Source organism: Callorhinus ursinus, unplaced genomic scaffold (assembly GCF_003265705.2).
Source record: "Callorhinus ursinus isolate GAN/ISIS: 27379988/994484 unplaced genomic scaffold, GSC_fseal_2.0 scaffold7, whole genome shotgun sequence".
Classification (NCBI taxonomy): Eukaryota; Metazoa; Chordata; class Mammalia; order Carnivora; family Otariidae; genus Callorhinus; species Callorhinus ursinus.
Window position 1 is genome coordinate 7,638,183 of NW_027397069.1, and position 71,552 is coordinate 7,709,734.

At 45.8% G+C, this 71,552-nt stretch overlaps 1 protein-coding gene across 2 annotated transcripts; it reads left to right on the plus strand.

Annotated features, from left to right (window-relative positions):
- Positions 1 to 7,946: 7,946 nt before the first annotated feature.
- SLC15A1 (solute carrier family 15 member 1) lies at positions 7,947 to 57,725 on the plus strand. 2 transcript variants are annotated; one of them, XM_025874687.2, is made up of 23 exons: positions 7,947 to 8,060; positions 23,303 to 23,319; positions 23,727 to 23,808; positions 23,908 to 24,049; positions 24,967 to 25,086; positions 29,284 to 29,383; positions 29,607 to 29,697; positions 31,567 to 31,650; positions 33,735 to 33,817; positions 37,011 to 37,097; positions 37,642 to 37,731; positions 39,860 to 39,904; positions 40,008 to 40,040; positions 40,129 to 40,217; positions 40,679 to 40,760; positions 42,521 to 42,640; positions 43,669 to 43,815; positions 44,816 to 44,865; positions 53,403 to 53,510; positions 53,633 to 53,744; positions 54,525 to 54,668; positions 55,751 to 55,858; positions 56,789 to 57,725. In XM_025874687.2, the coding sequence occupies exons 1-23, from the start codon at positions 8,057 to 8,059 to the stop codon at positions 56,978 to 56,980; spliced, it is 2,130 nt and encodes a 709-aa protein (XP_025730472.1). In that variant the 5' UTR covers positions 7,947 to 8,056; the 3' UTR covers positions 56,981 to 57,725. The 2 variants fall into 2 exon arrangements, with proteins under 2 accessions (XP_025730472.1, XP_073750477.1); XM_073894376.1 differs by lacking the exons at positions 7,947 to 8,060; positions 23,303 to 23,319 and having other exon boundaries at positions 23,694 to 23,808.
- Positions 57,726 to 71,552: the final 13,827 nt, after the last annotated feature.

Consider the following 71,552-nt stretch of genomic DNA (forward strand, 5'->3'; position numbering starts at 1 on the left):
GGAGTACAAAGGCCTAATATCCTATCCTGTAAGTAAGGAAATACTATCCAAGACAAATAAATAATTACAGATTTACTTAAAGATGTTGAGGTAACCAATTAAAGAACTAAACGTTTTTATTATTTTTTTAAAGATATTATTTATTTATTTGACAGAGAGAGACACAGCGAGAGCAGGAACACAAGCAGGGGGAGTGGGAGAGGGAGAAGCAGACTCCCCGCTGAGCAGGGAGCCCGATGCGGGGCTCGATCCCAGGACCCCAGGATCGTGACCTGAGCCGAAGGCAGACGTTTAACGGCTGAGCCACCCAGGCCCTCTCAGTGAATATCTTGAAGGGCAGAAAGGACTTCGCAGGTGTGATTAAGTGAAGGATCTTGAGATGGGGACGTTATCCTGGATTATCACAAGGGTCTTTATAAAAGGAAGGCAGGGGGGTTGGAGTCAGAGAAGGACCTATGATGAGAGAAACTGAGTGAAAGGAAAGAGTTGAAGATGCCGAGACTTTGAAGATAGAGGAGGGGCCGCACAACAAGGAATGCAGGTAACCCCTAGAAGCTGGGAAGGGCAAGGAAACAGATTCTACTCTAGAGACTTCAGAAAGAACTGAGCTTTGCCAGCACCTGGAGTTTAGCCCCGTACGATGACCCTTTTTGGATTCCTGACCTCCGGAACTATAATAAATCTGTGGGTTGTTTTTTTTTTTTTAAAGATTTATTTATTTGAGGTGGGGTATAAGGAGAGGGAGATAATTTCAAGCAGACTCCCCTCCAAGTGCAGAGCCTGACACGGGGCTGGATCTCACAACCCTGAGATCGTGACCGGAGATGAAATCGAGAGTCGGCCACTTAACCGACTCAGCCACCCAGGCGCCCCTAAATTTGTGTTGTTTTAAGTCCCTAAGTTTGTGGTAACTTGTCACAGCAGCAATCAGAAACTAATACGCTGCGTCAAAAAAAAAAAAGATTGGTTCTCTCTTTTTGGTTAGTAATATAGATTTGAGTGATATAAAGTTTGAAAGATAAATTAAGTGATGTGTTACAGTAATACCCAAATTTTAAAAATCTCTGCCATCCATCATGTTTGGAGGCAGAGATTTGGAGGTTTTATTAATTCTAGAAAATAAAATTGAATAATTACATATGAGTACATCACATGTCAAAAGGATATATTTACTCACAATGAATTCCCAGACTCCACCACCTATATATATAGTATTTTAAATGTGTAGTAATTGACTAAAGCAGGTCATTAAATAAGTGCAGTTTGACAAATTCTGGTTTTGTCTAATTAGGCCTGAAGTAAATACATAGGGTATTTGTGTCCCTATTTCTGATATCAGACGATAAATAAATTGTAATATTATTGGCACATAAACCAATAATGCATGAGACAGTACAATTCTTCTGCTTGGCAGTTTGGGATAATTTCTGACAGCAACTACTAATGAGTTTCTTTTTAAAAAAAATAGGAGAATACATGGAGAATTAAAAGTATCTCTGCATCCTTTTTTATTTTGATACGGCCCAGGGATTTTATATTAATTAATTAATTGGAAGAAATTTTTCTAGAATACATCTTTTGAACACTTTCTGAACTAGTGACATTCCAGATAATGAAAAGCTTCCAGCATCCACTGCTGGGCACGTGGAATGCTTTTCGGTTCTCTTCTAAGTGCTTAAGGAAGATAAACTTTATGTGAGAATGACAAATATGTTATTTAATTATGTCATTTGGTCTCACCACTTATGGAGGTGAAGAATCATTTGATGGCCTTTATTCCACCCCCCCAAAAGTGATATATTTTTATATCAAAAATAATTTGATTTTTTGTTGTTGGTTTCCTTCTTATTTGAAGGAAGACAGTTGTGTACTCCTTGGGTCACGACAGAGGTGGACTGTTCAGCATTCCTAGGTAAGTCCCCTCATTGCTCTCCTACCTGAGTACCAGTTTTGGGTTGTACGTCCTCATTTCCCACGCTGTGCCCATGTCCCCGTGTCCTATAACTTTCCACTCAGCAGCTGGTAAAGCAGGCTGTGTAGTGAGGGTGAAAGAGGTAGTGAAGGAGAAACTGGGACTTGGGCCACACCTTGGCCACTCCACCCAACGTCATGGGGCAAGCCAGTCTTGTGCGTAGGAAGTGGTTCATGTGCTATCATCTCCTACATGCTGGGAAGGAACTCTTGCTTCTAAAAACTTCCCTTCTTCCTGATTTCGCAGTTAGAGTTTCCTTTGTTTTATTTAAATAGGTGGCCTTCCCCACCCCACCCCCGCTCTGTTCAAATGCAGATATTTCAAGAAAAAGTAACACTAATTGCTTATCAGGCATTTATTTGGTAGAGTGGGTGAGTTACCAGGTTCCTTCCTGAGAGTAGATTTTGAGGGAGAGAGAGAATATGAAGACCACAACAGCTAAGGAACAGGAGGCTTTTATGGGAGGAAAATAAAAAGAGCAGAGAGAGAACTTAGAGAGTTCTTAGAGAACCAACATTTCATAGATTATTCGAAAATGGGACCTTTTGTTCAAATATAATGATCTGTTCATTCTTTATCCTTCATCATTTGTAAATTTGAACACTGCCTTCTCCACCCCGATGACCACTTTCTCCCTCTTCTTCACATTCCCTAACCGGTTCCCAGCCCCCACACCACCCCCCGGTAAAGATATAACCCAGTAGCTGCCAACACAGATGTCCACACTCGCACTACAGTTTGGGGAAATGGAAGTGCCCGCTTTGCTCTAAAGAAAACAGGTTGAAGAAATCTTTCAAATGCTTTCATAAACATTAAAGTATATTAAATATGTTTTTAAAATTTTATGTAAATACATGAAAACATATGTAAAGATATTTTAAAATATTAAAAATAAGTAACATCATTTCATACCCACTAGGAAGGTTATAATCCAAAAGACAGATAATCACCAGTGTTGGTGAGGATGTGGAGGGATTCGAATCCTAATACCACTGGTAGTGGGTTGTAAAATGGTGCAGCTGTTTTGGAAAATAGTCTGGCGATTCCTTAAATGATTGAATATAGAGTTACCATATGACCCAGTAATTCCACTCTGAGGTATGTACCAAAAAGAAATGAAAATATATGTCCACACAAAAATTTATACACACATTTTCATAGCAGCAAAAAATTCATAATTGCAAAAAAGTGGAAAGAACCCAAATGTGAAAGAAAGAAAGAAGAAAAAGAAAGAAAGAGAGAGAGGGAGGGAGGGAGGAAGGAAGGAAGGAAGAAAAAGAACCCAAATGCCCATCAAGTGAACAGATAAACAAAACGTGGTCTATCCGTACAACGGAGTACATTCAGCACACGCTACAACATGGATGAATCTTGAGGACAAGCTGCTGAGTGAAAGAAGCCAAACACAAAGGACCACATGTTGTATGATTCCATTTGTATGAAATGTCCAAAGTAGGCAAATCCGTAGAAAGAGAAAGCCAGAGTAGTGGTTGTCTAGGACTGGGGGAGGAGGGTGACTGTTCATGGGGCACTGGGTTTCTTTTCAGGGACGATGAAAATGTTCTAAAATGGTGATGGCTGCCCAGCTTTGTGACTATATTAAAAGCTATTGAATTATACATTTTAAATGTGTGAATTGTATGGTATGTGAACTCTCAATAAAACTGTTACCTCCCCCCAAAATAGAGTAACATGACCACAGACGCTAGGATCTTTCCATGGACCATGTTGAAGAATTCGCAAACTATTTTAATTCCCTCTGGAACTCAGTCAACCCAGAGATGCTGGGCCCTCACTCTCACCTTCTCCCCCACGGTACCCCAAGATTCTAGGGAATCCCATCAACCCAGGTGGCGTCTAACCCAGGGGCCTGTGACCCCCCACACACCCTTACCTGCAAATATCATGGACAGCTGATGTTATGGTTGTTGCTGAAGTCATCTTGTAAGGTTTTTATTAAAGAGAAAAATTCATTTAGAGTGGATACATCTTATAAACTACATATATACATATATATACACACATATATATTTTTTAATGTGGTAAGAGATTGATCCACATCATTGTAAGAATGAGTCTGTCGGTCACATGCAGATATTTGTCGAGGATTTAAATGCCGGACACTGTGCTTGCAGCGGGGGACACAGACCACAAGAAGGGAGCGTGAGCATTTGTGATAATGATTCAGATCATAAATAATTACCTTCCAACAGTGACAATAATCTCTCATGCCCACAATAAGCCCAATACCACAGTCCGCCTCTACTTTGGAAGAACCTTTGTAAAGAAAATGAACCCAGTTTTAGAGGAGGAGTCTCTCTCTGTGACAAGAGAGGAAAATAAAACCCAGCAAGGGAAGGCGACTTGCTCACACAGGTGATGCCACTGAAAGAGCAACTTTCTCAAATCAGCTGTGAGGCTCTTGGAACCGTGGGAGTGTAGCACTCCCTGACCCGCGGAAGACGCTCAGAGAACATTCTGTGTTGTTATCTAGGCCTTTCTTTCTAATTACGACACGAGTCCACCTCCCGACCCCACGCTGGGATGTCGTGGAAAGTTTGCACTTGCAATGCACTCTCCACTGGCTCCCCAGGCTATGCCCTCACAGCCAAGGCGCCCACACCCTGAATCATGGGTCTGTCATCCCCTCACTCTAGGAAAGAGTTTGACCAGATATAAATATGTACAGCTAAAGCTGTTTTGGAGCATTCGAAAGACAGGCATGTTAAAGAAGAGGAAATCATCTTCTTAGATATTTGTACGTATTCCTCATGTTGCCCAACAGGTGCATCGCAGCCGCATAGGTGCTCAGAGCGAGGTGTAGGGCGGTCCTGTGCAGCAGACATGGTGCGCATCTCGGAATGAATTTGAGCCAGTTGCTGGTTCTCTTCTCCAGCACCTGTGGTGCAAATGGCTTTTCGTACGTGTTTATACTTAAGATTCCTCCTTCCCCTGCCTCTTACCATTTCTCAGACTCTCTCTTCTCAGAGAGATGGCCAGGGGACCCGCTTTTGTTGGTTATTTTTAAAGTCTGCCCCTTAACCATCAGCATCTCTACCTTGGTTCTAGATGCTTGATAGATAAGAAAACTTCTACTCAATTTTCCTCTGAGACAGAATTAATTAGAAGGTCTTTACAGCCAAGCAATCTGAGGGATGGAGCTGGAGAAAATGACACTTTATTTCTCCATAAAGTTCACAAGCTGTCTTTTCAAGGCAGAGTTCTTACTAGAATAGAGTACGACAGAACTTTGTACCATTTGAGTGCTTTGGTCAGTAGAAAATAAGGAAGGGTCTGGGTGTGGACGACTCTCCCTGCCGCCATCTTGGGCTGATCTCATTGTTACCACTAACATCCACTTCTCCCCTAGAAGTTTTCATAAGGCCTGTCCTCTGAGGCCAAGCCACAGTTCTGTTTCTCCAGGACAAGTTTGCCAATTCTGCCTATTCCAAGTCTAGACTTGGAGCCCTTCGGGGAATGTCGTGGGTTCAGTGCTGCTCCCTCCCCCCCAAAACATATGTCCACCTGGAACCTATGAATGGACCCTATTTGGAAAAAAGATCTTTGCAGATGGAATAAAGTATCTTGAGATGAGATCGTCTTGCTTTAGGGTGGGCCCTGAATCCAGTGACAAGTGCCCCAATAAGAAAAGAGGAGAGAAGACTCAAAGGAGCAGGCTATGTGAACCCAGAAGCAGACTGAAGCAATACCTCCACGAGCCAAGGAATGCCTGGAGCCACCAGAAGTTGGAAGAGGTGAGGACAGATCCTGCCCGAGAGCCTTCGGAGGGAGCACACTGCCAGCACCTTGATTTCAGACCCCTTTGCCTCCAGAACAGTGAGAGAATAAATCTGTTATTTATCAAATGCGAGGTAATGGGTTATGGCAGCCTTGAGAATCCAAGCCATGGAGGGCTGAGGGGAAGAGGGAGGTACAGAGAGCCTGGTGCAGTGTTACTGTCTCTTGAGACAGGGTGGAGGGGTGAGGGAGGCTCCCACGGCAGTTATTCCATTAAATACGCAAATGCCAAGGAGTGTCAGGTGAGAAACGCCTGGCTTCCAAGTCCAGCCCATCCCAGAAATTCTAGGGATTTGCTGATCTGATCTACTCGGGATCGGTAGAGCTTGTCTCTTGTACCCCTTCAGTTTTTGTCCTTCATTCATGCTTCTCCATCTTGAGTAACTTGCCCCTTCACACCATGCCGAGAAGACGAAGAACGTAGGCTCTGGGAGCGCAGGGCTGTGTGCCCAGGGCCCGGGCCTACCACAGTAGTTTGTACCTAGCAGGGTAAGTAAACCGTGACCGAATGAAGGATTTGGTATACAGGTGGAGGAAAGAGCATTTGCCTCACAGCTACTGAAAGTCACCTGCACCCCACGCCCAGAGTCCCTGATTCAGTAGATCAGGGATGGGGACTGGGAACTTGCATTTGTCACAAGTTCCAGGTGATGCTGACGCTGCATCTCCGGACCCCACTTTGAGAACCACTAGCCTAGAACAAGAGTGGCTTTACAGTGGCTCAGGATTCCAGGCTTCACGAGCTCAACAGAAATAATACCCCACAGAGACAACTGTGGTCAAAACCAACTATCACAAGCTTCACCTTGCCACCCGTGGCTTCTCTGGTGGCAGGCGAACAACGATGAACAACACGCTTCTGACTCTCCCTGGGTGAGCATTCTCCCCTCAGTTCAGGCTGCATCGTTCTCCTTGATGCAGTCCCTTTACCTGCAGCCCCCAGGCCTCCAGGTAACCTCACCGGCTGCCCGGTGTGTATCCATTAAACCATCACCTGAAGACGTTTCTCCTCCTCCAGCCCTGGGAAGAAAGCCCAAGAAGGGCGGGGTCCCGCTGCCTCCCGGGAAGCTGCCTGGCTAGAGGGCTTCTCCCCGCACACCAGTCTTCCAGCGAGCGTGGGGGGGCGGGGGTGGGAGGGGGCATTGCTAAGATCCAGAAGGCCACAGAGGCAGAGGGATGCGTGAACAGAATGTGGTGCGCGCACAGCCGAGTGTCAATCCGCCTCCGAGGGGCAGGACGTTCTGCCGTCTGTGCCAACGTGGATGGATCTTGCAGACATTAGAACAGGAGAAAGGAGCACTGCGTGATTGCACGGATCTGAGGTCCTGGAGCCCTAAAAGTCGTGGAGACGCAAAGAGAGGAAGGGCGCCATGGGCACAGAGGTGTGGCGGCTGCACGGCGATGGGAAGGCACCCAGTGCCATTCACTGTACACTTAGCAGTGACAATGTACGTTTTACGTGTACTTGACCATGATTTTAAAAAATAGAAATTCCCTCCATTTTCCATTGTCATGTTCCCTCTCAGTATTTGCAAAGCGCAACCCCGCTTCCCCTCCAGTCAGACAGGGGGACAGAAGAATGATCAGGGGATAATGACTGTATTATTATTTTTGTTCTCGTTATTCGTAAAGAAAGGTGAGGTAGAGTCTTCCAGAAATGCTCTGGCTGGTTCACACCCCAGGGAAGGCCCCCCCACGCACGCGCGGGCACGCATACAGCTGACCACCTTCCCCCCAGTTTTGCTTCCTCAACACAGAAGTGGTGCTTTCCCAGCCCAGGGGTTTCCAGCCTGGGGTCCCTGGAGCTGCTGCAGCATCGCCTCAGAACCGGTTAGAAATGCAGATTCTCGGGCCCCGCCCTGACCTGCCGAGCCAGCAAATCTGGGGGGAGGCCGGGGAACCTGCATTTTAACACCCCCCCACCACCACCACCACCAGCGGCCAGTGGACGCTCACGTCGGGGCGTCTCTAGCCCAGGTCCCTGGCCGCTGTTCCTGCCCCCGGCGCTGTGCCCGCCCCCCAAGGGCCTGGGGCGGGACGGGGGAGACCCCGGGCTGGCCCCAGACGGCTGTCCCCGAGCTGGGGCTCAAGGGGCGCTCACCTCTGCTCCCTGCTGGGCCTCCGCCTCCGAGGGTGGAGCCGGGCCGCCCCGCCTGCACACCTCCAGCTGCACAGGTGGCTGGGCAGGGCCTGGAAACAAAATTAAAAGAGCAACACCTTAAAAAAAAAATCCTCTCTCCTGGACTCCCCGCTCGCCAGTCGCCGGGAGCCCTCGGAGCCGCCACCATGGGTAGGTCGCGCGGCCGGGCTGGCGCGGGGTCGCCGGGGAGCGGGGGGGGGGGGCGGGGACCCGGGGTGCGGGGGCTGCGCGCTGGGGCCGCTGCCGAGGGGGCGCCGCGGGGCTCGACCTGGCTGCGACGCTGGTCCCCGCTGTCGCCGGCGGCCCGCGGACTTGCGCGCGGAGCCGGGAGGGCTGGAGCCGCGGACAGGCGCACGTCGTCGGGGCGGGAAGCGACCAGGGGTCAGGAGAACCGGGTCCCGCGGGCTCCGGGGAAGTCACCGGCTCCGATCTCGGTCTCCGCTGTGGGGGCGGAGAGCCCGACGCGGCCAGACTGAGAGGTGGCAGGAATCAATGCCGTCACCTTGACCTGGCCTCCTGTTGGGAATCCTCGGTCCTCGCGTTCCCAGCCTGTGGGCTGGGAGTGGGCTTGAAACTGGCCGGGGTCGCGCACATGATGGCAGGGCCCCAAAACTTCCATCCATCCGGTGGGCGCTCAGTGGCTGCCTTGGCATCTCCCTTGCCGGTGGTCTGGCCAGGTGACCCTGCAGCTCCGGTGGGAGCCCTACCTGCCCCCCTCCCCCCGCCCCGGGAATTGGAGGCCCTTGGTGGCCCTTATCACCCTGCCACTGTCCTCGAGCTTCAAGAGAAGGCACCCAAGGAGAGTAGCTGGTCCTCCACAGGCATGGAGCGTCAGCAGAACCTCTAGGAAAGAACTTAATCCTGCCTGCTTCAGAATAGACCACGGGGGAGCAAATGCCAAAGCAGAGAGCAGAGCCCATCATCCCAGCCCTCTTCTCCCTTAAGGATGGGGAAGGCAAGTCAAGGGGCTCCCCCTAAGTCACGCCCTGGATGAACCCAGGCAGGCACAAGATGGTCCCATGGTGGAGAGAACCAGGTCTGACTCTGGCCTGCTTGCGCTTCTGTTCCCGGCTACCCCGTACTACCTCTAGGATTTTGCATCAGTAAATTAAACTCTTTGGGCTTCGACTTCCTCAGTCGTTAGAAGTACCGTACCAGCCTCCGTGGTTGTGTCAGGGTGTGTACGAGTGTAGAACCTGGTGTGCCCCGCTGTGACAAGCTCGAATGTCTCACTGTACTGCGATACGTCATGGTTCACACTCGGGACTTCTAGCTGTGGCCACCTGTGCCTTTTCCAGAAAGATGCTACAGCCTCCCTCGGAGATGGAGGTTGTCAGCAGTGTGTGCTTTGCAGGCAGGCAAACTCCTGGGATGGAGTTCTGCATCCTCACCGCACACAGCATTTGCTGGTCTCTCCGTGTGACTTCTCTGGGAGGGGCTCGGAGTATTTATTTGATCTTTAGATACTAAATACCTGAGGAGCATCTGTACTAGGTTTGGACTTTCCTGAAGTATTTCCAACCAGGCTAGCTGTCAACAGCCTGATTATTGATGAATGAACACAGTTAGCTTCTGAAGTGTAGTCCTAAATGAATTGATTCTTTCCAGTTTGCAAATTGGTCCTTCAGTGGTGGCTTTTTTTTTTTTTAAGGTTTTATTTATTTATTTGACAGAGAGATGGAGAGCACAAGTAGGTAGAGAGAAAGGCAGAGAGAGAGAGGGAGATGCAGGCTCTCTGCCGAGCAGAGAGCCTGCTGCGGGACTCGATCCCAGGACCCTGGGATCATGACCTGAGCCGAAGGCAGACGCTTAACCAACTGAGCCACCCAGGTGTCCCTCTTTTTTTTTCAACTGAGATTGGCATAGCATGTGAGTAGCAATATATCCACATACCAGTTTTATGTTACTTAAGTCCTACAGTTTCAATATCTAAGTTTTGGTAGCAAATAAAACATTATGTTTTAAAGGATTTTTTTTTTAAGATTTTATTTATTTATTTGACAGAGAGAGGGACACAGCGAGAGAGGGAACACAAGCAGGGGGAGTGGGAGAGGGAGAAGCAGGCTTCCCGCCGAGCAGGGAGCCCGATGCGGGGCTTGATCCCAGGACCCTGGGATCACGACCTGAGCCAAAGGCAGACCCTTAAATACTAAGCCACCCAGGTGCCCCTAAAAGGTTTTTTTTTTTTAATAAAATGTAGCAGTAACTTCTCCTCTTGAGAACAGATCTTTGGCACTCAGATGGTGCCAAAATTGCTTTGGATCCCCCCATGACTGAAGAAGGAACACCTGGGATGCTCGGTGAACATGTCGGGGGGGGGGGAGGAAGCCAGGCAACGGGTCTTAGAGACATGTTTGCTTTGAGCTGATTTTATCCCATGTGAAACCGGAACTAATTTTTCACACCAGGTTCTTTTGCTGGCCCTGGGAATGGGGAGCAGAAGTTGGGATGGAATAGGAAAGTGAGAGATGCAGTAAGAGTCAGAATTATACCATTTATTAGACTCAGTAACACAGCAACAAGAATCCACAAGAATAAACTGAATGAAAAGTTGCTTTGGGCATTTCGATGCATAGCTAAACCTGGCTGCAGTATCCAGTTAGAATCATGAACTGCAAACCCTTTGCTTTAAAGAGGGGTTGGCAAGCTTTTCCTGTAAAGGGCCAGATAGTAAATATTTCCAGCTTTGGGAGGTAGCATAGTCTCTGGCAACACTCAGCTCTGCCCTTGTAGTGCAAAATATATAAACACACGAGCAGAACTGCGTTCCAATAAAACTTTATGCATGGGCACAGAAATTTGAATTTTATGTAATTTTCATGTGTCATGAAATGGTTTTTAAAAATTGTTCTTCAGTCATTGAAAAACATGGAAACCATTCTTAGCTCGTGAGCCATAGAAAAGCAGGTGGTGAGCTGGACTCGGCCCGTGAACCATCGTTCGCCTAGTCTTGCTTTAAAGTCTGGGTGTGCCTATCAGAGTCAGGCATGGAGAGGACGCTGCCTTCCCAAGAGCTGTCTTGTGGAGTTAGGTTTCCGAATGGCACAGAACCTCTCTGGTGAGGCTTTTGTGGGGCTAGGGATGCTTTTGCTGAAGATTTCAAATACCCAAATATCCAAATATCCAAATATCTTTCTCCCTTCACCCCATTTCCCTCCCTTACCCAGAGCTGAGCAAGAGTCTGCACTAAAGTTGCTGCTCTTGGAAATTACTTCCCGTATTTCACTTTGAAAATGAAGTATGAAGAGGCTTCAGGTTCTGTGAAACGAGCTCCTGCCTCCCTCTGCCAGAGCATCCAGGCTGTTTTGAGGAACTCATTCACTTAATGAAGGATAGTTGATTATATTCCTGTCCCCCCACCTCTCAGCTTCCTGCTGGCCTTGTGGGATTCTGATGGGTTTTTCCAGGCAGCTTCCTGCCTGAGCATAAAATGATGGACTGGTTTTGAAGGTGCCACAAATCTGGTCACTGAAAAGTTCTTCCACCTTCTTGCTTCTTTCTAGAAGTTCTTGGGTAAACCAAAGAATGGCACTGAAGTCCCAGGGAAGCTAGCAACCTGCTATAGGCTGTAAGTGTACAGCTAGAAGCTGGAGCCGCTCAGAAGGGGGCCTTGGGCAGCTGACCCTTGGGGGAATTGTGGGCCCCTCAGCAGGAAGAGAGAACTTCTGACCCGGGGATCTTTCGGGCTGACATGTCTGTAAGTCAGTGGTCTTCAGTCTTTAGTGTACATCAGGATCACCAAAGTGAGGGCTAATTCCAACACGATGCTGGGCGCCACCCCTCGAGTCTCTGCTTCAGTGGGTCTGGGGCAGCACTCAAGGATCAGCATCTATACAAGTTCCCAGGTCCTGCGGCTGCTGGTCCCAAAACGCCACATGGAGAACCACTGCTGTGAATGACTCTAAATGACAGGCTCTGTTTTTCTCAACCTGCACCCATGCCCAAATATTGCTGCTGTGCCCCACCGATGAGATCGTGGCAGTAAGATCTAGTGCAACCTGGCCCCTGGCTTGTCTGTGATGATCAACTTTGCAGTAAATTAGTAACTAGAATTTGAAAATTAGCTTGTGCAGGCTAAGAATGTAGGGTAGGAAAGAGCAGGAGTGATGAATCCATGTGGTCCAGCTATGGCTGCCGGGGGGGGGGGGGGCGGGGGCTAAGCCTAAATCACTGATAGACACAGGTATTTATTTACCATCCGTCTTGAAGAAACTCATATCCTCGGGGAGCAGGACCACAAACCCATAAACATTTTTCCACACTGAGGGATAGTCGAGGTAAATAAAGTACCATTGGCTTTATGGTGTCTTGTCAAAGCTGGAGGATGCGCCGTCTTCATGCTGAATTTTTACCTAGTCCTTCACACCTGTACAGAATGTCCTGGCTGGAATTATTCCAGGTTTGATTTATTTGGATTTTTTGATTAATACTTTTCCTGCTGCCCTTTGAATTACTGAAGAACAGGGAGCACAGGAGGGGTCCCTCAGCTGGCTAGTTCACCAGTGAGAGGGACAGCCGTCTGTTTTCCAGGGTAGAGCTGCATACGGCGGGGGTGGCGGGTGCGGGTGGGGACAGGCCCCCCAGCCAGCCGCGCTCATACCTCTCCGGGCTGTGGCAGGTCTCGGACACAACTGCATCTCGATCCTATACCTGGCAGGAGAGAAAGTGGGTAGGTGTCCCAGGTGAGCTGATGAAGGGTATAAAAACAAGGGTGGACTCTGAGGAACGTTTCACATTCTTCCGTGATGATAGTAAAAGAATAAGAGCAGTGTTATCTGCAAACGAATGTGAACCACTGACTCAGAATCCTGGGGTTGCAACATAAAGAACCCAGGAACCTCTGTTTTGTAACTTCGTCTCTTGGTTTCAGAGCCCAGGAATGTATCACTGAGGAACCTGGATGGTGGGGTCATCTCATGGGGTTGCTGTGAAGGGGGCCAGGTCAGACAGGCCATGCACTGCCTCTGCTCGCCGCCAAGCCTCAGAACAAGGGCAGCTACCCTCTGCAGGTGGCACAGAGTTAAAGGACAGTCTCAGCAGCCAGAAGGTGGCCCCAAAGGGAAGGGATAGCATCTTCCACAAACTTTCTGGAGAATGAGGAAGATCTAGTTCCTCTGAGCCTGGACACCAGCCAGGGCCCCCCACGGGGCTCCTGAAAGGAAGCCTGTCATTGAAGAGGGTGTAGAGCCATCCACTTGTTGTGTGGGGAATGTGTGAAACTGAGCACATACCCAAAGGAAACTGGTCCAAGAATCAGACTTAAGACTGGAAAATTCACAAAATGTACTCCCATAGGAAGACCCATTGAAAGCTCACAGACTAAGCATTTGAACTTCTACAGTCTGCCTCAAGAGGCAAGATTCTATTGTAAGCTCTATCAGGGCATATTAGAAGGTAGACTTGAGATGTTCTTGGAAGAACAAACCTCTTTTCCCAACGCGTCAAAACACGTCAGCTCACGTGGTGTACGAGTTTCCTGTGGTTGCTGTAACAAAAGTATCACAAACTGATCGTTTAAAACAGCAGAAATGTAGTCTCACAGTTCTGGAGGCTGGAAGTCCAAAATCAAGGTGTCTGCAGGGCCATGCACTTCCTGAAGCCTGTAGAAAATCGCCATCTCTTAGCTTTGGTGTTGCCGGCAGACCTTGGCATTCTTTGGCTTAGAGGTGGGTCACTCCAGTCTCTGTCTTCATCATGAGGTGATCATTTCCCCCACCGCGTGTCTTCACACCACCTCCCCTTTGTGCAGCTCTGTCTTCACATGGCTGTCTTCTCATAAGAACACTAGGCGTGTGGGGTTAGGGACCCACCACTCTCCAACATGACCTCATCCCAACTCATTACATCTGCAAAGACCCCGTTTTCAAAGAAGGTCACAATCTGAGATTCTAGGAAGGACATGAGTTTTGGGGGCCACGATTCAACCCAGTACACGTGGTAATAGAAAATGTTCTTCTGAAAGATGTATGTCACTTATATATGACTTTAGGCAGGACTTATTCTTAGTGTGTAAAGAGGACGCCACTGTGGCTTACATCTTCAGCTAAGGTGCTACAGGTAATGACTAGTATCTTCCCCCAGCAAGACAGATGGATTTTGGGGTATAGCGCTAGTCAATTCTAAACAGCCATCTATTGGGGCACCTGGGTGGCTCAGTCACTTAAGCGTCTCTTAATTTCAGCTCAGGTTATGATCTCAGAGTCGTAAGATTGAGCCCCACTTCAGGCTCCACATTCAGTGGGGAGTCTGCTTCCTTCTCTCTCTTTCCCTCTGCCCCTCCCCTCACTCATCTCTCTCTCTCTCTCTCTAATAAATGAATAAATCTTTACACATATTTTACCATTCCAGAAATTTCTTAGAGATATTCTCGTGATAGGAATAAAGCCATGTATAGCCTAAATATCAACTGGGGGTGGGGGAGGGATGTGCTGTAGATCACTTTGTAGCCTAACTTTACACTTACTGTGATCATAAGCATTTTTTTTCCAGTCATGATCTAACATCTAAGAGCAAAAAACAAAAAAAAAAAACAAAAAAAACAAACTTTGTGTCTAAAATTTAGGATCTCAAATTAATAAATAATAAAATTTAGGATCTCTAACTTAATGGCCTCCAAAACAAACCCCCAAACGTCCAGGAGGTTGGTTCCTTTCGATTTGGTGATACTTGCGTGCCTTTGGCATCGTTCTCGCCTAGGACGACACAGTGTTTCAGGGCTGATGTGACGGACTCGTTTCTGTTGCCTGTTCGGGGTGCACAGTTTGCTGCTGTTCCCCATGCTCGCCGCTCTTGCTTCCTCCTAGAGCCTGCTGGGGGCCGGGGTGTTGGTCTGTCTTACCGCTGGCTTGCGAATAGATCCATTTACTGACTCTCAGCAGGAGAGCGCTGAAAGCAGGACTCCCTCTAAGTTCAGAACAAAGGCTGTTCTTCCAGAAGAAAAGAACGCCCAGGTGTAGATAAAGGACATGGGGGTGGGGGGAGCAAGGGTCACCTTCCTGACACACAGGAAATGCTCTCAGCTGAGTGACCGACCCTGCCCATGCCTGAGGCAGAACTTAGGCTTGGCCCTGGGCCCATTCTGTTTTGCCTAAGAGCTTACTTACATATTAACTCTGCGGCACCCTCTGGCCTGGCCCACTTTCCCTGCAATTGAGAAGTAAACAATCTCTGAGCATATCCAAAGGCGGGTGGCTCCTGGGACCTGGAGGGATCATTTCTTACTGAAGGAGAATGGGAATGGCCCTCAGCGATGCATGTCTGTAATTCTGGAAACAAGATGCTAAGAGTCACCGGTTATTTATAAACCCATCAGGGGTGGCCTCTATGGGCCTCTGAAGCCTAGGATTTTAAACAGTCCCGTGTAGAAATCTTTTTTAAAAAGATAGGAGGCTATCTGTAACCTACAGCACTGGGCCGGGCACCACCAGTGCTCTCTGACTGTCATGGGTTTAATTGTGTCCGCCTCCCAAATTCATAAGCTGAAGTCCTAACCCCTGGTACCTCGGAATGTGACCTTATTTGGAGATAGGGCCTCCACAGATGTAATTCGTTCAGATGAGGTCATGCTGGAGCAGGGGGCCCCCAGTCCAATACGACCAGTGTCCTTATACCAAGGGGACATTTGGACGCAGGCACACACGCAGGGAGAAGACTATGTGAGGATGGAAACAGAGGTCTGGGTAATGCTATCATGAGCCACAGAACGGCTAGGGTGGCCAGTAACCCCCAGAAGCTGGGGAGCAGCCGGAACAGAGTCTCCCTTGCAGTCTCAGAAGGAGCCCTCCCGGCCGAAGCATTGGTCTCAGCCCCCGGCCTCCTGACCGTGGGAGGATACGTCTCCGTCGTTTTAAGCTACGCTGTACGGTAAGCTAGAGCCCAGACTCAGGGCTGCCTCCCTCAGTCCTGACGGTGGGGTCCCCAGGCTGAGGGAGGAGGTGTCGGAGGCCTGGCTGCTGCCTGGTTAAAGAGACGAGGCTGGGTGTCACTCACTCAGTGAAAGACCAGCGGTCCCGGTCCCACAACAAGGGGGTGACACGGTTGTGAGCCAGATACAGCTAAGTGACTTTATACCCTGTGTCTGTCTGCTCAGCAGCTGGGCTCACGCCTCTGGCCGGTGTGGCATATATGGATACGGGATCACCAGCACCCCCAGACTGAGCTGGTCCCCGCGGTGGCACCATGCCAAAGTCACTTAATAAGACCTACACGATCCCATTAGCCCTGGTTTCCCTGTGTTGCTAAAGTAGCTTCATGCAATTAGGGTTCAGCAGATGTTCCTAGTTCTCAAAGGCCCAATGATAACTCATTTGTTTTCCGCAGGGGTAACTTGGTTAAACCCCTTGACGTTCTGAAAACCTTACACCAGTGTGTTCTGGTGATGGCGCTGTTTGCTGATGGATCAATGGAAAAGTAGACTGTCCCTTAGTGGGGAAGACAGTATTTGTGGAAAAGTGGCTATTTCTATAAAAACAACAACAACAACAACAAAACACCCAGTAGAAGGATGGGCAGGGCACTGGCCACAGACATGCAGGAGGTACCTGGCGGGAGGGCCCGTGGGGCTGGAATGTGGCCCGTGTCTCATTGCCAAGCAGGGCATCCAGCCAGGGACACCTTTTCTTGTTGGACCCACGCCGCAGTCCGCCAGTCAAGCCATACCTCCTGGGGCAGCATCCGGCTTAAATGATCACAGTCCTCCATACGCAGAGAAATACCATACAGGCCAGCAGGGGCCCTGAGGGCGGGAAATGTGGTGACAAAGCCAAGTAAGAAAAATAATGAGCAGGTCGGCCAAGAAACAGCCTCAAGGCGGACCACTCCAGAAACGGGCCTGGATGACAGGCACAACACTTGTCCCAAAGCTGACCTGACAGCTAGGGTGGCCAGTAACCCCCAGAAGCTGGGGAGCAGCTGGAACAGAATCTCCCCTGCAGTCTCAGAAGGAGACTCCAGGGCCAGCCCGTTTAAGGAAAGAAGAGTGCTTCCCACTTCCTCATCAAAGCTAATTGGTCTTTGGAAAAAAACCAATCAAACCAAGTGTGCCACACAAGGCACTCAGCCCCTTCCTGTCCCCCCACCCCCACCCCATGCCTCCTGTCACCTCACCTCAACTGCAGTTAGCTGGACGCATATCCTCCTGGGCTCTTTTTGAAGTGGCGCACACTCGATTTCCTCGCCGAAAAGAGGGGGAGGGATCCTATGATATGTGAGGCTCTGTGACATTGGTTCGGAAGTCAGAACAATGGCCCTCTGTCAGGGCAGTTACAAAAAGACTAAAGAAATCTAAAAGGGGGCGCCTGAGTGGCTCAGTCAGTTAAGCGTCTGCCTTTGGCTCAGGTCCTGGGATCGAGTTCTGCATCGGGCTCCCTGCTCAGTGGGGCGTCTGCTTCTCCCTCTCCCTCTACCCCTCCCCCTGCTCTCTCACTCGCTCGCTCTCTCTCAAATAAATAAATAAAATCTTAAGAGAGAGAGAAAAATATAAAAGGAGGAGAGAGTATCTGGGAGGCCAAGGGGAGGGGTGAATTGCTAAATCCTAATGGTGCTGGGATGCTCTGAAGGAGCCTGTTGCCGAGAGAGAATTAGAAGTCGTGGGCCTTGACCGCCTGGGTGGAGGAAGATGGAAGTCAGATCCCGGAGGGCTTGTTATGCTGTGCTGAGCGGCAGGTCTGACCTTACAGGTAGCAGAGAACCAGGCAGGTTCAGGAGCCATCCTGAATGGCTCCATCTGGGGAAGCTCAGGTCCCCTGCGGTGAAAGGGAGACGGGAAAGGTTGAGACAAACATCTACTTGTCTCGGTCATCCCGGTGAACAATGAACGGAGTCAGAATCATATCAGAGGAGCTGATCACCTGGCCCGGAGCCACCACTTAGGGTGCACACCTTCACACCGGATCCTTTCCTTGACTGCTCCCCAGCATCGCTCTGGAGCAACAAGGGGCTCCCAGACTGTAGAGCGTCAGCACGAGGCGGGCTTGATCACATGCAGACGGCCGGGCCTTACACGGGGAGTTTCTGATTTGGTAGGTCTGGGATGGACCCGAGAGGGCACATTTCTGACGGTTCCCAGGAGCTGTTGCTGCTGGGCCAGAGACCACACTTTGAGAACCACTGCAGTGGGGAATTAAACACGATCGTGAAACCCCTACGACTGCATGCATGCCGAACACTGTAGTGCTGCCCGTTCAAAAAGCAGCTTAATTGAAAATCAGTGCTTGCCCCCGTGGCTTGTGTTTAAGAAGATTGGCTTTCTTCGGTCCACAATTTGCTAATCCCTGTGGCCTGATTTCCCAGGACGATGTCATAAGGACCTTCTTGCTTTGAGTGTGAGCAACCCTAGAGGGGACTGCCTCTACTTTGAGAGCCCCTCTCAGCCCTGCCAGGAATCCCCCATCACAAATTCTTGCCCTATATTTTCATCTTAAATCAGCCCGTTCCATACATCCGTCCACACTCCCCAGCCGTCTTCATGGGATGCAGCGAAGAGCAAAGTTCATTTCATTCCTGCAGATCTGATCTTACTAACCAACTTGCAAAGATGCTGTCAGCATCTCTAGGTGAAGGAATGGCGGGCCAGAGGTTAAGTGCTTTGAATCTTTAAAGCCACATGATTAGGAAGGGTGTCCCAAGCAAAGGCTCAACCTCCTGCTCCCCACGGCCCATGCCCTTCCACCTGAAAGAATCCAGGGTTGATCAACTTAACTCATTTTCCTCCTGGTTTATGAAACCATTTTCAGACCGCCTCATTCCTTGTAGCGTCCCAGGAAGGCATCGTTGGCACTTTACAGGTGGCTCACGGAGAGTAACCTGCAGAAGTTAGCAGAGCAAGTAAAGATTCTGCCAGATCCCATTTAATAGGCATGGGGTTGGACTCCTGAACCCACAGGTAGAAAATGTAGCTAAGGGAAAAAATTATTAAAAAAGAGCACTTTGCGGGCAAATTAAAGTTGCTGGAGGTTTGAGTCTTAGTTCTATGTGAACAGTGAGTGAGCGATAAAGACCTACATGTACAGAGCTTGAGGCAAATCCTTGTTTATTTCCTATTGCCGTTCTTGCACACTACCACAAACTTAGTGACTTAAAATGACACGAATTTATTATCTCGCGGTTCTGGAGGTCAAAAGTCTGCATGGGTCTCGCTGAGCCAAAATCCAGGTGTCGGCAGGGCTGTGTTCCTTCTGGAGGCTGTAGGGGACAGTCCGGTTCCTTGTCTTTTCCAGCTTCCAGAGGCTGCCACATTCCTTGGCGCATGTTGGCCTCCTAGAAATCACCATCACTCCAACCTCTGTTTCCTTCTTCACATCTCCTCCTTTGACTCTTTTAAGGACCCATGTGATTACACTGGGGCCACCACATAGTCCAGGATAAACTCCCCATCTCACGGTCTTTACCTTAATCACATCTGCAGAGTCCCCTGGCCATGGCAGGTAACACATCCACAAGTTCCAGGTGTTAGGACATGGACATCTTGGAGACCACTGTTTCTGCCTGCCATGCCATACAGTCCTAAAAGCAATACATAGCTTTTTGGCAATACTCCCTCAATTTCACTCTTGGTGATGATGGGGAGGAGTTTCCTCTCTGCCTAAAGGTAAGAGCTGCTCAGACCGCAGCAGATTCTTCATTCCTTCCAACATCCCAAGTCCAAGTCCTAGAAATGCACTCTTCACGCCCATCATGATGCTGAGAGAATTCTTAATTTCTAGGTCATGAACCATTACAGTTAGAATTTCCACCCCTAAATGGTTCAAAATATGGTATGTGCTATGTTAGATAGTAGGAAATACCTTAATGAAGAGATTTCATTAAGTAGTGGGAAATTATTAATAGACTGTCTTTCTTGGTTTTGCCTGCTCTCCCTCCAAGTCAGTAATCACAGAAATGTATAATGTACACTTATTTTATTAAATTCTTTAGCCAAAAGAAAGACAAAAGGGCCTGCTAGGCCTAGAGTAACAACAGGAGCCAAGGTTGACTTTGTGCCCAATACTGGCACGCCTGATTCTAAGCTGCTTTATTTACTCCGATCAGTAGTTATATCCAAGTGACCCACGGCCGGTGCTAGGACCGCGGACCACTCAAATGCGCTGATTAGGTTTACTGTCAGGATACGGACATATAAGGCTCAACATACACGCCCCTTAAGCTTTCTCAGAGAGCTATCCTGTTGACACAGATGTGAGATAAGAAATGCTGACTGCATTATGCATCCGCCAGATAGCTCTGAATTCTGCAGCAGAAGAGGTTAGCAACCTCTGCCCCGCAACAATCAAAGTTGCTCTTTGGAATGCGCACTTTTCAGAAAATAACAAGCTTCCTGGGTGATGGCCGGGTACTAAATCTAGGATTTTCTCCTGGGTGAGCGTAGGGATTTCATTTTCCATTACGTAGTTCTGAGTGTGATGGTTGTTGTTACAAGACCGAAGCTCTCTTTTCTGTAACCGTTTATGTTTGAAGTAAACAAAATCTTTACCATTATTATTTGGCAAACAATAGGTGATAAACAGCATTTTTCAAAAAAATGATAGGTGTGGGGCGCCTGGGTGGCTCCTTCGGTTAAATGTCCGACTCTTGGTTTTGGCTCAGCTCATGATCTCTGGGTCCCGGGATTGAGCCCCACATCGGACTCTGCGCTCAGTGGGGAGTTGGCTGGAGGATTCTCTCCCTCTGCCCCTCCTCTCACTATCTCTCTCTCTTTCTCTCTCTCTCTCTCAAATAAATAAGTAAATCTTTAAAAAAAATTATAGGTGCTACCCTGGCCGGATGAAATCTTTCCTGAGGAACCACGTGGAAGGAACAGTTGCAGTAAAAAAAAGCTGTGGGCTGTCTCTGTTGGGTTTGGGACTTTGGCCCTCCCCCCTGCTTTTCTGTCAAGGCCAATGGCAAGGACCGGTCTGAACCCGGTGCAGGCGGTGCTCAGCTTGCTTTGTCTGGTCTTTGGGAGACAATAGTGAGACCACATTATCTGAAGCGAAAGCTGGCAGCGCATCGTACGGCCCTGCTGTTTCCTCTAGAAGACGGGGCGCCTCCGCAATGAAACGGGCTGCAGATACCACCACCAGGCTCGTTTGGGGGCAGTTCTTCAGAAGCAGGTGTTCCTGGCTGGGTCTTTTATTCCACTGGAGAATAGCAGTCCCCAGTCTGCCGATGAAAGCTGGTTTGTGGGCTGCACCGGTCGTGGGCCCATCTGGACACAGAAGGCGCCCTCAGGGTAGGACACACACACACACACACACACACACACACACACACACACAATTTAGAAAAGGCTGGGGGAGGGGCACAGGAAGTCACAAATGTCCGTGTAGGTGCCCAGAGTAGTGGCCTCGGTGGCCACCCACAGGAAGTGGTTCAAAACTGACCAAAACCAGGAAGGAGAGTTGTGTGAGGAGGGCCTACTTCAGAGGAGGTGCGACTGTCCCTTGGATGCAGCCGTCTGAGGGGACGCTTGGGGAAGGTGAGGCACCAGGCCTGGCCTGGGGGCTTCGCCCTCGGAACTGTTACAGCAGTCCTGTGAGGGGCATGGCGTTGTCCCCCTCTGAGAGGTGGGCTGTTCGGAGGGAAGCTGGGCCCACCCCTGGTCACAGCCGGAAAGCAACATGTCTGCCCCCGGGCCCACATGCTTCACCTGTTGCCTCTCAGAGCAGCCCCTTCCCACAAGGAAGTCTGACTGGGGAGAAAACCAGGCTCTTCGTGTGGAGGAATCTCCTTCCAGAACTTTATATAGATGGCAAGAGTGGGGCCTGGAGCCCCAGGAGGCCAGGACAGGTTATTTCCCACCTTAGGACAAGGACTGAAATAGCACCACTGCTCTGGAGAGGGCAAAAGTAGTGTGTGGTGTGAGGCCAGGGGGCCGTGCTGAGCTGGGGAAGTGCCCATGCCCACTGCACAGCGTGACCAGAATCAGGAAGCGGGGCCCCGGCCCGCGAGGTGGGTGGCTGGGGGCCTCGACCACCACAGGGGTCTGGGCCAAGCGCGGCGTTCCTCAGGCAGAGCTGCGGTTTTGTTTCATGTGGGCTGGGGCTCAGGGCCGGCACATAATGAGAATATGAGGGGACAGGCCAGCTTCTGTATTTGCTCCCTGCTCTGGACGGCGGGCACAGAGTGTCTCTGCGGTGCTCGGGGAAGTAATATAAAACCTACGTATGGAGACCAGTCAGGCACGCCTGTGGGTGGTTCTCGGGGCGAGGGGGCCCCTGAACCAGCGGGGACATCACTGTGGGACCTGTGAGACATGCAGACTCAAGGGGCCACCCCCCCCACCTGCGGAGTCAGCAGCTATGGGTGTGGGGTTCGGCAACCTGCTCTCTCAAGCCCTCCAGTGATTCTGAGGCACACTGAAGTTTGAGGACCATTCTTTGGGGTCACTGATTCGTAATAGAGGCAGGGAGCGCTCAAGGGTTCCCCCAAAACAGAGGACTCTAAGATCTGGGCAGTGGGGGGTGGGCACAGCATGTGACAGGCACTGGTAACTACAGGGCAGCGCTTTGGGGCGGGGAGCCGTGCCTCGAGACAGGTTATGGGTCAGCTCTTGTCAAAATCCAGGTGAGACCAGAGCAGGGGCTGGGCCGGTGCGCATGAAGGGTATGCCTAAGATCCAGAAGGTCGAGTCAACGGCCCTTGGTTTGCACTGGCTCACGTGGATGCTCACCTTGTTTCTTCTTGCGCTTCTAATTCCCTCCTCTGACAATAAGGCCCTGCTATGCGGTAGGTACTGGAAAAGATGTTGGGGATGGGGAGATGGATACCCCTAGAGGGGAGGCAAAAATATGGACCATGGCCCTCCGGGAGCTCAGGGAGGCAGACAGGGCTCTGTGAAGGTCATGCCGTGACAAGGTTGACGGCAGGTGTAGGAAGGGGCCGGGGCACTCCTGACACAGGAGTTACGCACGGTCTTGGGCATTAAGGACTCCGGGTGGGCGCCCGGAATAGCTGGGAATCACGGGAGCCCTCTGTGCGTGGGGAATGGGCTGGAAGGAAGGCCGTCACAGGTAAGGGGAAAGGTGGGTGAATCCTGTGTTAGGCATCCTGCAGCATTTCATATTTCCCTCACTGAATCCTCACCAAACACCACTGACCTCGTGAGATCATAAAGGGCGTGCAAAAACGTTTGGATTTCCTCCTGCGGGCAATGAGCAGCCTTTGAAGTGTTTTAAGGAGGAAATGGTTTTGGCACCATGCTCGGAGCCTCTGACTCTCAATTCTGACCGCAATGAGAGTGGCCTGAAGAGCTAAGTAAAAGAAAATCTGATGCCAGGCCCCACTCACCAGAGCGGGCTAGAAGTTTCTGGATAGCACATCTGTCTGCCCTGAGAAGTCAGAGGGTCTGAGTGCGGGCTCAGCAAAAAGTATTTTAATTACTTGACTTTAATAGTGGCGTTTTGGTTTTCTTTCAGGAATGTCCAAGTCATGGGTGAGTATCCTTTTTTTCTTCTCTACATAGCTTCATTTGGCAAACCTCAGGCTGTTCTGCTCCTAAACATTCACAGCTGTGCTTCCTTCACTTATCAGATGTCTGTCATACGCGTCAATCAGTGCGGGGACAGTCCTGAGCTTCTGTGGGAAATTTTTTCTCTTGAGGAAATGCTAGTATCTAGTCCTTCTCGAACGAACGAGAAGACTGGGTGCTTTATTTCATTGTTGTCTCTGTGTGGCGTGTAAGGGAATAAACATTTTTGAACTCTAGATTCCACGTCTGGATAGTCGGTCAGTGGCAAGTTACTAAATATACACCAGCTACTTTCCGTGCCATTCACATTCATTTGTGAACGTGGGCCAGCGAGGAGCATGTTTCACTCCTACACTGTTTCCTTTTGTCAGAATTGCTTTGGCTATCCCGTGAGCATCTTCTTCATCGTGGTCAATGAGTTCTGTGAAAGATTTTCCTACTATGGAATGAGAGGTAATGTGTTTCACCCTCCTCCCCTCGAGTGCAGAGCCTGAGTTACCACAGCTCCTAACTTTGTCTCCCCTCCCTCCCGCCCTTGCCCTCTGCAAAAAGCACTCCTGATTCTGTACTTCAGCCGGTTCCTCGGATGGGACGACAATCTGTCCACGGCCATCTACCACACGTTTGTGGCTCTGTGCTACCTGACGCCAATTCTTGGCGCACTGATCGCTGACTCCTGGCTGGGAAAGTTCAAGTGAGTGTTTACAGCTTCCTTGTGAAGAAATAAGCCCAAAAGTAATGATAAGCTTTGTGGTTTGGAATGATGGACGGTGGGAACAAGGAATCAAGGCCCATCAAACTCTTAGGAGAGTCTGCTAGGCCCTGTTTCGGCTCAGAGCCTATCCCTAGAGTCTAGCACAGTGCCTGGCATTGAGCAGTGAGAATGCAGGTAGCACTGGTAGGTTTTTTCCTTCCTCCAAACAGTGATAACATCTTTGTCTCCTCTTGAAATAGTAGCAGGGATACCGTCCATCATTAATCATGTGTGAGGCACAGAGTTAAGGTCTAGAGAACACAAAAGCTCCCTGACGTATGTCCCCACTGCTGGTAGGCTCGTCCTGCCCACTGGACAGAGAGGACGTGGGCCGCTCACCCAGTTCTATAGGAACAGCTCCAAGAGTGGACCCAGTAGACAGTTATCCAGAAGTCCCGAGGACTTAATGAGCAAGGAAGTGGAGGCTCTTCTGGGGCCAAATTCACGGACCATCTCAAAAGAATTCAATTCAGTACAAAAATGACCGATGGCCCACTGCTGGCCAAATATTGTTACCAGGCACAAGATAAGTCTCTCTTACCATTTAATCATAGGTGTTCTCACTTCGGTAGTCAGGTAGAAGAAAACATTTGAGTTTTTCAAGTAGTTCAAAGGTGAAAGAGACCTTTCCTCCTTCCCCTGGCTCTGGTCACTGTTGCTCTACACGCGCTGGCTGGGCGACAAATCCTCCAGCAGGCTGCCTTGCTGAGAGTTGCCAGCCTGACTCAAGTGTGAGGAACAAGTATACACATGACTGGGCTCTTGCATTTTGAAGCAGGAGGCCTTTCTGTGGGAGCGGAGGAAGTGGACGGCTCTCGAGCAGTTAACTTGGACTCTCTTAACTCCTTTCAACACAGGACAATTGTGTCGCTCTCCATTGTCTACACCATTGGACAGGCGGTCACTGCAGTGAGCTCAATTACTGACCTCACAGACTTCAACCATGATGGAACCCCCGACAACCTTTCCGTGCATGTGTGAGTTAACGCTACCTGCTGCCCTACCCCACCCAGCCACTGGTTGCTTCCGCGGTGCTCAAATGTTTCATCTTTTTCCTTGAACTTCACTGTAAGTGTAAGGAGGACTTTCCTTCCTCATCAGTAGAGAGAAAGCTGTTTAGTTGACTACGAGTTGGGTCTCTGTGTGTGTCACCATCCTCATAGTTCTCCGGAGTCACTGCTCTTGTGTCTTGGGCACTTCTCAACGTGAGGCACGGTCAGCGCACGGAATACTTGTGTTAATCTTGATCTTCCCTAGAGGGACATAACTCCCACGGACCTTGATCCCTAATTGTGCCAGGTTTCCTCCAGACTCGGTACCTTTGGTTGTCTTCTCGTACCATACTTCTGCTTATTTCTCAGTAACTCAGCTTCGTAAGTATTTGGTCCAGCCCTACTGCTCTGAGTTCTTGATAGAAAGTGCTGTAGACAAGTGCTCCTCTGTGAGATTAATTTCCCATCACTGCAGTCTGGCCCAATAGACAACTTATAAAGATTTGTTTTGTTTCCTGTGCTGGTGCCTCTGTTTCTTGATTTATGAGTAAGCCATCTTATGGGTTGGGAAAATAGTCACTGAAATTCAAATTAGTCTCTGCAGTTCCTGCGTTTCTGGTTTGTTAGTCAATCCGATTGCTGTTTAGACCGGGTCCCTGGTGGCAGCACCTGTGGTGCCCATAGGGCACTGTGTTGGTGGAAGGGAGTGGCTCTATGCCCAGGTCAGCAGCTCAGACTTCCAAAGTCTGGTGCCCAACTACCCACAGAGGAGCCCTAAGACGTGGGCCGCTCACCTTCCCCGTGCCTCCGGTTTCTCTTCTACAATATCAGTTAAGAATTGGGACTTTGGAGCCAGGCGAAGTGGGTTCACATGCTGACTGTGCCCTTTACTAGCTGTGTGACCTTGAGCAAGTTTCTTAACCTCCGTGCTCAGGTCTTCTCATTTTTACTACTGCCTGCCTTGGGTGGGACTGCTGTAGTCCAGGTAGGGCGCCTACAATGTGGCCTGGCAAGTGAGAAGTGCTCAACAAAGCTTAGCTACTTAGTTTATTTCATGGAGTTCATATTCCAGCATGCCTACAACTCTCACAAGAGTGCAGGGAGTATCATATCCAATTGGCCGTGTTCAGTTGTCATTTAAAATGCTTGGAGTGAAAACAAAACAAAACAAAATAAAAACACAAACCAAAATGAAACCAAAAAAATGCTTGGAGTGACAGCACTAAGCACAAGTTCTATTAAGAGGCAAAGTGAAAAGAAGGGCCATATGCACCCCAATGTTCATAGCAGCAGTGTCCCAATAGCCAAACTGTGGAAAGAGCCGAGATGCCCTTCAACAGACGAATGGATAAAGAAGATGTGGTCTATAGATACAATGGAATATTACTCAGCCATCAGAAAGGATGAATACCCAACTTTTACATCAGCATGGATGGGACTGGAGGAGATGATGCTCAGTGAAAGAAGTCAAGCAGAGAAAGACAATTATCATATGGTTTCACTTATTTGTGGAATGTAAGGAACAGCACGGAGGACATTAGGAGAAGGAAGGGAAAAATGAAGGGGGGTATCAAAGAGGGAGATGAACCACGAGAGACGATGGACTCTGAGAGACAAACAGGGTTTTAGAGGGGAGGGGGGAGGGGGGATGGGTTAGCCCGGTGATGGGTATTAAGGAGGGCACGTACGGCATGGAGCACTGGGTGGTATATGCAAACAATGGATCGTGGATCACCACATCAAAATCTAATGATGTATTGTATGGTGACTAACATAACATAATAAAATAAAAAATAAAAAAATATAAAAAAAAAAAAGAGGCGAAGGAAAGAGGTGCTTCAGCCAGTTAATCCAAGAAGATGAGCATGATATTTTCAAGGATCCTTTCTGTGTAAAGTATCTTCCTTGACTTTATCTGTTCCATAAAATATTTTTTAGCATTTTAAAGCCATATTTGCAAACAGGAAGATATGGAATAAACACATATATAACCTGGAATTTGCAGTGCCTTCTATAAATCTAACAAAATGATAAAATGAAGGTTGGTAAATTCTATGAGTGATTTTTTTTTTCAATTCAGGAGGCAAAATACTTACAGATAGCTTAGAAAATACAAATTAAAATATCTAACCCTTGGGACACCTGGGTGGCTCAGTCGGTTAAGCATCTGCTTTCGGCTCAGGTCATGATTCCAGGGTCCTGGGATCGGGCCCCACGTCATGCTCCCTGCTCAGTGGGGAATCTACTTCTCCCTCTTCCTCTGCTGCCCCCCTCCTGCTTGACTCTCTCTCTCTCAAATAAAGAAATAAAATCTTTAAAAAAAATTTAAAGTAACTAACCCTTAATCCCTTCCATTATTATAAATAATGCCTTTTATCATTGTAAAAAAATACAGTAATAAATCTTATGCTCTACTTCCTTCCAGTCTTCTGTACTTTGTAAACAAGTTAAGCTCATACTACATTACCTGATATTCTGCTTTGCAATTAAATCGTGTTTTCCAATGTCTTTTAACGACTATTATGATTCTATTATGATTGTACCAGAGACAGTGCTTAAATATTTCACTTACCTCTTCTTTGACTGAAAATGATAGGGCTACAGAAGAATCCCATACACAAATCCTCACTCAGTAGTCAAGCTATTGCTGTGTGTTTTCTAAATAGTAGATAATGGTATTAACGTGAAGGCCCATGAATTCAAGTTTCACTCAGCTGTCAAAACTGCATTCCCGTGAATCATCTTCTCAAACAGGCTGAGCCCCTTGTTTGTTTAACTACTATGAGACTGTGATTTATAATAAGAAATATATATTTGGTCTTCTCTGTTTGGGGCACAGAGCTCCTAAGACCCTTGGAATTCGCGACCCTTGGAATTCACTAAGTGAAGAGAGGGAAGGTATTTCTTGTTATGTTAAAGAGGTAACTTTTGGCCCCCACCTAAGGACGGGGGCTGGTTGCCAAAAGAATCAATCTTGTGAGGGGCGCCTGGGTGGCTCAGTCGGGGTTAAGAGGCTGGCTCCTGGTTTCCATTCAGGTCATGATCTCAGGGACCTGGGATCAAGCCCCGCATTGGCTCAGCGCTTAGTATGGAGTCTGCTTGAGATTCTCTCTCTCTTTCCCTCTATATCTCCCCCATTTGTATTCTGTCTCTCTTTCTCAAATAAATAAATAAATCTTAAAAAAAAAAAGAGAACAAATCATGTGATTAGAGGATTGGAGCTTTCATTCACACCCCCCTGACCTCCAGGGAGGGAAGAGGGGCTGGACATTGAATTAATATCCAGTGACCAATGATTTACTCAATCATGCCTACGTAATGAAGCCTCCATAAAAACCTGAAAGGTTGGGGTTGGAAGAGCTTTCAGGTTGGTGAGCAAGCATAGGTGCAGGGCAGTGGCGCCCTGGAGAGGGCATGGCAGCCCCGCGCCCCTTCCCACCTACTCTGCCCTGCACATCTCTTCCATCTGGGTGTTCCCAAGTTCTATCCTTTCATGATAAACCAGGGATCTAGTAAGTAAAGCGTTTCCTGAGTCCTGTGAGCAGCTCCAGCAAATTCCTTGGACCCTCGGAGGAGGTCATGTGAAATACCGATTTGTAGCCGGTAGGTCAGAAGTACAGGTAACAACCTGGACTTGTGAGTGGCATCTGAAGTTCAAGGAGAGGGTCTTTGGAACCTCCAAGCTGTAACCGGTCAGTCAGAAGCACAGGTGACAGTCCAGGCTTGCATCTTGACAGCGTAGGGAGCGGGGGGCAGTCTTAAGAGGACCGAGCCCTTCCCCTGGGGAACCTGATGCTCTCTCTGGGTAGATAGTGTCAGAATGGAGTTAAATTGTAGGACACCCAGCTGGTGCGTGAGAATTGCTTGTTGGTGGTGTGGGGAACTCCCTCCCTACCTTGGAAATTAGGGCCAAGAACCCTAAAAGAACCACTGTGCCTGGTCTTCTGAGGGACATTAGAGGAGAGAGAGAGGCTCCTGCTTTTAAGAATCTCACGTTTCTGGGGTGCCTGGTGGCTCAGTCAGTTAAGGGTCCGACTCTTGATCTCAGCTCAGGTCTTGCTCTCAGGGTCGTGAGTTCAAGCCCCACACTGGGCTCCACACTGGGCATGGAGCCTACTTAAAAAAAAGAAAGAAAGAAAGAAGCTCACATTTCTGCAATAAATTTACCTCTCCCTTCCCTAGGGCACTGTCCATGATTGGCCTGGCCCTGATAGCTCTGGGAACTGGAGGGATAAAGCCCTGTGTGTCTGCATTTGGTGGAGATCAGTTTGAAGAGGGCCAGGTAAGATCATGCACCTTCACAGAAATTACATAATTGAATTACAAACATCCAGGAGTCACATTCCCCCGATACCAAGTCTGCTCTCCATTTGATTCTTTTCAAGGACATTTGAAAGTAGGACACTGACCAAAACTAAGTTAGAATGAAGACAGACCATCAGCTACATTTTGTCCCTTGATATATAACCGAAGTCATATTGTAAACTTATTCTTTTTTATTACAGGAAAAACAAAGAAACCGATTCTTTTCCATCTTTTATTTGGCCATTAATGCTGGAAGCTTGCTTTCTACTATCATCACTCCCATACTCAGAGGTAAAAAATGTCTGAAGGGGACTTCTGTTTTTCTTTTTAATCATGGAGAGCAAGTCAGGTGGAAAGTTTAAGTCCTTGTTTTGTTTGTGTGTTCATTTTGTCCCTCTTTTCTCCCATTATACTTCCGCTGTTGGATACATACTATACACTTGGAAATCCAGAAGATGAGCTTCTTGTCTTTTCTAATCTTTTTGACCCCCTGATCCCAAGGATCACTGAAGAATCTAAACCATCCCGAGTATAGCAATGAATTTTTCTAAATGATTATTAATGCAAAGTCTTTGTTCGCACACAGTAAAGGATAAGACAGGAGGTGCTATTTGGAAACCACACCTGGATGGGTCATAGTTGACATTTTTGCTTTCAAGCTCTGCTCCCCAGTGATGTTCAGTGAGCTAGGAAGAATTTAATGGGCACAGTTTTATTCTTTCTAAAAGAATCTCATCCCATCTCAGCTATTTCTAAAAGAACCGCCCAGGAAAGAGAATGAGACAGCAGCCATCAACAGCTCATGGGGTTCTGTGCTGGCGGACACTCCACTGAGAGTTTGTGAATTTCCCACATGGAAAGGAATATTTGGGGACAGATTAGACCAAAACAACACCCTGGTGGCCACACTGCAAAGCATTAAATGATGAAAGAAAATATTTTGTGGGGATTTATGTATTTCTGCATGGAGTAGTTATTTGAAGATGACACTTAAACCCCATTCCAACTTGTTTTGTATAAACATTTAATAGCTCGTATTCTTGCATTAAGTTCCCCCGTCCCCTCCTCAGCCTCCACTTTCTACTAGAATATGTACTATGCATGTTTGAATTGCAGAATGTGTGAAAGGGTAATTTCAAAGGTAAAATCGTGGCTCTCACATGAATATGAAAAGAGCATGTGCCGAGACTTTATATGACTTACTAATTAAGGAGGAAACTGGAATACTACCACAATCAGCTCAAATAGGGATTTGAGCAACAGAGACCGGTATTCTTCAGAGAGGGAAGAGTCCTTTTGCGTTGCCACGAGCTGGAATCATTTGTATAGCTATGAATGAGAAACATTTGCCTGACTATCAGTTTTCTACAAGTTAACTTCTTTCTCTACAGAACTGTGAACCAGCTAGTCAAAGACAAAGTCAGACCCCTTTCGGATCAGATTATTCCTGGAGGCGCCATTCCACTGAAAGAATCCACAATAATCTCTGTTGCTCCTTCCAAAGTCTGAATTTTCCTCCTTACCAATCCTAGGATGTCAGAGCTAAAATAGATCTGCAGTCAGGGGTTAGCAAACTAAGGCCAATGGGCCAGATCCAGAAATCTGGACAAGACCATCCATTTGTCTACTGTCTATGGCTGCTTTCATCCTTACAAAGTCAGGGTTGGGTAGTTGAGACAGAGCCCGAATTGTCCACAAAGCCTAAAATATTTACTATCTGGCTCTTCACAGAGACTTCTGTTGACTCCTGCCCTGGGCCATCTAATTGCTTTCTAATTAGCATGAATTCAGGAACACACAATCTTGATGTCCCAGGGTACTTTTGATTTTATTTACTGAGTCCCTTGTCTTAAGTTACTGTATCCAGGTCACTTCTATCTCCCCCACTAAGAAAATCCACGTAAGGGGTGCCCACTGATTTTGGCTTGGCTGGTGTCAGCATCTATTTAGGGGCTAAGATTAGAAGCTGTGTTCAGTTCCTGTACTTTCTACTCCAAAGCTGCTTGGCTCAGCTGCCAATGAAATCAGGAAGGCACATGCATAAGTCTAGAACATTCAGTGAAGACAATATGTAATAACCAGTTAGGGATTTTTAAAAATGGTAGCCATATGAGCATTACCAACGCCATAATGAATTTTAATCTTGTAATTTCTCCTCAGTTCAACAATGCGGAATTCACAGTAAACAAGCTTGTTATCCACTGGCTTTTGGGGTTCCTGCGGCCCTCATGGCTGTATCTCTGAGTAAGTAGAAATCAGTTAATTAATACAATCCTATGGTCAGGTCAGACCCTCACATTAATTATTGCAATCAATTTTTGAGAAGTTCATGGAACAGATTGTAATGATAATTCCCATGCTCTGAGAATCAAAGCAGAGTTGGCATATTGCTTCAGAGGAAATAAGGTACATAAAGGGTTTACAGGAAAAGGGATCCATTGAGGTGGACATTGAAAGGTCTGATACTATTTAGGCAGACTAAGATGAAAGTGACAGAATCTGTTAGGCTAGATGATCCCGTGGCCGAAAGCTTTTGTTCTTATCAACATGTGCTCATCTCCAGCTTGCCTGAGACAAGGCAACCTGGTCCAGTTGCTGTTTAAATATTTCCAATGAGTATCTAGATTTCCATAATGTATCATCTCAAAATGTTTCTACTTAGACGGGATGCCTGGGTGGCTCAGTCGGTTGAGCGTCTGCCTTCAGCTCAGGTCATGATCCCAGGGTCCTGGGATCGAGCCCCTCAGCAGGGAGCCTGCTTCTCCCTCTCCCTCTGCCCCTCCACCCCTGCTTATGCTCACTTGTGTGCACGCTCTCTCTCTCAAATAAATAAATAAAATCTTTTAAAAAAATGTTGCTACTAGAATATCTTCTTGTTGGGAGGAATATATGTATCTGTTAGATACATTCATTCATACATTAGTCTCTTGGCTCTGGCTTTTTAGGAAGTGTGACAGTTTTCTCATAGGATAGTCTATATTGAATGATGGTAGGTGTCTTCGTTACCTAGGTCTGTCATGACAAAATACCACACACTGGGTGGCCTGGGTGGCTTCAACACAAATGTATTTATCGTCTGACAGCTCTGGAGGTGCAGAGTCCAAAACCAACATGGCAGGAGGACCATGCTCTCTGTGAAGTTACTGAGAAGGATCTCTTCCAGGTCTCTTTTCTACCTGTGGTAGTTCCCTGGCCTGGGGCAGCGTAATGCCAGTCTGCCCATGGCCTGCCCGTGTGGGCACCTCTGTGTCCAAATTTGCCCGTCTTTAGAAGGACACCAGTCCTATTGGAGGAGGGCCACCTCAATGATCTCATCTTTTTTTTTTAAGGTTTTATTTATTTATTTGACAGAGAGATAGAGAGCACAAGTAGGTAGAGAGAAAGGCAGAGAGAGAGGGGGGGAGATGCAGGCTCTCTGCCGAGCAGGGAGCCTGATGCGGGACTCGATCCCAGGCCCCTGGGATCATGACCTGAGCCAAAGGCAGCCGCTTAACCAACTGAGCCACCCAGGTGCCCCTCAAGGATCTCATCTTAACTCGATCTACTGCAAAGACTGTATTTTCAAATAAGGTCACATTCTGAGGTATTGGAGGTAAGGACTTCAGCATCTTTTGGGGGTGGGGCATGATTCCACCTGTAACAGTAGTACAAGAAGGAAACCTAGCCCCAATAATCATCTCAAGCCTTTACAGCCTCCCACTCAAATAAGGTAGTGCCAGCACTGTTACTTTCTCTGATTTTTTTCTGTTTTTAAGAGCGCTGAGTATGCCCCCTTTAACCCTGTTTGCTCAGCTTGCAGCAATTTTGCTTTATCCATACACCTGTGCCAGAGTTCAATATTTTCCCCTTTTTTCTGTCCCCATTTTCTTCCATAATTCTTTAAACACTGCCACACTCCCCTAAAAGACTCATACACACACACACACACACACACACACACACACACACACCCCTTCTCCTCTCTAATTCTGGGTAAGGAGATAGAGAAGATTTCAAAAACTACTGATCTAGGCCAAACGCTGTATTCAGCTGGCATTAGGTGAATTTTCATTGAATCTGTATGAGTCATTCTTACACCAAAGATTATGTTCTGGTAGTAATAGGCTTCAGTGTTTGTGTATGAGAACACAAATATACCATCGCTCAGAAGCTCCAGTGATTGTTAGCATCCAAAGCACTTTCTAAATGGGGAGATAGGTAAGCAAGGCCATTCTGTGAGTCATCCCAGTGTCTCCAAAACAAAGTTATAACTCAAATAAGAGCACATCTTCTAGGTCACAGGTAGTTCTGTCAAATGCCTTGTTAACACATCTTCTTTGCCTTCCCAGTTGTGTTTGTCGTTGGCAGTGGAATGTACAAGAAGTTTCAGCCTCAGGGTAATGTCATGGCTAAAGTTGTCAAGTGCATTGGTGTAAGTATTTTGGCTGCTTTCTCTCGAAGACATTTAGTCACCCCAGAACCATCTACTTCCTTTAAAGTAAATGCAGTGGAGCATTGACTTTTCTTTAAACGTTCTATTGTTGTTCTTAGTGTTTTGATAAATTGAAGTTTCTTATAAAACTCACCAAATGGAAAAGGACACAACAGAACTCAAACAGGGAGGATAGAAAGGGCTCCTGAACTGTTAAATTAGATCAGAGGTCAAAGAAAGGCAAAGCAGAGTAACTCTTCAGCTACCAAGCTGGCAATCCCTGGCTGGTGTGGGGAAGGCATGAAGCCCAAGGGGAGAGGCATGGTTTGGTGCTGCGTATCAACAGTCTGAAGTGTGGAAAGTGTCAGCCATGCTACTTTCAAGAAAATACTGTATGGTAACTAACATAACATAATAAAAAAAAAAAAAGAAAAGAACTTTTTAAAGTGAACACACAAAATGGGGGCGCCTGGGTGGCTCAGTCGGTTAAACGTCTGCCTTCGGCTCAGGTCATGATCCCGGGGTCCCGGGATGGAGCCCCGCATCGGGCTCCCTGCTCGGCGGGAAGCCTGCTTCTCCCTCTCCCGCTCCCCCTGCTTGTGTTCCCGCTCTTGCTGTGTCTCTCACAAATAAATAAAATCTTAAAAAATAAATAAATAAATAAATAAAATGAACAAACAAAATGAACAGAGATTCACATACAAAGATTATCAATGTAATATTTATAACAGCGAAAATTCCTAACACCAAATTGCTGGAAACAGAAGAATAGTGCTGAACTCATAGTACGTCTGGCCATGTTATGCAGCCATTGGAAGCCTTGTTTTCAAAGACTATTTGGTGACAGGAACATGCGGGATATGGTTTCTTCTGTATGCGTCTGTGTGGTACACATACGTGAATATGGGCATATTTAAAGGCAGGAATTAAATGTTGAGCATAGGGAATCTTTCAAACAAGGAATCAAATAACTTTCCCCCCGAAATAGTCCCCATTTTTTTAAATATACAAATACATTGTGTAATCGGGGGGAAATGTATCATTTATTTAAAAAAACATGTGTGGATAGTCTTTTGGATGAAAAGACAGCCTTAAAATAATTTTAGTCTTGGGACGCCTGGGTGGCTCAGTCGGTTAAGTGTCTGCCTTCGGCTCAGGTCATGATCCCCGGGTCCTGGGATAGAGTCCCACATTGGGCTCCTTGCTCAGCAGGGAGCCTGCTTCTCCCTCTGCTTGCTGCTTCCCCTGCTATGCTTTCTCTCTCTCTCTCTCTCTCTGACAAATAAATAAATTTTATTAAAAAAAGTAATAATAATAATAATAATTTTAGTCTTTTACTTGCCCTTTACCTGGCTTTATTGCATTAAATTATACATGTGTACGTCACTTTGTGAAATAAACGTGTCCTCTCACGGTCTAAAAACCTCCCCCCTCTTGCCAATATTCCTCCTGTAGTTTCCCCCCACATGAGATCAACTCCCACTACAAATGTTTTTGTGTCAGCTAAAGGGGCTCTGACCAGTTAGCTCTCCAAGTCCTTCCTTAACAAGGACTTGACAACTTAAACTCCAAAAGAACAACGTGAAGCTACTTAGAGTCACAAGAGTCGTACTTCCTGGTATCCTGAAATTGGCCCGTCACTTTGAGTCCCTGCCTGGTGGTCACATGCGTGTCCCCCAGCCACCTGTGTCATCTCCTTCTCTTGCTGCCCATATGGTAGACCTGCGCCCTCAGCCTGGTAGCCACCAGCCACGTGTGGCTGTGGAATGTTTGAAATGTGGCAGGTGCAACAGGGAACCGAGTTTTAAACTGGATTTCATTCAAATTAATCTAAACTACGTAACTTCTTATAAGTGTATTTCTGGATACTGGGTTCTCAGTCTTAAATTTTAAAACCAATGCTCTGCTCAGTGAGTGGAAAACTTTTAAGTATCTTTGGAACAACTTAGGTATATAAATTGATATTTCCAAACATAAGTTTTATGAGAAGTAAACACAAATGCAACATTTCTGATAAAAACTGAGCATCCACACTGACTGTAAGTGTAAAACATACCCTGGATTTTGAAGACTTGGCGTGAAAAACAGAAATGTAGAAATTCTCATTAATTTTAGTATTTGGTATTATTAATAATTGTTTACATAATTATTTCATTATTGATTTACCATTACTGTTAATTTATTACATATTAAGATCATATTTGAGGTTTATTGGGTTAAATAACATACATATTTAAAATTAATTTCACCTGTTTCCCTGTTACTTTTTTACACTTATATATTTTTTTTATTTTAATTATTTTAATTCTGGTATAGTTTTTTTCAGGTTTTATTTATTCACGGGTGCATGGGTGGCTCAGTTGGTTAAGCAACTACCTTCAGGTCAGGTCATGATCCTGGAGTCCCAGGATCGAGTCCTGCATCGGGCTCCTTGCTCAGTGTGGAGTTTGCTTCTCCCTCTGACCCCTCTTGTGCACTCTCTCTCAAATATTTGAGAGAGAATGAGAGAGATTTTATTTATTTGTTTATTTGAGAGAGAGAGATTGAGATCTTAGGACCCTTAGATCATGACCTGAGCCAAAGGCAGACGCTTAACCGACTGAGCCACCCAGGTGACCCTAATTCTGGTATAGTTGATGTACCATATTAATCAGTTTCAGGTGTATCCATATTTTTTTCTAAGATTTTATTTATTTGAGAGAGAGAGACACAGCGAGAGAGGAATGCAAGCAGAGGAAGTGAGAGAGGGAGAAGCAGGCTTCCCGCGGGGCGGGGAGACTGATGCGGGGATGGATCCCAGGACCCCGGGATCACGACCTGAGCAGAAGGCAGACGCTTAACGACTGAGCCACCCAGGCGCCCCTCCATATATCTTTTTAGTACGGCTACCAGAAAACTTAAATCACAAATGGCACACATTATATTTCCATTGAATGCTCCTTTCCAGGGGTTCTGGAGAGACAATAGCAACAGGATGACTTTGTTACCCCACTCAGAGGCTCACAGTTAGAAAGAGATTAGAAATAAATGCAGGTTATGCCTTTTCACTTCATCATTACACTAGTGTATATGATTTTATATCCCTCTTTTCTCACAAACACAGTTTTACCTTAAAGCCAGTTTTATTGAAATGTGTTTCCCTGATAAAGTAGTCAGTTCTGTTTTGAAATTTGATTTTTCTTCCTTCCTTTAGTTTGCCCTCAAAAATAGGTTTAGGCACCGGAGTAAGGCGTTTCCCAAGAGGGAGCACTGGCTGGACTGGGCTAGAGAGAAATACGACGTAAGTGGTCGTTCCTGCTGCGATGGTCCCGGGTCTTCCTCCAGGAGGCAAGCAGCCTGGGCGCAATTCGTATGACTCAGGCCACACGGAAAAATTATCTGCTGTAGCCTTGTAAACTCGATTAGGGTTTTAAATAAGACCATGCAAGAGTGTTTTTTAATATGGAGCAGAGCTTGATAAACAATGGGTAGAATTTATCTGGAAACCATATTATCTTTTCATAGTTTTTCATTTGGCATAATCTGTCATTAATTATATGTGACTGTGATCACATAACTAGTTTGAAAACAGAAGAGTCAGTTGGTGGTGGGGTTTGCATTTACTGGAAGTACATTGAAATTTTAGCAAAATGCCTTCTAAGCATTTTTAAATAGCTAAAGAGTTTGGGGTTTTCTAAAAAAAAATCTGGGGTAAGATTCTTTGGAGCAATTAGTCACCTCCCAGCTTGGCTCTGGATGCAAGTATGTCTACACTGAAACAACACTGCTGATAGCTGTGAGTGACAGGTTGTGGCTGATTTGTCCTTTCCCCACTTCATCCACAGGAGCGGCTCATCTCTCAAATTAAGATGGTTACGAGGGTGATGTTCCTGTACATTCCGCTCCCAATGTTCTGGGCCCTGTTTGACCAGCAGGTAGTGTGAAGCTGTGTTTCTGTACAAATTTCTGGATTTAGCAGACATTCTATGGGCGCTACCATGGACAGGGAGGTACCGAATGTTTAGCTCCTAAAATCATTCTCTTTGGTTTCTTTTTTATACTTCATTTATTTACTAAGTATTAGATCACACTGCGTTCCTTTTTTTTTTTTTTTTAAGATTTATTTGAGAGAGAGAGTGTGCCTGCACGTGAGCGAGTTGGGCGGAGGGGTAGAGGGAGAGAGAGAGTTGAAAACAGACTCCCTGCTGAGCACGGAGCCCGACCTGGGGCTCAATCCCACAACCCGTGAGATCATGACCTTAGCCAAAATCATGAGTCAGATGTTTAGCCGACTGAGCCACCCAGGCACCCCACACTGAATTTCTTTAAAAAAAAAAAAACAATTCTAGATGGTTCTATCCACATTTCTGTTGCAAAACAATGAAGAAAATTAGGTGTGGTCAAATAAAGGAGACTTGGGAAAGATTTGATCAAAGTATCTAGGACCCTTACCCATCAAACTGAGAATAAAGTGTTTTTCTGATACAGTATGCTCAGAGGATGTACAATATTGCCTTTTATGGGATCCATAGAATATTTAAGGTGAGAGGGGCTTGATACCTCTCGCTCTAAAATGGAACGCTTAAGCTAGAAGTACCATCCAGGGATGTGAAATGACTGCCCAAGTCATTCTGACCAAAGCAAGGAATTAGAACCCAGCTCACTGCCTTGTTGCCCTGCTCTTGTTCCCACATATAGGAATTTTCAGATTTGGGTTAAACAACTCAATGCATGATACTCAGTAGCCACAGTTATAAGATACTGTTTTTTCTAGAAACTGGAGCTTCAAAAAAATTTACAAGGTTTTATTGTGCAGGACGTATATGTGTGTATATATATATATATATATATATATGAAAGAGAGAGAGAGAGAATGCCTCAGCAGGGGGGGAGGGCAGAGGGAGAAGCAGCCTCCCCGCCGAGCAGGGAGCCTGACTCAGGGCTCGATCCCAGGACCTTGGAATCGTGACCTGAGCCAAAGGCAGTCGCTTAACCAACTGAGCCACCCAGGCGCCCCCAGGAAGGATTATTATAAGGGCAAAACATCTCTTGGAAAAAATCTGAGCAAACACATCAATCTCCTTATATGTAAGTATGGGATTTAGACCAGCATCTTACGCACAGGGAGGCAGTTTTGCATGTTGAATAGAAACCAGCTCTTGGTATCAGACCCGCACTAGAAATACACTCATCGTCTTTTTGCTGTGTGACTGGGGGGAATCCCATAACACTCCTGGGATTCAAATTGGAGACTGTGTATAAAGTGACCCATGACTGGCATCTATTAAGAACTCAAGCACGGGGTGCCTGGCTGGCTCAGTGGGTAGAGCATGTGACTCTTGATCTCGGGGTCATGAGTTCAAGGCCCATGTTGGGTCTAGAGATTACTTTAAAAAAAAAAAAGAATTCAAGCAGTGGCCTATTTCCTGACTTTCCATGATGCCTTCTAAATGGAGTTGACAGATTGTGTTGAAACCTTTATGCGTTCAGTCCTCCATAGAAACAATCACGTGTATTTGTACAGTCCTGAGTCTTCCTTAAGCAAAATAGGTTGAATGTAACTAGGCTGCCCAGGCTGAAATCCAACGCTGTCTTGACGGATTTCCACTTCAGGACAGCCTAGACTGTCAGAAATAGTCCTTAAGCAGTAATGATGTTCTTGAAGCTGTGATACCAGTGAACGTAGACTAGCCTCTGTGGGCGTGGCCTCCTCCACCTTGCAGGTGATGTCATGCTTTCCAACAGGTCTCAGACATGCATCTTTGTATTTCCTAAGGATAGCTGCATCTCAGAGTAGTGCTTTGCAGATTCTTCGTGGGGGGGTGGGGGAGCGGCGGCAGTGGGAGAACTAGATGTCATGTTAATTTGTACAGCAGAAATGCAAGGTATTTTGTTTTACCCAGTGTTACAGTGGAGCTGGGAGATAAACTTGATGCTGAAAAAACATTTAAACCCCATAACACTCCAGACTTCATTCCTGATCTGGAAAAGCCTCAACCTTGACTTATAAAAGGTTTAAAACTCACGTTCCCAAATGATGCAGCAAACGTATTCGTTTTTCAGGGCTCCAGGTGGACGCTGCAAGCAACAACTATGAGTGGGAAAGTTGTAAGTTTGGGGTATCAATCTTCTCTACCTCCCCTGGTCACTGTTCCTTTGCTCTAATCCCTTTCAGTAACCTATCAGTAAAACTTTTCCCCCCTCTTTTTAGGGACTTATTGAAATCCAGCCGGATCAGATGCAGGTAGGAAAAAAAATACTGAAGTTGCTTTCTGAGTTCAAAGTCACCTTTGGGACCACGGCTAACGAGACCATTTCTACTTCTCCCGCAGACCGTGAACGCCATCTTGATCGTGATCATGGTCCCCATCATGGATGCCGTGGTGTATCCTCTGATTGCAAAATGTGGCTTCAATTTCACGTAGGTAACCAGCAGGTTGGAGTTGGGGTCAGGAAAGAATATCTCCCCTCCCCCCATACCACCTATCTGACGGGGTTTTTAAAGAATTATATTTGAATTAGAGGCCTGTGTGCTGATGTTTCTAGAAATTTGCCCTTAAAATAAAAGTGCTATTCATGGAAGCCAGAAAAGCTTCTAATTAAAACTTGGCATATATGTAGACAATAGAAATGTTAACTCTCATCCGACGCATCGCCTGAGCTATAGCTTCTAGAAATTAAATGTAAATATGCAAATAAGAATTTGCATCCCATTTATCCCTCTTAGTCTTGATCATAAATAAGAGAGCAAGAGACATTTATTTTCCTTTGGTGTTTTGTAGGGAAGCTAGTTTTGTTCGGGCGGATGGTGGGAAAAGGAGTGTGATCATTAGCTGGCTGGGGGGCGGCTGGCGGAGAGTCACCCTTACGCTTGTCTCCCAGCTCCTTGAAGAAGATGACAGTTGGAATGTTCCTGGCTTCCATGGCTTTTGTAGTGGCGGCAATCGTGCAGGTGGAAATTGATGTGAGTGGACCTCTGATTCCCCAGTGGCCTTTCCTGCGGGTCGGGTGGGGCGTTCGGAAGGCTTCTTTCTCCGGAACCGCGGGGAGGCCAGGGTCTCTGCCGACAGATGGTCCTGGAGCTAGGGACGGGATGATGTGGAGATGCCACAGGGGCAGAATTGTCCCTTCCAGGCAGCATGCACCGCGGTTGCTCATCACTGCAAAGGGGGCAGCCGGGAGGAGGGTGGGATGGGTGTGCTTTAGCAGGGCCAAGGGGGATGGCGGTTACACAGGGCGTTTCTGTGGACATGGTTTTTATAATGGGAGTGGGAGTTTATAGAACTTCCTCTTTCACAATCAGAACTCCTAGAAAGTCTATTTGAAAATGTATCAACGGTCTTCAGGAAGATGCCTTTTGTATTCTGATGTTTCTAGCGATGTTAGTTCTCACGCCAGTCCCCAGTCTGCTGGACCCACGGGGGCCCTAAACCAGGTTCCTTGGTGCCCTCAGTGTGCGAACAGGCTAGCGACGGGCGCTGTGTAGTGTGTGAGCCTGGAGGCAAATGCTCTCCTCCCGCCTCTGTCCCCGCCTCCTTTCTCTGTCGCCTCCCCTGTCTCTGTGTGTATCTCTCTCCGTGTCTCTCTGTTTCTGTCTTCCTCCCTCCCTCCTTCCTTCTCTCTCTCTCTAATTTTTCTTTTTAAATGTTTAAGTGTGATAAAATATACATAACAAAAATTTGCCATCTTACCCACTTCAAAGTGTACACTTCAGGAGTGTTTAATGTGTTCACGTTATTGTGCAGCTCATCTCCAGAACACTTTTCATCTTGCAAAATGAAAAGTCTGTGCCCACTGAAAAACAACTCCCCACTTACCCTCCCCACGCCGCCTCCCACCTCCCTCCGCCGCTGGCCCCTGGCAGTCACCATTCTACTTTCTGTCTCTATGAGTTTGTCTACTCTTGGTACTTCATGTAAATGGATGCATACAATATTGGTCCCTTGTGATTGGCTGATTTCACTGAGCATAATGTCCTTGAGGTTCATCCGTATCATAGCAGGTGTCAGAATCTCCTTCTTTTTTACAGTGGAATCATAGTCTACTGTGGGATGAACCACATTTTGTTGATCCATCTGTCAATGGGCATTTGGGCTGTTTTCACGCGTTGGCTGCTGTGAACAGTGCTCCTGCACATGTGGGTGTACTCACTGACTCCTGAACACGGCTTTGTGCAAAATGAATTGTGAAGTGAGGATGGACTTCTAGAATAGCATAGAATGGGTTGCTTCAGGGACCCTGGGATTGGAGAGCGAGCACTGTTGGGAAAAGGCAGGACCCCTGAACAAATGTGTGGAGGCAAGAGGCATAGATTAGTTGTGAAAGGCCGTTTAGGGTACCGTCAGTGCTGTGGCCAAGGCTCCCAGAGTTAGGACGATGTTGGCCTCCCAGGAGAGCAGATCTCAGGTGCCACAGCAAGATACACATTCATTTGGGTTGTGTTTACTCTGGCCCCCTCAGATAGGAGGCTTCATAACCTGGCATCCTTCGGCCTGGAGGTGTTAAGACCAAGAGCAGCCTCTTTGTGATTACTGCCCTGTTCTGTACAAGCATCATTTCCTCTGGGTGCCATGAGGCGAGCGATTGGAGGCCTCCTGGGGGTGTTTGGTTTCTCAGCCGAGACAGCTTTCCACGGCTGGAGGGCGGGGGTGCTGGTGGCTGGGCCAAGCTTATCTTCAATCTGCGTGGAAGGCATCACTGCCAATTTTCTTTTATTTTGCTCAGAAAACTCTCCCAGTCTTCCCCAAGCAAAACGAAGTCCAAGTTAAAGTATTGAATATAGGAAATGGTAACATGACTGTATCTTTTCCTGGAGTGGAGGTGATACAACCCCAAATGACTCAAGTAAGTAGAAGGAAATGCAACTTTCCTTTTTATCTTCTGACCTGAGTTATAATAGGCTTGGGAGAAACTGATCTTCTCGATCCTTATATAATTCCTACAACAAGCGTGGAAGTGAAATGGCTTAGTATCTCGGTCTCCTTTGGGCTTCACTCTAGACCATTGTGCCTCAAACTTCAATGGGCCTGTGAATCCCCTGGGGAGTTTGTAAAATTTTGCATTTTTAACATGCTCTCAGGGGACAGTTGCTGCGGTTGGTGCGTGGAACCACCCTTTAAATAGGAAGGCTCTGTCCGTGTTTCTCTATCAGAGGTTATTTTGCCGCCTCAGGGACATCTGGCAATTTCTGGAGACATTTTTCATTGTCACAACTGAGAGCATGCTGTTGGCGTTTCAGAGGGAGGAAGCCAGGGAGACTGACACACGGTCCCACAACAAAGACTTACCTGGTCCCAAATGTCAGCAGAGCCCAGGTTGGAAAACCTTCATCTGGATGGTCGCTGGTCTGAATTAGAGGTTCTCAACCTTGACTCCACATTAGAATCACCTGGAGAGCTTTGACAATCCCGATACCTCAGAGATTTTGATTTAACTGGTCTCATTCCTGTTCAGCCACAGTTGAGAGCCCCTCCCTTAGAGCTTACCAAACTGGTGATCTTGACGAAAGAAGAAAATTTGACTTCTGGTGCTTGGAGCAGCCTAGGACTGATTTTTCACCAGGGTTATTCCTTTATCCCTAATGCTATTCTCTGCCCAATGGTAGAAATGATTTCCAGAACATGTATTTTCAGAAGCAGAAATAAAAAGTAAAATGCTGGGCAAACAGTATAATTCTTGCATAACCCTAGACAACTTCATGACAGAGGTGGGTGGCGGGCTGAGACAACCCAATGCCGGCTCCCGCAAGGCATTTTTTGATGTGTATGAAAGTGAACTGGGGATGTCAACTAATACGCCATGATAATGTTCAGTTACACGATGCAGAACAAGACTCTATGGTATTAACTGTGACTCCTTTTCTCCCATTATAGACAAATACATTTAGGACTTTTGGTGTAGACAAACTGACAAGTATAAACATTTCTTCTCCTGGATCGCCAGTCACTCCAGTGACTTATAACTTTGAGCAGGGCCAACGCCATACCCTTCTAGTATGGGCCCCCAATTATTACCGAGTGGTAAGTCGTTGGACACTTACAGCTGATTCTTTGCTATGTGTGATGTTGGAGACACAGCCTTTCAGTGGTGTGACTTTGTTTTACCCCATGTAGTGTTATGTAAGTAAATCCTCAAGTTCTTCATTCTTCAAAGATACAAGTCATTTAACATTGAATAAAACTTTGGTGGATGGGAAGAGTTAATATTAATTAAAATTTTTAAAAAGAACTTTTGGGGGGGGTACCTGGGTGGCTCAGTCAATTAAAGAGTCCGACTATTGATTTCAGGTCAGGTCATGATCTCAGGGTTGTGAGATCGAGCCCCCCGTCAGGCTCCATGCTGGGTGTGGAGCCTGCTTGAGATTCTCCCTCTGCCTGGCCCCCACCCCCCCCAAAACAAGAACTTGTGGGCACGGTATGGGGTGTGTGTGAGTATAACAACTCACACAGAGTACGTATGAGCATTCTTAGCAACTTTCTGAGATGCATTTTAATTGTATTGGTTAAAAAATTCGCACTGGGTAACTGGAGAATTAAACCAGTCTCTGAAAAAACATAGTGAACATATCAGGAAAAAGCAATAAAAATACATACAAAATATTTCAGGACAAAATATCAGCATCTAGATAGGCCATTCAACACATTAGGAAACTATGAAGGTAGAGTTGAACTGAGTGGAGGAGTGCTGAGTATTCTGTAAGGTGAATTTAGGTGACCTAGAAAAACTGCAATATGGAATGAAGACATCTCGGTCATGTGTTTTATTAGGGAGCTCTTGATTGACTCATTCTCAGTTCTTGGACCGTAGTGTTCTGTGGAACCACTAGAAAGCAAGCATCAAAAATCGTAGAGGCTCATTTAACCTCCAGGAGAACCGGGACTGGAGGAGGGAGCCCTGCAAATGTAACCATATGCCCTTAGCTCCTAGGATAAATGTCAACATCATTCTCCTTCTCAGAGGCTGAAATGGTAATCTAAATTTATTCTAAAGGATTAGATTTGAAAATGCTTTCTTTCTCAGGTAAAGGATGGCCTTAACCAGAAGCCAGAAAAAGGAGAAAATGGAATCAGGTATGTATTTTTCTTTAAAACTTAAGTGTTATCAGCTTCTTATGGAAGTAATGCATTCCCAGAGTAAAGTCCAAACTGCAACGAGGCTATAAAATGAGAGCACAGGGAGAGATGAACCATGAGAGACGATGGACTCTGAGAAACGAACTGAGGGTTCTAGAGGGGAGGGCGGTGGGGGGATGGGTTAGCCCAGTGATAGGTATTAAGGAGGGTGCGGACTGCATGGAGCCCTGGGTGTTATACGCAAACAATGGATCGTGGAACACTGCGTCAAAACCTAATGATGTATTGTATGGTGACTAACATAACATAATAAAAATTTTTTTTAAAAAATGAGAGTATAGGGATTTGTCCCAAGAATGTAAAGCGGTTCAATATTTTTAAAAAATCAATATCATCTATCACCTTAATAAACTAAAGAGAAAAATCCATATCATCATATCCTGCATCCTGGATGCAGGAAAAGCATTTGATAAAATTCAGTGTCCATTCATGATTTTAAAAAACCCTCAGCAAACTAGTAATTGAAGGGAACTTCCTTACTCTGAAAAAGGATATCTAAAAAACCCAAGCTATCATTATACTTAATGGTGAAAGTCTCATTGCTCTTCCCATAAGATTGTCCACACCCTCCACTCCTATTCAACATCCTTCTGGACACCAGTGCAGTGAGACTAGAAAAAAAAGAAAAGCATCTTGATTGGAAAGGAAGAAATAAAAACTATTCCTACTTACAGATGACATAAGTACTTGCACAGAATGTCCCAAAGACTCTACCAAAAAGTTCATAGAATCTGTAAGTGCGTTTAGAAATGAGGGTAGAAATGTTACAAAATATAAGATCGACAACAGAAATCATATTTCTATATACAAGCAATGAATGATTGGAAACTGAAATTTTAAAACTATACAATAGCTCCAAAAAAAGATGAAATACTAGGTACAAATCTAATAAAAACATACATAGGATTTGAGAGCTAAAACTACCAAAGGCTTATGACAGAAATTAATGATGAGTGAAATAAATGGAAAGATACGCTGGGTTCATTGATTAGAATACTTAATATAGTGACAATGTCAGATTGATCCATAGGATTAGTGCAATTACTATCAAAATCATAGCATTATTTTTCTATGATTTTTCCAGTTTTATTGAGGTATAAATGACAAGTAAAATCAATATATTTAAAGTATACAGTATGATTTGCTATATGTGCACATTGTGAAATATTTACCACAGTCAAGTTAACACAATCACCTTACAGTTACCTTTTATATGTGTGTGTGATAAGAATGCTTAAGATCTAACCACTTAGCACGTTTGAAGGATATAATATAGTATGAATTATAGTCACCATGTAGTACATTAGAACCTCAGAACTTACTCACCGTGGAACTGAAAGTTTGTACCTTTCATGCAACATCTCCCTGTTTCCTACCCCCCAGTCCCTGGCAACCACTGTTCTACTGTTTTTTTCTATGAGTTCAACTGTTTTTTAGATTCCATATATATGTGATGCCATGCAGTATTTGTCTTTCTCTGTCTGGCTTGTTTCACTTAATGTTTCTCGGTTCATCTATGTTGTCACAATGGCAGGGACTGCCTTCTATTTAATGGGTAAATAATATTTCATTTTAATACATACGTATAGATACATAGACATAGGTGAATTAAATTTCATCCAAGCTAAAAACATTTGTTCTGTCAATCTCACTGTTAAGAGAGTGAAAAGGTAAGCTACATACTGGTATAAAATATTTACAAATCACATATCTGACTAAGTATATGTATCCAGAATATATAAAGTACTCTCAAAACACAATAATAAGAAAATAACCCAGTTTAAACACAGCAAAAGACTTTGACATTTCACCAAAGAATATTACAGATGGCAAATAAGCACATGAAAATATGCTCAACATCATTGGCCTTTAAAAAATATAAATTAAAACTGACCATACTAACTGCTTGTGAGAAGATAGAACAAGCAGAACTCCCGCGCTTTGCCTAGCGGGAGTGCAAAATGGTACAGCCACTCTGAAAAACAGTGAGGCAGTTTCTTATAAAGTCCAGTGTGTATTTGCCGTACGACCCAGCCATCCCACTCTCAGATATTTATCCTAGAGAAATGCAAACTTATGTTCACATAAAAACCTAAACATAAATGTCCATAGAAACTCTATTTGTAATTACCAAAGATTAAAAGTCACCCAAATGACCTTCAGTGGGTGAGGGATAAACAGACAATAGACTAGAGTACATTCGTACCACAGAATATTACTTCGGAAAAAAGGAACTACTGATACATACAATAACATAAGTGATTTTCAAATGCATTGTGCCATGAAAGAAGGCAGTCTCAAAAAGTTACATACATACTGTGTAATTCCATTTACATGGCATTCTGGAAATGGCCAATAAATAAATAAATAAATAAGGATGTGGGAACAGATTAGTGTTTGCCTTGGTTTAGGAGTGGAGGAGAGGTTTGGCTATGGGTCAGCATGAGGGAGATGCAGGGGCCAATGGAACTGGTCTGTATCTTGACCGTGATAGTGTTTCTCTGAATCCAGACATGTTAAAATTCATAGAACTGTACACCAAAAAGCCGATTTACTGTAAATACACTTTTTAAAAGATTTTATTTATTTATTTGGGAGAGAGAGAGCACTAGAGGGGGCAGAGAGAGAGGGAGAAGCAGACTCTCCGCTGAGCAGGGCTCCTGATGCTGGGCTCGATCCCAGGATCTTGGGACTGACTCCAGGACCATGACCTGAGCCGAAGGCAGACACTTAACTGACTGAGCCACTCAGGCGCCCCTGTAAATACACTTTTTAAATAAGATGGGAAAGTCTGAATAAATTGGGGGAGAAATGAGTGTAGGGCTCCTATATGCCTCAACTCTTACTGCCAATCTCTTGTTTCCCTGTGGCCACTCATTAACAATTTCAGATTTAAGCTTTTGCCAGTTACCACTAAAACATGAACTAGGGGAGGGAAAGGTGTATGATTAGGAGGATGACTATTAACTTACTAATGGAAATTGTGGAGAAACGGAATTAACTTTTCATCTCTCTTTACCTCTGGCTTGTTTCACATTCTTAACCTTTGTAATAGTTATCTTTGCGTGTACTCCATGTGCTAGGTCAAGTCTAAAAATGATTAATAAACAGGATTTACGGGTTAACTATCAAAATATTAGTCACAATGTAATAAAAGTCCAAAAGGGAAAGAAATGTAACTTTATATCCTTGGAAATAGAGCCTCAAGTGGAAATGTTCTGAATGTCAAGATTAATCGGAATATCCTATTATGTACCCTGAATTGTTCGATGGTACCACGTCTTTAAACCAAGGTTTTCTTGCACAGCTTTTGTGTTTTCCTGTGACTCACTTGGCCTCTTGTTGACAAAAGCATGAGCTTCTATCTTCAGGGTGATCCAGAGAACGGATCCGGGGAATTCACCTTCCTCTTTGAGAACCAACTCCTCAGCATGCTCTTTGATGTAACAAGGCCATTTGCTCTGTAGTCCTGTGATGCCACTGTCCTCATAGAACTTTCACTGTCTGCCCAGGTTAGCGCCTTTCTTTCTTGAATTCTGGGTCATCTTTCTTGTTTGGCTGCAGACTTGTGCTCAAATATCTGACCAAGAAAAGCTGTGAGGCAATTTGCCAAGTCCTTGCTTGCCTGAAAATGCTTTTCTGTTCTCATACTTGGTCATAGGTTGGCCACCATTTTCTTCCCAGAACTGGAGGCTTGTCTCTGTTGGCATCCAGCACCTAGCTGTGTACACACACACACACACACACACACACACACACACACAATCTGCCACTCTCTGTAGTGATTAAATTTTCCTTTCACCAAGTTTTGGGGATCTTCTTTCTCCTTGGTGTTCCCTCATCTCTCTGCAGTATAAACTACATGTGGGTAGTAGCCCGCACTAGGTCTTTCTGATTTTGGGTTCCATCTCATTTTCTTTGTTCTCTCCTGTGTGAGTTTGCTAAGGCTGCCATCACAAAGTACCACAGGCTGGAAGGCTTAAACAACAAAAGTGATTTCCTCATAGTTCTGGAGGCTGGAAGTCCAACATCAAAGCACTGGCTGGGTTAGTTTTCTCTGAGGCCTCTCCCCTTGGCTTAAAGATAGATATCTTCTCTCTTTGTCTCCACATGGTCTTTCTTCTGTGTGTCTGTGTCCTAATCTTAGAAGAACACCAGTGATCTCGGATCTCTCATGACCTCATTTTACCTCTTTAAAGACCCTACCTCCAGGGGCACCTGGGTGGCTCGGTTGGTTAAGCATCTGCCTTCAGCTCAGGTCATGATCTTGGGGTCCTGGGACCCAGCCCCACATCAGGCTCTGTGCTCAGCGGGGAGCCTATGTCTCCCTCTCCCTCTGCCCCTCCCCCCACCCGTGTGTGTGCGCACACACACTCTCTCTCTCTCTGTCTCTCAAATAAATAAGATCTTAAAAAAAAAAAAAAAGACCCTACCTCCAAATACAGTCACATTCTGAGGTCCTGAGAGTTAGGACTTCAACATATGAATTGGGGTTGGGGTGGAGACACAATTCAGCCTATAACATCTTCTTTTGTGCCTTCTGGATTGTTCCTCTGTCCTGCACACATGCACATACATACAACTATCCTATCAGATCTGGAAGGAAATCTTCTGATGATGGTCATCTGGCCCTTTCCTAATCTTTGTATCTGAGTCTGAGCTGGAAGTACCTCTGGGATGTCCTTTGTGGCTCAGAACCATTGTTTTGATTTCTACAGAAATGTCTCCTAACTTTGGAAACTTTGAACAGTCTAAACTGTGGTGTCCTTTCTTGTTCTGGTGCTATGCTAAAGCTTCATTCTTCTTTAAATTGTCTTTGTTGAGATCTTGGGAAAGAAGGACACATAAAATCAGCAACATTTTAACCTGCTAACCCACCCATATGGTGGGTAAGATAAGCCAGAAACTTTTTTCTTTTAATTGGCAACATCAAATCTTTAATGGATCAAAGGATTTATTATTTCAGCAATGTCCAAGAGACAATCCATAAAAAGGGAAAGTGCCGAGAGACTAATGTCAGAAACTGATAAATAGAACAACTTTGAGAAAGTCAGGAGGTTAGATTTTGGAGTAATATATGAAGTAAAGAAAGAGTACACAGAATTTTAAACAAAATGGAATTGTTTTAATTATGTGGTATCAGTAAGTTGCAAGACTTACATGGACTACCTTCAACAGAGTCCTTTAAGTGAAGTGACAGGGGCATCTGGGTGGCTCAGTTGGTTAAGCATCCGACTCTTGATTTTAGCTCAGGTCACGATCTCAGAGACGTGAGATCAAGCCCTGCATTGGGCTCCATGCTGAGCACGGAGCCTACTAAGGATTCTCTCTCCCCTTCTCCATTTTCCCCTCCGTCCAGTTACATGTGCTCTCTCTCTCTCTCAAAAAAAAGTGACAATACTTGGGTCAAAATTAGTTGAGAATTTGATATTGATCTTTCTCATGAATTTTTTAACATTACATATTGCTATATATGTATATATTCACAATGTTCTTGAGCATGTTTTTAAACTTAATATATTGTTGTCCTGTGTATGTTCTGCAATATCATATATTATAAAATATCATTTTAATATTTATCCATATTACTATATGTATCCCTTATCTACTCACTTAAACGACTATAGAATATTCCATTGCATGCATATACCACAATTTATTTATCCATTCTTTTCTTCAAGGAAATTTAGGTTATTGCCATTTTCCCAAACAGTGCCCCAATTACATTCATATATGATTTTTTTTTGTCCACATGTACAAAGTTTCTCTAGAGAGGTGGCCCTAAAGCTTTTATCACATCCAATAAAAATATTTGAGCATATACCCATAATGCATGAATATGGTATCTGTTAAAAAGTATACATATAATTATTATACCAAATTAATATGTGCACTATAAATAATTAAAAAATATATTAAGAGAATGAGAAAAATAAAAAAATCAATATCTTACAGGTATTTTTATTCATTAGTGGTACAAAAATCATTAATGTAGATGATGTGATTATATATGCTTCATTCATTTCTAAAAAGCTCAGTTTAAGATTTAGAAAAATCTATGCATAGGCTTGGTTGGGTAAGTTCAGTTTATTTCAATCCTTGGTTTCCATGACTGTCATACTGAAAAAGATACTTCAAGGAGGGAGTATGGTCAGGGCAAAACTGACCATAAGTAGATTAAAAAGAAATCTTCATTTAAAGATAGTTGTGGTTTTATTAAAATCGTTTTGGTACTAGGACAACTGGGGTACCCGCATGCAAAGGACTGACGTCAGACCCTACCTGATACCACACACAAAAATGTACGCGGTGGATCATAAACCTAAATATAACAAAGACAGTAAAATTTATAAAAGAAAAATAGGAGTAAATCTTTGTGACCTTGGGTTAGACAGTGTTTTCTTGGATATGAAGCCAAAAGGACAAGCAACAAAAGAAAAAAATAGTCACTCGGGCTTCATCGTATGGAAAGCGTTAGTGTTACAAGTGATATCAAGACAGCGAAAAGACAGCCCATAAAATGAGAGAAAATATTTGCAAATCATATATCTGATAAGAGGTTCCAAATACATGAAGAACTCTTACAGCTCAAAAGTAAAAAGACAACCCACTTCTTTAAATGGGCAAAGTATTTAAAGAGACATTTCTCGGGCGCCTGGGTGGCTCAGTCGTTAAGCATCTGCCTTTGGCTCAGGTCGTGATCCCAGGGTCCTGGGATAGAGCCCCACGTCGGGCTTCCTGCTCCGCGGGAAGCCTGCTTCTCCCTCTCCCTCTGCTGCTCCCCCTGCTTGTGCTCTCTCTCTCTCTCTCTCTCTCTCTGACAAATAAATGAATGAAGGGGCGCCTGGGTGGCTCAGTTGGTTAAGCGACTGCCTTCGGCTCAGGTCATGATCCTGGAGTCCCGGGATCGAGTCCCACATCGGGCTCCCTGCTCAGCGGGGAGTCTGCTTCTCCCTCTGACCCTCTTCTCTCTCGTGCTCTCTATCTCTCATTCTCTCTCTTTCAAATAAATAAATAAAATCTTAAAAAAAAGATTAAAAAAAACAAATAAATGAATGAAATCTTTAAAAAAAAAAGAAAGAGACATTCCTCCAAGGAAAATATAAAAACGGTCAAAAAGCCCAGGAAAGATGCGCATCGTCTTTAATTATTAGGGAAATGTGAATCAAAACCACAAAGAGATACCACTTCACACTCACCAGGCTCCAACCAAAAACCAAAACAAAAACAACCAAAAACAGGCAATAACAAGTGTGGGTGGGGATGTGGGCAAATCGGAAGGCTTTTACACTGCCGGTGGGAATGTAGAATGATAAAATGATGCAGACACTTTGAAAAACTGTTCCTCAAAATGTTAAACAGAGAGTCACCCTGCGAGCCAGCCATTTCACTCCGAGGCATCCACCCAACTATGAGGCTCCTGTTGACCCGGGTCAGGGTTCTGTTTTCTATGTTAAGCATCTGTCGAACTACACCAAGTCAAATACCCAGGGACTTTAGGGCCTGAGCTTAATTCAGAGAAATGTTCTCCCAGTACCTAGAATTTGGTATTCAGAGAAATGAGCTTATTCAGAGAGATGTTCTCCCAGGACCTAGAATGTTACTTGTTGCCACAAAGCTGATGAAATTTGGCCACGTATTTTAGGAATGTACAGGTTAAATTGTTCTCTGCAATACTTGGGTATACGATCTTATTACTGCCCATTCTTTAAATTGGATAATCTGCTGAAAGCTTTCATTCAGCTGTCTGGTAAGAAAAATCAACTAGTCATATTCGGGGCAGCACCCTTCTCTCTGATATACTATAAGAGCGTCAGGGTCTTCTATAGCCTGGAACATTGAAGGAAGGGATCTAATCATCTGTCCACACTGTTGCCATCCATATGGCCCTTTGAAGGCAAGCAACTCGACTGGCTCCATGTGAAGCTTAGGCATAGGAGACTTAAGTGTCTCTGGTTGCAGGACCAACCCTCTTCTTCCTCTCCGCTCTTTGGGGCCCCTCCCTGCTCAGGCTCCTAGAGGTAAAGGACAGAAAATGGCCTTCCATCCCCAGCCCCCAGAAAGAAGCCCGGATGGAGACTGTTAGGGTACTAAGCAACTTCGACTTTGGTCCTTTAGCTCTAAAGCTTCTGAGCAAGGAACACAAAGTGCTGCCTTCCTGAAGCGGGGACCAGCTCCCATTTCCATCCAGGCTGTATCCCAACCTACCATTGCAATAGCTCCTAGTTAACCAAGTACTTAGAACAGCTCCAGGCAGAAGACTGTGGTCACTTCTTTTGGGTGTGTTCTAATGAATGGGTGAACAAGGACAAACCTAGGGTGGCTTCCTTCTGCCTTTATAAGTCTAGAAATCTTCCATAAACATCTTAAATTCCTTCCAAAAGAGAGCACAGCCCAAGTTCAGGTGCACGTACTGTGACCTAAAGCAAAGTATCCCATAGTCCAGTCACAAGACCGATGGTTTTCTGTTTCAGATTTATAAATAGTTTTGATGAGAGCTTCAACATCACAATGGACAAGAAAGTTTATGTGAATGTGACCAGTCACAACGCCAGCGAGTATCAGTTTTTTTCTTCCGGCATGTAAGTACCTGTCCTGGACACTGTGCTCCCAAGTTCAAGGATTTCAAGTTTTTTTCTTTAAACACTACACTGAAGCTGTTAATACCAGGAATGTTAAACTATATTATTCTTTCTTTCCACAGAAAACACTTTGAAATACACTCAACACAACAGATTCCACAAATCTGTGTAAATGATTTCCAATCGTCCAGGCTTGAGTTCGGTAGTGCTTTCACCTATGTAATCGGAAGGCAGGTCAGTAAGTCGTTCTGTTGAATCAGAAGTTCTACTAAACACTTAGGACCTGGTAATGATTGAACTGGAAGTAATATTAGCATCCGTGTTTTAAATGGGCTTAGAATTCATTCGCTTCGCCACTAATTCTTTAACTTACCGTTGACTTAAGTTTGCTGTTATTTTTAGAATAAAAATAAAGAGACTGACTGAGTCTGACTGAAAGTCCACGTTGACCAATATTTGATGCCTCTTCATAGACTATTTACATGGACTTACGAACTTTGAGTTCAAAAAGATGGCAATGTTTTAAACAAACCTGACACCCAATCTACTCTCTGATTTAAGAGGAAAATACTAGTGGACAGATTTTCAAATCCCACCAAGGCCATTTCATCACGAGGATAATATGCGCTGTTGCATATTGCCATTTAAAAAGTGTACTTACTTGGGGCGCCTGGGTGGCTCAGTCATTAAGCATCTGCCTTCGGCTCAGGTCATGATCCCAGGGTCCTGGGATCGAGCCCCGCATCAGGCTCCCTGCTTGGCGGGAAGCCTGCTTCTCCCGCTCCCACTCCCCCTGCTTGTGTTCCCTCTCTCGCTGTCTCTCTCGCTCTCAAATAAATAAATAAAATCTTTTAAAAAAATAAATAATAAAATAAAAAATAGAAAGTGTACTTACTTGACAAATCATAGGACGTGATCCTAGAAGTCCAAACTCCATTTGCCTGTTTGAGCAATTTTCATTCTAGAAGCAGTTCTCCATTTTAATTTCTTCTTGCTTTTGCCTTATTGGTTTAGGATACTGGCTGCCCTGAACTGCACGTGTTTGAAGATATTTCACCCAACACAGTTAACATGGCTCTGCAGATCCCGCAGTATTTCCTCCTCACCTGCGGAGAGGTGGTTTTCTCTATCACGGGACTGGAGTTCTCATATTCTCAGGTCTCTTGGTCATTGTTTCTAGCACCCCTCCCCCACACCCCTGCCTTCAAAAAATGCTGTTGGGCCCTAACTTCAATAAGCAATGTATTTATAGTTTAAAAGATTCTAGGGGGCAAAAAAAGATTCTAGAAAGCATTATGGTACCTTCCGCCAAACAAGTTTTTTGAGATCCCGTCATGTTTTTATTGAATAATAATATGACTCTGTTTAGCTTCTTGGGTGCATATGTCATATGACTCTGCATTCCCACATCATATACTAGAGATTTAGAGTCCTAAGTGAGAAAAACTATATTAATTACTGTGACCAGCGTCATGATAGGCAGCAGATTCTATATTCTGAAACAACTAAATGATGTCAGCTGTTCATCATGGTGCTCATTTCTGGGTTGTGTACTCATAATCATTAAGGCTCAGGTGAGATCTCTCCACACACTGATTAAGGCCTAGCTTTTAAAAGTTAAAAGATATTATTGCTTTCAACTGTTAAAGATGAGACTGGTGAGGTAAATTTTGCCAATTAGGGCCTAGATTCTCAACAATTTCATCAAAATACAGTTAAGGTCCTTGTGGCCCTACAATGCCTAGCACCTTTAAGTCTTGCAGTAAAGATCGTAAATATGAGCTGGACAATCCCTTTCTGTGATGACCTCACAATCGAATAAAATGACTATATCATAGGTGACAAGAGGGGTTCGGTGACATGGCAGGGAAGCTCACAGCAGAGCAAGCTTCTGGCCCAGAGAGCAACCTCCATTTAGGGGAAAGAGAATGGGATGGATGGCTTTGCTTGGAAACTCTTCTATAGACATAGAATTGATTCATCCATAGATTTGCCCATTTAACTCAGGACAACAGCTTTGCAAGGATGTGGAGAGTGGGAAACGAGGGCTTCTTGGATGTTCGTGGATGAGTGTTTGGGGTGTCTTGTTATCCAAGTGATAATCCTTTTTATATGTGAACCAACCTGACTTTTGATGTGCATTTTTAGGGCGGACTGCCCAACTAAATGCATTGATAAGTGGTGTTCTCCAGCTCCGCGGTTGCCATCTAGATAGGGATTGACTGTGTGTTGTTCCCCAGGCCCCCTCCAACATGAAGTCGGTGCTTCAAGCAGGATGGTTGTTGACGGTAGCTGTTGGCAACATCATCGTGCTTATAATAGCGGGAGCGGGCCAGATCAGCGAACAGGTATGGGGTGGGGAAAGAGACTGTGTGTGTCTGTGATCATCGTGATGCCTCTCCCTCACCTGCTGTGTATACACATGGTCATCTAAGCTAACGGCTGAATAAAACCAGCCAGAGAGGGTGATGACCAAATGGGCTTTTGGCCAAGTGTGTGCCGATTCTTCATATTTCTACTTGGTGTTGTACAGTTGGAAAGTGACAACCAAAATACCCAGATTTGGGTTAAGATGCCTATACCCTAATATGGTTTACTATTAAAGGAAAGATCTTTCCTAGCTTCAGTGAATGCAGCGTAATGGCCCCAAGACCAACATGTTTTCCAGAAAGTTTCATGACACCTAAAGTTAGAGCCATTCTGAAGGTGGTTGTAATTTTTCCAGCTAACATAAAGTGGGGGCTTTTCTGAAACTGAAACTCTCTCCTTCAGCATTTCTGCATATGGTTCATAAGGGGGTTGCCCCTTACCCTATCTGTTTCTTCACTCCCCCCTTCAAGTCTCATCAGAGCATGTGCTCATGCTGTGTGCTCATAACCGCAAGATTCTGCCAAAGAATAATATGGAGGTCTTAAGTTAGAACAATTCAGCACATTATTTTTTGCTCAAGAGTACCGTGTGCTGTTCTGTTGGTCCCCATCCTTCTAGAGGCCAGCTCTGTCCCTTAACATGGGTTTTTCAGAAATTTTCTCTCATCTTCCCAGAGTCTTGGTTTCTGCCCTCCAGTGCGGTTACAAAAATGTTATCTTTATACTTGGGCATTCAAGAAAAGCTGGTCATTCTGTACCTATGGTAGTCGCCTACCAATTTTCCATCACAGTTTAATTGCAGAGCACCTTCTACCTAGACATAGCAAGAAAATGCACTCACAATGCATACAGTACCATAACGTGCTTTGTTTTTGTTTTTTTCCTGCTCCAACTCCAATTCCTTCCAAGTGGGCTGAGTACATTCTATTTGCGGCGTTGCTCCTGGTTGTCTGCATAATATTTGCCATCATGGCCCGATTCTATACTTACATCAATCCAGCGGAGATTGAAGCTCAGTTTGATAATGAGGATGAGAAAAAGAACCTGGAAAAGATGAATATATATTCCACGATGGCTCCTGTCTCGCAGACCCAGATGTGAATGTCAGGAAGCAAGTGGAGGACGGACTGGGTCCAGAACGTGCCCTTACTTCTGTCCCCTGGTTGCAGGACATTCTGAGGGGGGCGACTTCAGAATTGTGAGCCAAGAAAGCTCTTTTCCAAGCAGCCAGCAATGAACCTAAAACTCTGGAAGCAGTCCTTTCCTTTTAAGAAATTCATATTTAAAGCATGTAGACACATACACACAAATACACACTTGTTTCTACAATGATGAATATACACCCTGCCTTTAACTCCTTTTCTGCCACATAAATGAAGTTATTTTGGACTAACTAGTCATTTTTTGAAAGGGTGGCAAAGTTCCATATTGTTTGCACTTTAACCCTCTTTGAAAACACCTTTAAATGAGGCAGGAGCCGATGTGCAAAGTGAATTTACATGCTTTAGAATGGCACCAGCTAGTATTAACTGATAACTTTACCTTTTGTTTTGTTTTGTTTTGTTTTGTTTTGTTTTTTCCATTCCTTAGCTCTTTTTAAATTTTGTATGACTCAAAAGACTACTCAGGTAAAGGCCAGTAATGATTTTTGGAGTTTCAAGTATGAAATACATTCCTGTTCTTAAGAATAAGTGTCTGTGTGTTTTGGGGGTAGGATAAGAAATCCTTAACCTGTGTCCCGATTCTAAAAGTTGTGTATGCTCAATAAAATGTCATCAGGAGTTGATAAAAGTATGAACAAAAGCAATGGCCACATACAATAAATTCCAGCAACATGAAATATCAAGGTTTGTTTCTTCCTGGTCCTATTTTTTCCTGGGGATATAGATACCGACGCTTCTCCTTTATTACTAAGAGCTTTGCATGGGGCGCCTGGGTGGCTCAGACGGTTAAGCGGCTGCCTTCGGCTCAGGTCATGATCCCAGGGTCCTGGGATCGAGCCCCGCATCGGGCTCCCTGCTCGGCGGAGAGCCTGCTTCTCCCTCTCCCTCCGTCTGCCGCTCTGCCTACTTGTGCTCTCTCTCTCTCTGTTAAATAAATAAAAATCTTAAAAAAAAAAAAAGCTTTGCAGGTGCATATTTATGTACCATCTTTAAGTGTTTTTCTCAATACAACCATTTTTTCTGCTTGAACAAAAATTCCTTTTTCTTTTAAACATTTATTTATTTTGGGGGGGGTGAAGGGGCAGAGAGAGAGAGAATCTCAAGCAGACTCCACACTGAACGCAGAGACCAACGCGAGGCTCGATCCCACGACCCCGAGATCACGACCTGAGCCGAAATTAAGAGTCGAACACTTAAACGACTGAGCCACCCAGGCACCCCCCTCGAACAAAAATTGTTGTAAAATGTTATAAGTGCTTCATGCTTGATTCGTCCTATAGGTATTTATCTCAGGTATGAGACCCAGAGTGGTTCTACTTTGTCACTCCTACAAAAACAAGCAGCTGTTCTCAAACTCGTGCACAGCTCTGAATGCTGGGACTTGCTCCTGTGACCCATCAGGAGAAAGGGCCCAGGGTGGGCTCCTAAGATGCTTCATGCACGAGCTCATCATCGCACTGTGGAGACTGAATGAAGGGGAGGCTCAAAACCCAGAGTGAGAAACACATTGTGAGTCTCAAACCTTGCCGAAGACCTTTCCTACCCTTAGGATCAAGCCCTCATTCCTTAACTGAGGCCTGCAAGGCTTTTTTTTTTTTTTTCCTCACGACACATCTCCTTTCTCTCTGCTCACACCGATCCGACTAACAGTGACTTTCTTCTGGAATGCATCAGGTTCTCATTTCCGGCTCAGAAGAAAAATCAGGTCCTCAGACATACATTCTCTACCAACTTTGCCCACCCACTCTGCCTGGCTGAGTCCTCCTCATCTTCAGGATGCAGGCCACTTCCCCCAGGAGTTTTCCCCACCCCCACCCCCACCCCCCAGCCTGGCTGTCTCCCCCGTGCACCGTGCCATACCCTACGCCCTGGTGGGTCCTCACCGTCCAGCTCTGCCTAGGCTGAAAGCTCTCTGTGTGTGTCTTGTTCTCCGGATCTTGGTGGGCCTTGACGCGTTACACAAACACTTTAAACCTCGGGCTGGGATGGGTGTGGTGGAAGATGGGAATGAGCCTAATGAACGAAGTCTGGCGTGCAAGAGTAGCAACGAAAACCTACTAATTTTGCCTCTCCGATCCTTCTGCCCTCCCGTTTACATATTGTGCCTCTGGTGGGGCAAACCAGTGGCTACAGTGATGAGCCCTCGGTGGTCATTGCCTCTCTTGCCAATAACTGAAAGGACTAATCCTAAATCCTCTAGAGATAGTCTAGTCCCACCCATCCTTACAGCCGCTGGGTAACACTGCGCAAGTCTCAACATGTTCGATCTCATTTCTCCTACAAAGCAAAGAATACCACACACTCTGAGGTTTTAAAAATCCTCTGTTTCAGGGTGGCTGGCACACAGTAGGCTCCCAAATATTTGAATGAACTCCCCGCTTGACTCCAATATTAACACTGTAGTCTGCTTTGCGTATGGATGGAAATGATGCCTACGTGGTCTTCGTTGGCCCTTGAATGACGTGAGGAGAGCACCGAGGGAAACAGGTGCACTGTGCTGATTGGGGCCAAGATTCCAGAGTCATTCCAAACGTCATCAACACTGACAGGTGCCAGCATGGGTGTTCTAGGTGCAAGACATTGGACAGTAACAAATGTTAAGGGGCGGGGACAACTTGAGGGGACACATGCGGCTGAATCAATAACCCAGGGTCTTTTGGGCCCTCATGCTTTCCTGCTAGTTTTGCTTTTCACCCCCCCCCTTTTTTTAAAGCAAAAATCCTCTTTGGATTTCTTTCTGCAAGCAAAAACAGGTACGAATGTAGGTCTTCTATAAAAGTTAAGTGGCATAATACGAACTTTCAGAAAGCGGGGAAGACCTGTACTTTAAGGCCAAACTATTTTGAGGAGTTTTTATAACATACGTATGACTCGTTTTCATATCGACCTATTCTTGTTTTGTTTCCATATTTCTCTTGCTATTTTTTAAAAATTTGGTGGATTTTTTTTCTTTTGGGGTGCTAAAATATTTATCTTACTGTCTATTTTAGACCTTATAAAATTACTTTATTAAATGTATGTCCAGGTTGGATTTTTGTTGGCCATTTTGCATACATCTTGTCATACGTTATGGAGTTTTTTTTTTTTGGCAGCCTCAGTTTTTTAAATGGCAGACGATAGTAGTCAACATTTCTTGGGCACTATGTGCAGACAGAGCATTACGCACACTATTGCATGAAGCTTACAAGCCTTAATCCTTCCAACAGTCCTACAATGTAGATTACTGTTGTTATTCCCATTCAACAGAGGAGAAAACAGCCACAGAGAAACCAAGTAATCTGCCGAAGGTCACGTCCACAATCTGGCTCCAGAGCCCAGATGGGCAGCCATGCCACAAACCTGCCTCTCGCTGCCAACATTTCATGGGCAGCCTGGATTAACTCAAGTTGATCCTTATAACAATACTAAAGAAGGCCTTATTCCCCCCGTTTCTGAGATAAGAAAACTGAGGAATAACCAGCTTCAGTTACTATCTACCCAGCAGAGGGCCGAGCCAGGATTTGAACCCAAGCGAGCGGGAGCAAGGAGAAAGACCTGCCTCTTAACCCCCCGGGGCTATTCGGTCTCCTTCCACACAGCAAAATGCAAACACGTGATGGGGAGAGGGGGCATGGTGAAGGGGGTCCCAGAAAGCTTCGGAGGGGCAGCAGTTCCCTCGAAGCCCAGGATGGACAGCCCCGGGCGGGGCTAGATGCACAAGGAGGGCCGTATGTGGGGAGGAGAGAGCGGTAAACCCTGCGCTCCGAGCATGAAACAGGCAAGGTTAAACACATTCACCATCTCAGTAGGGGCCAGGGCCTCCTCTAAGGACCTTGTGATGTTCCGAAAGCCCTGGAAGCCGCTCCCAGGGATCTGAGCTTTCTGCGCCCCAGCTGCCGGTGGGAGTCCCAGTGGCGGCTCCTCCGGGGGGTCGGGAGTCAGTGGGATTAGCTCTGAAGATCGCGGGCTGGGGCCGGGGTCTCACCCAGAGGGGCAGTGGCCCGGGGGCGGGAGGGGAGAGGCCTGAGCCACAGGAGCGGTGGCCAGGGATGTGCTGGAGAGGAAAGGAGACAGGCGCCTCACCGCTGGCGGAGGACGGCAGACAATGTGCAAGCTGTCCTGTGGCTTTAATTGTGGTAACATATACATAACACAACTTGCCATGTGGCCATTTTTAAGTGTAGGGTCTAGTGGCATGAAGAGCACTGCCATTGCTGAACTGTGTGTTCACACTCACCGAATGAGGACTCCCCATTTCGGGGCGTTCTCACTGCAGAAAAGCGAGAGAAGGGAGGTTCGGGCCACCTGTCACAGAACTCGGTTTGACAGCTTTCCCCGGCCTTGCCGTCACCACCGAAGATGCCAAGAACCCTTCCCGAAGCTGGACTTTGGGGCGGAGATGACACGCTCAGCTGCCCCCTGCTGTTCAGCCCAGGTTTTAGTTCTTGGTCAGAATGAGCTTCAGTAGGACTTACTTGAGTCCTTGATTTGGTTTACAGACCTGGACGGAACTCTTAGTGTCTCCCACTCAGCTACCCAAGGTCACACCCATGTGTGTCCAAGCGAGCATGAAGGACCTACAGCGGCAGCCAGGGGCCCGGGAGTGAGCCCGCGGGAAGGAAGCCGTGTCCTCCCGAGAAGAGGAAGTGTAAGATTTCTCTCCCTCCCTCCCTCCCTCCCCCCCCCCCCCCCCCCTCCCCCCTTTTCCCTCCTCTTTTCTAGCCCCCCCCACCACCATCTCTCTCTCTCTCTGTTCCTCTCTCTCCCCACAGCAAAAGGGCAGCTGTCAGGACACCTGGGTGGCTCAGTCGGTTAAGGGTCTGCCTTGGGCTCCGGTCATGATTTCAGGGTCCTGGGATCCAGCCCCGAGTCCAGCTCCGTGCTCGGTGGGGAGTCTGCTTCTTCCTCAGCCCCTTCCTCCCCGCCCCCCCCCTTTTTTTTCCCCCCCCCCCTGTTTCTCCAAAAAAAAAAAAAAAAAAAGGCGGCTGTCTGTAAACCAGAAAGAGTGGACTCGCCAGAAGCCAACCCTGACGGCATCTTGATCTTGGACTTCCAGCCTCCAGAACTGTGAGAAAATTAATTTCTGTTGTCTAAGCCACCAGCTCTGTGGTATTGGTTATGGCAGCCCACGCTGACTGATTTAGGGACCAACTGTCCCTGTGTGTCAGGCACTAAGGGAGTTCCGGGAATATCGACTCATGATTGATGAGATTATGTATGGCAAGTGCTTGGGCTGCACACAGTGCACGGCATGCAGTAAGTGCTCTATAAAGGCTAGCAATTATTATTTTATCCCTTCAACAACTACTTTGTAAGCACCTGCTCTGTGCTAAATGTGTTTTAATATATTATATATATAATAATATAAGATATATTATTTAATATATAACAGAAGTATATAATTTAATTAATAAACTTGTGAAGTTTACAGGCCTTTATTTACCCAGACCAAATCATAGGGGTCTCGGTGTGACTGGGTTCATGTCAGAATAGGAGGACAAAGGTCAGGCAAGGTCGGGCTCTGGGGCAGGGGGCCGTTAGGCACTTCTCTGAGCTGGCCCCCGGCAAAAGCCGCCAAACCAAGCAGTCACCTCCATTGCTTCCCGTTTCTAAAAAATAGGAACCTAAGAAGATTGGTAGCACCGGGGCCTGGTCAAATGTCCCCAGGTGTTTTGCCAAATGGCTCTGGCCAAGCCCAGATGCCGGAACTTTCCTTTTGACTAAGCCTGGTCATGAAACACGGTTTGTCGGGAAGTGCCCCAGCTTGGCCACAAGATGGCGGACAAGAGCACTCTTGGCAATATGTGGTGCCAACAAAAGGCTTTTGTAAATGTCAGAAATGCTTACTATAAATTTTTCATGCATACACATCAGAAGGCCTCACCAGATACCGAGTGTCTATTTCTAGAAGCTTCTTTCTTGGGAATGGCACTAGCGGACTTCCATTCCGTCTGGGACTCGGGTACAAATTCCGGTGAGGGTCACTGTTCCTCAGGATGGCACCAGGCAGTGTGAGGAAGCAACTGGGGTTTTGTGAGTCGGGGAAAGAAACTCGGTTACTGAGCACTTCCTTCAAGCCTGAGTTTGCAAGATTTTACATATATCCTTGTCCACTCTCTTATTCATTCAACAAATATTTATTAAGCTTCTGTTTTCCAGGCACTGATGTCAACCAGATAAGTAAACATATAACATAACGGCAGATGTTGACAAGCGCTATGAAGTAAGGGGAGAGAGACTGGGGAAGGCTGGTATTTTAAATGGAGTGGCCAAGGAGGGCCTCTCTGAGGAGGTGACATTTGAGCAGAGACCGGAATGGCGTGAGGAAGCAAGATAGTCAAATGTCTAGGGAAGGAACATTCCAGAACGGGCCCTAACAAGGGCGTGTGTCCTCCGATGGGAATACGGTCGGTGTGTTTGAGAACGGCAAAGAGGCCCCTGTGTCTGGAGTGTGGTGAGCAAGGGACGAGGGAGGGGTGACCCAGATTGATCATGTGGGCCTTGTGGACCACACTGTGGACTTAATGCATGTCTGTAGGAAGCTCTCAGAACAGTGGTCTCTCAACACTGGCTGCTTTTTAGAATCACCTGAGAATTAAACCATTCTTTAATACCAATGCCTGGGCCCCACTCTAAACCACTAGAATCAGAACTCTGGGGTTGCAGGCCGGGCATCCGTTTTTTTCGGAATGCTCCCACGGATTCTAATAAGCAACCAAGGTTAAAAACCACCAGCATTTGGTATCGTGTAACAGCACATTAAAAACTGTAAAAACAGGCCAACACTATGATTAATGATAATATGTGCCCTTCTGGAACAACAACTTTAGCTCTGGCAAGTGCGTGGAAATGTAGTGTGGGTCATCAAGACAACTATTTTAAAACTATGAACTGCCTCCCATCAACCCGAAGGAATCTTTCCTGGGGAAACTGCAATTTCTAAAGCATCATGAGTCACTAGAATCTGCAATGACGGGCATCAGAAGCATGGTGCCAGAGCTACAACATGGGCCTCTTTCTGTTCCTGTAGACTTCTCATGTGTACATCTCACCTTCTCCAAGCCAAGGTTTGGCGTTCCTCCATGCTGTTGCTATAACAAGGGTAATGAGATGTTGGGGGTCACACCTCTGTCAACCACAAAACACCCCCCACATCCTTGCCCTTCCTCTTGGCCCTTTGGTCTCTGGATCTGTTCAAATCAGTCTGTGACCCCTGAGAATCTATGGAAATCTATGGAAAAGAGAATGTTAATTTATTTGAGCCAACATGTGCTGATTTTCCTCTGGCGGGGGTGGGGGGGGGGAATGTGTTAAGGGGTCTCCTAAGGAACATCCTCAGTGGTGCTTGGAAGCCCTGGCGCAGACATTTCTCATTTGTAGATCATTTTCTCAAGCAAGGTATGCCAGCCTAGGTCACTGCACCTTTTCTTCTTCTTCCATGAATCACATCTGCACAGAGCAACTGTGAGTATTATATACAAATGCCCTGCTTGGCCCTTATTTTGTCACAAAACAAAGTGTGATGTGATTCCCTTCGGGCCTGAGTTGGGCTCCCCATCTTTGCCCTGGGAAGATTACCAACAGGTTAAAATAGTCCCTCCATTTGCTGGAACTCCCTGCAGGCATTCTCCTGTGCCCCTCGAGCCCCTCTTCTTGGCCATCCCCCTTCCTGACCCTCTCCTGTCACTGGGCCGACAACATCGGCCCAGGCCCACGAAGCCTTAGAGGTAGATGGTGTTGACGTGTCCCATCTTCAGGCTGAAGGTTGAAATCCATGTGGATAAAAACCAAGTATCAGCTGGGTGTGGCATTTATCAGAGACTAAAGTGTACATGAAGCCTCTTGACTGGTCTCTGAAATTTCTGTCTCCTTGCAATTAAATAAACAAACCACAAAGAAGGGTGGACCCTAAAGCAATGTAGTTTGGGCAGCAGAAATAGAAAACAGCACCTAGGGAGGTGTGAAAAGCAGTCAGGTAACCAGTAGTCTGGCAAGACTGTGTGCAGAGAGGCCTGGCACCTACTACCTGAGCGTTACTTTTACAAGATGGCAGTGAAGGCACCGGGTCAGCTTCTAGAGCTTTGCGTGCGTGAAATCTATCTACTGCCCACCTCAATCAAAATGTCTGTCCAAACCCAGTCCACCACCCTGAATACTCTGTACGAATATAGCGCATTAAAAAAAAAAACGAACTAGTTTTTTGTCTTTTATCAAATCAGTACATGCAAAGTCTAAAAAGGCAAAGATCTCTACAAGACTTGTTTTGGAAAAATAGCAATCCTCCGGTTTTCCTGCCCTGCCTGGTTCCCGCTCCCTAGGGGCAACCACTTTGAACTCTTGCAACTAATTGTTTACCTCCAAATAGCCTGCTTATACAGCTAGTGGTTGGCCCCTCAGTTTAAAGCTATGTTAACTTCCTACTGTAGAGAAGGAGAATTTGTTCTGGACACCCACCCTGCCACATTCACAGCAGCTACAAATGTGCACTTGAATGAGGGGGAGGATGGGGTCCCCATCCTGTCAGCACAGCCATGTGGTGATTTTAGTTAGATCAATATTCACTGGTACTTTGTTGTGCTCCGTCCGTGTGATCTTCACATAAGCCACACCATACGCTGTGATTAGTTTTCCCCTTCATGCACGATAATAACCCTGGCTTGTTGGCCCTGGAGTTAATCATTCCTTTTCAAGTTTGCTTATTTTTCTACAGATCCTCACAAATTCAACCTCCAGATCTCCCTCGGCTTAGTAAATCTCCCCTCGATGTGACCAAATACACGACATGTCCTAGCAATTTCATCATCTTCAAGAGGTTTCTTCTGGCACCTACTGAGGGATTTGTTAAACAGAAAAACACAGGCCCGGGATGGAGTCACTTGCCCCCAGGACAGCAAGCCAAGACTTAAATGCAGTTTCAACCTCTGCAGGAGTAGACTCTTAAGCCAATTAATCCGGAATTTTCTGGTTAGCACCTATGAGGTGATCTGCACCTGGACCCTCTCCATCCCCCAAAGGAAGATGCGGTCTTCCTCATCGGCATGATGAGGCACCCCGCCCCCCAGCCCTTTCCACAACGGAAGTCCGCCTTGCCAAAAATGATCCTTTCCTTTCTCGAGCTAATAACTTCTTGCCGCTCTCCCCTTCCTATAAAAACCTTCCATTTTGTATGCCCCCTTGGGGCACCCCACCCCTCCTGGCCAGGTGGGCTGCGGCCTGATTCTGAATCACTTAAAGCCAATTAGATCTTCAAATTTACTCAGTTGAATTTTGGGTTTTCTTTTTTTTTTTTTTTAGCAGATTATAATCTGGAGGCCAAAAAGATCCTTGTAAAACGATCTTCAAATCCCCATCACTTCTTGACTTTGTGACTTCCCCTAACCTGTATTTCATGCCCTTTTCTCCCTTAGTTATTCCTGGTTTTGGTTGGGCACTTTTCTATAGGTTGATTCCTGAGAAGTGGACATGGAGGGTAAATTTTTCTTGGGTTTTGCATGTCTAGGTTTTTATCCTGTCTCCCATTTGCTTCACATTTGGCCGGGTGTAGAGTTCCATTTGGGAGCTATTTTCCCTGGGAATTCTGAGACCATCCCCGTGGTCTCTGAGCTTTTCAGTGTCACTATTGAAAAGCCCAAGGCATTCTGATTATTGGTCTTTCCTAGGAAAACGTTCTCCCTAGAGGCTTGTAGGATCATCTCTTGGCTTCTGGGAATTTGAAATTTCATGGTGATGTATGTTGGTGAGTCCATTTTTTTTTTAATTTTAATTCCAGTTAACATACAGTGTTATATTAGTTTTGGGTGTACAATATAGTGATTCAGCACTTCCATACATCACCCAAGTGCTCATCTCAACAAATGCATTCCTTAATCCCCATCACCTATTTCAGCCATCGGCCCAGGCGTGAGTCTATTTTTATCTGTTGTGCTGGATGCTCTGTGGGCATTTCCTTTCCATCTGGGAACTCCTCTCCTTTGATTCTGCGACACTTTCATGAATTTAAAAAAATCCTCAGGCCCTGGGTGGCTCAGTCTGTTAAGCCTCTGCCTTTGGCTCAGGTCATGATCTCGGGGTCTTGGGATGGAGCCCCGCATCAGGCTCCCTGCTTGGTGGGGTGTCTGCTTCTCTCTCTCTCTCTGCCGCTCCCCCTTCTTCCCCCATCAAACCCACCCCTGCTGGCACTCTCTCTCTCTCTCTCTCTCAAATAAATAAATAAAATCTTTTTTTAAATTTTTAATTAAAAAATTAAAATTAAAAACTTAAAAAATCATCTTCCCTCCATTTCCTCTGCTCTCTCTAGAACTCTTGGTATTTAGATGTTCCTCCTCTTTGACCAGACTTGAATTGTTTTATTCTTTCTCCCCTACTTTGTTTTGTTTGTTTTGTTTTTGAGAAATCCTCAATTTATTTTACAAACTCTCTAATGTTTTTTTTTTTTTATTTCTGCCATCATGTCTTTAATCCAAAGAGTCTTTCTAATTACCTGACTCGTTATTTATGATCACATCCAGCTTGTATTTCAGGCTGATTGTTCTGCTCTCCTGACTTCTAGACACCACTACGGGTATTCCGAAGTCTTCTTCCCCTGTGTTGTCTATATTCCCTCTAAGCCATTTTTTTCTGAGTCGCTTGTTTCTTAGTCTGTTTTCCAAATGGCACATTTCCTCAGATAAATTATGATTCTTGGCTGTCTGCTCGGATTTAAGAGGAGGGGTCTAAAGAGCTGGTTGGAAGCTCTGTGCACGTGACCGTGGTCTACAGATAGGGAAATCTGGATGAACCATTTTATTGCAGAAACCCAGAAGGTGGCATTTTTAGATCGTTTTCCCTTCAGTGGATCCAGAAAGGAGTGGGGAAGCTCCAGGAGGAGGAGGACTGGGGGGTGGGGGGAGAAGGGGTGGGAGCTTACATTCATGCAGAAACCCTTCCTTTATGCCCACCTGTTGTTTGTTAACCAGTACCTTACCCCCAGTTGTGTCAGCTGTCTCCTGAGCCTGTGACCCTTGGTTTTACCCTCTCCAGAGATGAAGCCGCCATTGAGCTGGGGGGTGGGGGAGGGCAGAAGCACCCAGCTGTGCGGGCGGGGGGCGGTTAATGATCGAATTCCGACCTGCTGCCCCACCTTCCGGCGTGCTTCCTAAGGTACTGGTGCTGCTGATTGCTCAGGTGCGCATGCGTGCGTGCAAACGTGTGTGTGTGTGTGTGTGTGTGTGTGTGTGTGTGTGTGTGTGTGTGTGTATGCGTGCAATTCGCGTTCTATTGCTTCCCTACTACTGGCTTGGGATCCAGTTTTCTGAAGTCGGCTAAGTTACCCTTCATCTATCTGCTGTTCGGCTTCCAAAATTGTCAATATTGTCTTCTCTCCAATTCTTGTGAGTTTATACAGTTAAAAATATATATATTTCACCATCTTTACTGTCATTTAGTGAGTTTAAGGAGGGAGTAGATATAAATATTTGTGTTCAGTCCTCATCTCTATCCAGAAGTCCTAATTGCAGCCTTCTTTTTAATGAATATGCTTTCTGTCTCTATTCTTTCCAACAGTCTGTTCACAGTGCTTGGGAAAGCTGCCTCCTCCCCCAGGTGTGGTTCCCTGACCCGTTTTCCCCAAACCCAAAGCCGCCTGCCAGACCCTGGCAGGTCAGCTTGCCACGCGCGCTCCTCCCACGGGAGCCTGTTTGCGGCATCCACTCAGGACAGACCTGATGGGGCTGAGACCCCAGGGGTCTGGGAAGAGTGGAAGTGTCCCCCATCGACATCCTGCCACTGAGAACCAGACAGCCTCAAGTTCTGATCTGGCCATCTTGCATCCAAGAGAGCGGTTTTCTTATTTGTTTTGTGTTTAGTTATTTTCCATCTGCTTAGTCGGTTAGAAACAAGAAACAAAACAAAACAAAAGGAAAACCTGGTGGTGCACTTGCCTTAGGCTGCAAGTCACAGAAATCCCAACCTAAACCTACTTAGGTAACGTGGACTCGGTTGGGCCATGAGTTCAAGCCCTATGTGGGGCTCCACTTACAAAGTACAAAATAAAATCTTTAAAATAAAATTGGATGGGTGGCAATGGGACCAGGACCGAAAGAAGAGTTTTGGGGGGATAGTGTTTGAGGTAATTGAGAAATCACGAAAGAGAGCAACCTGAAGAAAGTGAACCCAGAAGGAGGACTAGTGGAGGAGCACAGGGGTCATGGGAATCTGGAGGGAGAGGAAAGCCCACTTGAGGCACCATATCAGTTGGGCCCTGTTGTGGGTTGACCTCCAAACCCTCCAAAAACGTATGCTGAAATCCTAACCCCTTATACCTGTGGATGTGACCTTATGTGGAAACAGGGTCTTTGCAGATGTCATTAAATTAAGATGAAGTCACACTGGAGTAGACTGAAACTGATGGAAGGCCCAACAATCCCGTTTTTAACTGGAATTTTGTTATTTGCTTTATTCGAAGGTATATTTTTCAATTCTCATTAATTCATTTAGATATTAAAAATCCTGCCTTTTCTGCCATAATAAAGTGCCCAAATGATTTCCATGATAACATGCTAGCCTAAATCTGAAACGTAAAGTAGTCCAGAGTTGTTAAGAACAAGCTACTGGTGGCGTAATAACCTTTTCCAGGGGCAGGAACAAAGCCCAGGCAAAGCCAGGTGGGATCTGAGGCACGGTCACCCAGCACCAAACCACCCCCACCCCATTCTTACGGCTCCTTAAGCCCCATTCCAACTGGAGAAACCAAGAAGCAAGTTACCATCAGCTGGTTGGCAGGGATGAGAAAACCGGACGAGCACATTTCTCCAGAAGAAATATGGCTCATGAGGAGTTATGAAGACAAGCGGGAGAAAGGCGCTAACATCAAAGTCAGCCCTGGTGACAAGCTCTGGTTTCAATCCTCTCTGCCTCAGTAACCCCACCCCCAGTCTTTTGATAATTTAGAGAACCAGACCTGCTGTAATCGGAAGAATTCTACATCAAGAGACACACAGAAATGTGGCTAACATCCCTTATTGTCACGCTCACTGGCTCTCTTTGACAACTTACCTTTGAAAAAAGCTTCAAGTGCATGGACTGGTTCTCTAAGAACATTCTAGCTGAAACCACATTTCCTGTTTTTTCCAGGGGTAGTTTCCACAGGCCCTTCCAGATCCGGTCTCCACCCATCTCCTCTCCGCTCTCTGTCCCGGGACGCTAGTCTACAGGGACAGTATCAACGTCTCCCTCACTCTGGCTTCTGGTTGGATTCAGCCAAGGAAAGGCAGGAGAAGGAAGTCCAGAAGTCCCTCTTCCAGATTGCCTTGGTTGGCTGCATCCCCTAACAGCTGAGGTGCTCTTTCTGGCTTTCAGTAACGGCTCCCTCCTTTTGCCCCTGAGGTCTGGCACTGGGGAGGTCTTTATTAGACCCAGGTGCTTAATGGTACCTGTAAGCTAACGAGTTAGCCTCCCACAGTTTCATGGTATGGTAGAAGACACAAGACTCCTGGCTAAAGCAGAGTGTCAGCATTATCAACCTTCTCCTGGGAGGGTTCCTAAGCCCTAGCTGCCACAGGTGACACAAAGAGAGCCAGGTGGGTTGCATGACAGGGAAGAAACCCTGAACTTAGGCAGCGCAGATCTTTTATAATGGATGGAAGCATGCCTGCCCTTTGCTTCTAGGAGAAACGATCTCTGTCATCCACGGCTGTTTGCTATTCGTATATCCTTGAAAGATAGGCCGGAACAAAGGCATCTTCAGCTCAAAAGATGTGCAAAACTGCAGGAAACCCAGAGACAATTGTCTCCCAACAGATAGCACAACATATTACACAAGCTCTATAATTCAAACAGGGACTATGGGCCATGGAAAGACAAATGGAATAAAATATAAACACCAAAATGGACCCAAATTATGTGGGAATTTAGAATTTGTTAAAGGTGTCATAGCAAATCATTGGGAGAAAACATGGACTTTTAACAAATGGTGATAAGAAAATAAGGTCATTACTTGGGAAAATAAGTTGGCTCCGTATGTCACGATGTACTCAGAATAAGTTCCAGATGAAGCAAGGATTGAAATACTTAAAAAACGAAACGATGTGGAATCGATGGTGGAATATTGCATCGAAAGAATAATTTTATACCCTACCTCTGGGAAATAGTGGAAGAACTTAGCTTTATCTGCAAGTTTCTGGGTTGTTTTAAAGGGCTAATAAATGTAGAAGGAATTATAGAACATTGCATTTTGAATCATCATTGTAATGATTGATTAAAGCTAAAATTATCAATAGATGCTCAAACCATTGGAAAAAAGTTTGAGGGGAGTGTGGTCAGATAATAGAATAGAATTATTATGAAATCCCCTGACTTGGACTAATTGTACCATCGGTAAGAGAATGTCTTTGCTCTTATGAGATACCACGAGTGAGAGAGAGGGACAGAGGAAGGAGAGTGAGGGAGAGAAAGAAAGGAGAGAATTAGAGCAAGGAAAGCAATGTGTAAAAATGACTAAGATCGGTGAACTCAGGTGAAGGGCATATGGAGTTTATTGTACTTTATTGTGGTCT

What these genes read in the sequence shown, in the direction of transcription:
- SLC15A1 (XM_073894376.1), top strand. Translation starts at nt 23,694, where the DNA reads ATGTTTCACTCCTACACTGTTTCCTTTTGTCAGAATTGCTTTGGCTAT. An exon ending in ATCAGTTTGAAGAGGGCCAG is followed by an intron (nt 29,384 to 29,606) that starts GTAAGATCATGC and finishes TTTTTATTACAG; the next exon opens with GAAAAACAAAGAAACCGATT. An exon ending in AAGTTGTCAAGTGCATTGGT is followed by an intron (nt 33,818 to 37,010) that starts GTAAGTATTTTG and finishes TCCTTCCTTTAG; the next exon opens with TTTGCCCTCAAAAATAGGTT.